The sequence below is a fragment of the Tachypleus tridentatus genome, chromosome 1 (genome assembly GCF_004210375.1).
Source record: "Tachypleus tridentatus isolate NWPU-2018 chromosome 1, ASM421037v1, whole genome shotgun sequence".
Taxonomy (NCBI): domain Eukaryota; kingdom Metazoa; phylum Arthropoda; class Merostomata; order Xiphosura; family Limulidae; genus Tachypleus; species Tachypleus tridentatus.
Window position 1 is genome coordinate 138,987,520 of NC_134825.1, and position 72,089 is coordinate 139,059,608.

General features: G+C 32.0%; 3 long non-coding RNA genes and 1 pseudogene across 6 annotated transcripts in view; 2 read left to right on the top strand and 2 right to left on the bottom strand.

The window, feature by feature from the left end:
* Window positions 1-6,423: 6,423 nt before the first annotated feature.
* LOC143225430 (uncharacterized) lies at window positions 6,424-36,952 on the bottom strand. 3 transcript variants are annotated; one of them, XR_013013850.1, is made up of 13 exons: window positions 36,614-36,952; window positions 28,909-28,989; window positions 26,803-26,885; window positions 24,762-24,844; window positions 22,717-22,799; window positions 20,675-20,757; window positions 18,632-18,714; window positions 16,588-16,670; window positions 14,546-14,628; window positions 12,508-12,590; window positions 10,468-10,550; window positions 8,417-8,499; window positions 6,424-6,445 (listed from the first exon to the last, which is right to left on the bottom strand). It is a non-coding gene; the product is annotated as an uncharacterized LOC143225430 (long non-coding RNA). The 3 variants fall into 3 exon arrangements; XR_013013846.1 differs by lacking the exon at window positions 6,424-6,445 and having other exon boundaries at window positions 24,762-24,842; XR_013013847.1 differs by lacking the exons at window positions 6,424-6,445; window positions 28,909-28,989.
* A 3,293-nt stretch (window positions 36,953-40,245) lies between these two features.
* On the top strand, window positions 40,246-41,936 carry LOC143233198 (uncharacterized; annotated as a pseudogene).
* Window positions 41,937-46,973: 5,037 nt separating this feature from the next.
* LOC143225436 (uncharacterized) lies at window positions 46,974-49,968 on the top strand. 2 transcript variants are annotated; one of them, XR_013013851.1, is made up of 2 exons: window positions 46,974-47,157; window positions 49,173-49,968. It is a non-coding gene; the product is annotated as an uncharacterized LOC143225436 (long non-coding RNA). The 2 variants fall into 2 exon arrangements; XR_013013852.1 differs by having other exon boundaries at window positions 47,103-47,153.
* Window positions 49,969-69,568: 19,600 nt separating this feature from the next.
* The window catches only part of LOC143225444 (uncharacterized), a 7,694-nt gene continuing 5,173 nt past the window's right edge, over window positions 69,569-72,089 (bottom strand). The window contains exon 2 of the long non-coding RNA XR_013013855.1: window positions 69,569-72,089. This exon is cut by the window's right edge and continues 517 nt beyond it. This is a non-coding gene — a long non-coding RNA (uncharacterized LOC143225444).

Genomic DNA, 72,089 nt, shown 5'->3' on the forward strand with positions numbered 1-72,089 from the left:
GTGGTTCAATGTGAAAGAAATTCCCAAAAACATACAATGACAAATTCAAGGATGAACAAACAAATATAAGAGACAATCCACGTTATACCTCAATAAGTGTTAGCAACTATACAGTTTGACATCACTCCTATGCATCTTCTCCCACTATTCAATTCTGAATTCTCTTTCTCTCTATAAAGAAATTAAAAAAAATAATACATTGTTACAAATGTATATGATACCAAAGAACCCAATCCATAAAACCTGTAACAAGATACAATTTAAGATCACAAAAGGGATACAAAACAACAATGACAATTTCAAATTATAAATAATTCGTTCAAATTTTACTGCCTTATAAACACAGGTGATTAGTTTTGAAGACAAATTAATCTAGCAAAGTGGTCACCAAACAGTCTTTTGTATTATTTCATTTTCATACTGGTTCATAATTTATGTTTCCAAATCAAATGAATTGCCAGAGAAAACAGAGGTCTAACTTAAAAATTAAACAATTTTAACAAAACAAAGGATAAAAATAGACCTAGAAAAATACAAAATTTTCAGATATACAAATGTTTCTTTAAAATAACATTTACTATATACAAAACAGTGCCATACTTATTATGCTATATCTATTACTATTAGAAATTAACAAGCTGAAAGAACATAATAGTATAGTAATAAAATAGTACTGCACACTTCAAAATGTGCTGCACTTTATATTAACTACATTGATTAGAATTTTAAATTTACATAGAATGCAAAAGATTTCAACTCTTTTCGAAATATGTATCTCCACTTTGGCACAGCATAGTACAAGCTACTTATGACTGCTTCCTTGGGAGAATAAAATATTATTCTTGTCTTCTTTCTGGTACTTACAACACCACATGTCACAAGTGTGGCAGAAGACATACTGATATTTACAGAATCTAAAACAAATCCCTTTATATGTTACATTTCAAAACAAGTTCAATTGAAATAAAGGAAAATTTAACCCACACCGGTATCTATTATCAAAAGTTGTCGAAAGGAAAGAGAAAATAATGCAGAATGAATTGAAAGCAAAAAAAAAAAAAAAAAAAAAAAGTTTGCTCCATTCTAGAATGTGATACTGAAAATAACTAAAGATACTTCAACTGTACATGTTACAAATACAAAAATCATTTCTGTCAATATCTTACTTAAAGAAACATTTAAAATATTTCTTGGAAAATTAAAATGTGAAACACTTCAATTCTTCTTTGATGCAGTCCAAAACTGACAAATTTTTACTTCTCCTCAAAAATTGACAAGTTTCGGACACGCCAGTGATAAATATGCCTACTTTTTCAAATCCGAAAGCCTAATATTGAATTACATGTCTCAGAAGTGAATGATGCATGCAATAATTTTTAGTTCACTGTTTTTGATTTGGCCTGATCTTGTCATTAAACTTTCAATACAACCACTGTGACAAGCCTGCAAGCTGCAGCCAGACAAGTTTACCATTACATTGATACTCCTCTCTTCTCTTCTTCTGCAAATCTTCTCCCACATTACACAGATGTTCTATGTTCTTTCTTCTACACGCTATTCCATTTGACTAATATCGATTTGTCTTGGATATCTTGTTCATTTCAAGGAACATTGTAACATACATCTAACTTAACTGCTCTTGATTTCAGACGTCCTTATCTTTGTTCAATTGACATCATTACCCATGAAGAACACATAGTAACCTTTAAGGAATTGCTTATGTGGAACTGTGACCACATGCACAACTGCTACACTTTTAGCACTTTAAACATTCTATAACTTTACATTTGTCTACGACCATTTAATCAAACTGTTGTCTGTCTCAACAACAACAAATATTCAAAGATTCTGTCTTCTTATCTCGACAGTTACTCAAACATTTTACAAAACGTTGGTGGAAATTGAGTATTTCCTAGATAATGTCTTACTACAATAACATTACCACAGTTTTAATAAGAGTAAAAAAACATAAAACTCTCAAATTTAAAAAAAAACTCAACGTCAACATTTTGGATGTTATTCAGTTAGAGACCAGTGTATATTGCAATTATAAAACAATCTATATTTATGATGATTTAAGTGAACATTGAACTGCCATATAAAGTTCCAATAAAATATCCTGTCATTTATTTGTGGTTCAATGTGAAAGAAATTCCCAAAAACATACAATGACAAATTCAAGGATGAACAAACAAATATAAGAGACAATCCACGTTATACCTCAATAAGTGTTAGCAACTATACAGTTTGACATCACTCCTATGCATCTTCTCCCACTATTCAATTCTGAATTCTCTTTCTCTCTATAAAGAAATTAAAAAAATAATACATTGTTACAAATGTATATGATACCAAAGAACCCAATCCATAAAACCTGTAACAAGATACAATTTAAGATCACAAAAGGGATACAAAACAACAATGACAATTTCAAATTATAAATAATTCGTTCAAACTTTCCTGCCTTATAAACACAGGTGATTAGTTTTGAAGACAAATTAATCTAGCAAAGTGGTCACCAAACAGTCTTTTGTATTATTTCATTTTCATACTGGTTCATAATTTATGTTTCCAAATCAAATGAATTGCCAGAGAAAACAGAGGTCTAACTTAAAAATTAAACAATTTTAACAAAACAAAGTATACAAATAGACCTAGAAAAAATACAAAATTTTCAGATATACAAATGTTTCTTTAAAAATAACATTTACTATATACAAAACAGTGCCATACTTATTATGCTATATCTATTACTATTAGAAATTAACAAGCTGAAAGAACATCAAAGTATAGTAATAAAATAGTACTGCACACTTCAAAATGTGCTACACTTTATATTAACTACATTGATTAGAATTTTAAATTTACATAGAATGCAAAAGATTTCAACTCTTTTCGAAATATGTATCTCCATTTTGGCACAGCATAGTACAAGCTACTTATGACTGCTTCCTCGGGAGAATAAAATATTATTCTTGTCTTCTTTCTGGTACTTACAACACCACATGTCACAAGTGTGGCAGAAGACATACTGATATTTACAGAATCTAAAAACAAATCCCCTTTATATGTTACATTTCAAAACAAGTTCAATTGAAATAAAGGAAAATTTAACCCACACCGAGTATCTATTATCAAAAAGTTGTCGAAAGAGAAAATAATGCAGAATGAATTGAAAGCAAAAAAAAAGTTTGCTCCATTCTAGAATGTGATACTGAAAATAACTAAAGATACTTCAACTGTACATGTTACAAATACAAAAATCATTTCTCTCAATATCTTACTTAAAGAAACATTTAAAATATTTCTTGGAAAATTAAAATGTGAAACACTTCAATTCTTCTTTGATGCAGTCCAAAACTGACAAATTTTTACTTCTCCTCAAAAATTGACAAGTTTCGGACACGCCAGTGATAAATATGCCTACTTTTTCAAATCAAAAGCCTAATATTGAATTACATGTCTCAGAAGTGAATGATGCATGCAATAATTTTTTAGTTCACTGTTTTTGTTTGGCCTGATCTTGTCATTAAACTTTCAATACAACCACTGTGACAAGCCTGCAAGCTGCAGCCAGACAAGTTTACCATTACATTGATACTCCTCTCTTCTCTTCTTCTGCAAATCTTCTCCCACATTACACAGATGTTCTATGTTCTTTCTTCTACACGTGCTATTCCATTTGACTAATATCGATTTGTCTTGGATATCTTGTTCATTTCAAGGAACATTGTAACATACATCTAACTTAACTGCTCTTGATTTCAGACGTCCTTATCTTTGTTCAATTGACATCATTACCCATGAAGAACACATAGTAACCTTTAAGGAATTGCTTATGTGGAACTGTGACCACATGCACAACTGCTACACTTTTAGCACTTTAAACATTTTGTAACTTTACATTTGTCTACTCATTTAATCAAACTGTTTGTCTCAACAACAACAAAGATTCTGTCTTCTTATCTCGACAGTTACTCAAACATTTTACAAAACGAAATTGAGTATTTCCTAGATAATGTCTTACTACAATAACATTACCCCAGTTTTAATAAGAGTAATAAAAACATAAAACTCTCAAATAAAAAAAAACTCAACGTCAACATTTTGGATGTTATTCAGTTAGAGACCAGTGTATATTGCAATTATAAAACAATCTATATTTATGATGATTTAAGTGAACATTGAACTGCCATATAAAGTTCCAATAAAATATCCTGTCATTTATTTGTGGTTCAATGTGAAAGAAATTCCCAAAAACATACAATGACAAATTCAAGGATGAACAAACAAATATAAGAGACAATCCACGTTATACCTCAATAAGTGTTAGCAACTATACAGTTTGACATCACTCCTATGCATCTTCTCCCACTATTCAATTCTGAATTCTCTTTCTCTCTATAAAGAAATTTAAAAAAATAATACATTGTTACAAATGTATATGATACCAAAGAACCCAATCCATAAAACCTGTAACAATATACAATTTAAGATCACAAAAGGGATACAAAACAACAATGACAATTTCAAATTATAAATAATTCGTTCAAACTTTCCTGCCTTATAAACTCAGGTGATTAGTTTTGAAGACAAATTAATCTAGCAAAGTGGTCACCAAACAGTCTTTTGTATTATTTCATTTCATTTTCATACTGGTTCATAATTTATGTTTCCAAATCAAATGAATTGCCAGAGAAAACAGAGGTCTAACTTAAAAATTCGACAATTTTAACAAAACAAAGGATAAAAATAGACCTAGAAAAAAATACAAAATTTTCAGATATACAAATGTTTCTTTAAAAATAACATTTACTATATACAAAACAGTGCCATACTTATTATGCTATATCTATTACTATTAGAAATTAACAAGCTGAAAGAACATAATAGTATAGTAATAAAATAGTAATGCACACTTCAAAATGTGCTGCACTTTATATTAACTACATTGATTAGAATTTTAAATTTACATAGAATGCAAAAGATTTCAACTCTTTTCGAAATATGTATCTCCATTTTGGCACAGCATAGTACAAGCTACTTATGACTGCTTCCTCGGGAGAATAAAATATTATTCTTGTCTTCTTTCTGGTACTTACAACACCACATGTCACAAGTGTGGCAGAAGACATACTGATATTTACAGAATCTAAAAACAAATCCCCTTTATATGTTACATTTCAAAACAAGTTCAATTGAAATAAAGGAAAATTTAACCCACACCGAGTATCTATTATCAAAAAGTTGTCGAAAGAGAAAATAATGCAGAATGAATTGAAAGCAAAAAAAAAGTTTGCTCCATTCTAGAATGTGATACTGAAAATAACTAAAGATACTTCAACTGTACATGTTACAAATACAAAAATCATTTCTCTCAATATCTTACTTAAAGAAACATTTAAAATATTTCTTGGAAAATTAAAATGTGAAACACTTCAATTCTTCTTTGATGCAGTCCAAAACTGACAAATTTTTACTTCTCCTCAAAAATTGACAAGTTTCGGACACGCCAGTGATAAATATGCCTACTTCTTCAAATCCGAAAGCCTAATATTGAATTACATGTCTTAGAAGTGAATGATGCATGCAATAATTTTTAGTTCACTGTTTTTGTTTGGCCTGATCTTGTCATTAAACTTTCAATACAACCACTGTGACAAGCCTGCAAGCTGCAGCCAGACAAGTTTACCATTACATTGATACTCCTCTCTTCTCTTCTTCTGCAAATCTTCTCCCACATTACACAGATGTTCTATGTTCTTTCTTCTACACGTGCTATTCCATTTGACTAATATCGATTTGTCTTGGATATCTTGTTCATTTCAAGGAACATTGTAACATACATCTAACTTAACTGCTCTTGATTTCAGACGTCCTTATCTTTGTTCAATTGACATCATTACCCATGAAGAACACATAGTAACCTTTAAGGAATTGCTTATGTGGAACTGTGACCACACGCACAAATGCTACACTTTTAGCACTTTAAACATTTTGTAACTTTACATTTACTCAAACATTTTACAAAACGTTGGTGGAAACTGAGTATTTCCTAGATAATGTCTTACTACAATAACATTACCCCAGTTTTAGTAAGAGTAAAAAAAACATAAAACTCTCAAATTAAAAAAAACTCAAAGTCAACATTTTGGATGTTATTCAGTTTGAGACCAGTGTATATTGCAATTATAAAACAATCTATATTTATGATGATTTAAGTGAACATTGAACTGCCATATAAAGTTCCAATAAAATATCCTGTCATTTATTTGTGGTTCAATGTGAAAGAAATTCCCAAAAACATACAATGACAAATTCAAGGATGAACAAACAAATATAAGAGACAATCCACGTTATACCTCAATAAGTGTTAGCAACTATACAGTTTGACATCACTCCTATGCATCTTCTCACACTATTCAATTCTGAATTCTCTTTCTCTCTATAAAGAAATTAAAAAAATAATACATTGTTACAAATGTATATGATACCAAAGAACCCAATCCATAAAACCTGTAACAAGATACAATTTAAGATCACAAAAGGGATACAAAACAACAATGACAATTTCAAATTATAAATAATTGTTCAAACTTTCCTGCCTTATAAACACAGGTGATTAGTTTTGAAGACAAATTAATGTAGGAAAGTGGTCACCAAACAGTCTTTTGTATTAATTCATTTTCATACTGGTTCATAATTTATGTTTCCAAATCAAATGAATTGAAAGAGAAAACAGAGGTCTAACTTAAAAATTCGACAATTTTAACAAAACAAAGGATAAAAATAGACCTAGAAAAAATACAAAATTTTCAGATATACAAATGTTTCTTTAAAAATAACATTTACTATATACAAAACAGTGCCATACTTATTATGCTATATCTATTACTATTAGAAATTAACAAGCTGAAAGAACATAATAGTATAGTAATAAAATAGTACTGCACACTTCAAAAGGTGCTGCACTTTATATTAACTACATTGATTAGAATTTTAAATTTACATAGAATGCAAAAGATTTCAACTCTTTTCAAATATGTATCTCCACTTTGGCACAGCATAGTACAAGCTACTTATGACTGCTTCCTTGGGAGAATAAAATATTATTCTTGTCTTCTTTCTGGTACTTACAACACCACATGTCACAAGTGTGGCAGAAGACATACTGATATTTACAGAATCTAAAACAAATCCCTTTATATGTTACATTTCAAAACAAGTTCAATTGAAATAAAGGAAAATTTAACCCACACCGGTATCTATTATCAAAAAGTTGTCGAAAGGAAAGAGAAAATAATGCAGAATGAATTGAAAGCAAAAAAAAAAAAAAAAAGTTTGCTCCATTCTAGAATGTGATACTGAAAATAACTAAAGATACTTCAACTGTACATGTTACAAATACAAAAATCATTTCTGTCAATATCTTACTTAAAGAAACATTTAAAATATTTCTTGGAAAATTAAAATGTGAAACACTTCAATTCTTCTTTGATGCAGTCCAAAACTGACAAATTTTTACTTCTCCTCAAAAATTGACAAGTTTCGGACACGCCAGTGATAAATATGCCTACTTTTTCAAATCCGAAAGCCTAATATTGAATTACATGTCTTAGAAGTGAATGATGCATGCAATAATTTTTAGTTCACTGTTTTTGTTTGGCCTGATCTTGTCATTAAACTTTCAATACAACCACTGTGACAAGCCTGCAAGCTGCAGCCAGACAAGTTTACCATTACATTGATACTCCTCTCTTCTCTTCTTCTGCAAATCTTCTCCCACATTACACAGATGTTCTATGTTCTTTCTTCTACACGTGCTATTCCATTTGACTAATATCGATTTGTCTTGGATATCTTGTTCATTTCAAGGAACATTGTAACATACATCTAACTTAACTGCTCTTGATTTCAGACGTCCTTATCTTTGTTCAATTGACATCATTACCCATGAAGAACACATAGTAACCTTTAAGGAATTGCTTATGTGGAACTGTGACCACACGCACAAATGCTACACTTTTAGCACTTTAAACATTTTGTAACTTTACATTTACTCAAACATTTTACAAAACGTTGTCTTCTTATCTGGAAACTGAGTATTTCCTAGATAATGTCTTACTACAATAACATTACCCCAGTTTTAATAAGAGTAAAAAAACATAAAACTCTCAAATTAAAAAAAAACTCAACGTCAACATTTTGGATGTTATTCAGTTACAGACCAGTGTATATTGCAATTATAAAACAATCTATATTTATGATGATTTAAGTGAACATTGAACTGCCATATAAAGTTCCAATAAAATATCCTGTCATTTATTTGTGGTTCAATGTGAAAGAAATTCCCAAAAACATACAATGACAAATTCAAGGATGAACAAACAAATATAAGAGACAATCCACGTTATACCTCAATAAGTGTTAGCAACTATACAGTTTGACATCACTCCTATGCATCTTCTCCCACTATTCAATTCTGAATTCTCTTTCTCTCTATAAAGAAATTAAAAAAATAATACATTGTTACAAATGTATATGATACCAAAGAACCCAATCCATAAAACCTGTAACAAGATACAATTTAAGATCACAAAAGGGATACAAAACAACAATGACAATTTCAAATTATAAATAATTGTTCAAACTTTCCTGCCTTATAAACACAGGTGATTAGTTTTGAAGACAAATTAATGTAGGAAAGTGGTCACCAAACAGTCTTTTGTATTAATTCATTTTCATACTGGTTCATAATTTATGTTTCCAAATCAAATGAATTGAAAGAGAAAACAGAGGTCTAACTTAAAAATTCGACAATTTTAACAAAACAAAGGATAAAAATAGACCTAGAAAAATACAAAATTTTCAGATATACAAATGTTTCTTTAAAAATAACATTTACTATATACAAAACAGTGCCATACTTATTATGCTATATCTATTACTATTAGAAATTAACAAGCTGAAAGAACATAATAGTATAGTAATAAAATAGTACTGCACACTTCAAAATGTGCTGCACTTTATATTAACTACATTGATTAGAATTTTAAATTTACATAGAATGCAAAAGATTTCAACTCTTTTCAAATATGTATCTCCATTTTGGCACAGCATAGTACAAGCTACTTATGACTGCTTCCTCGGGAGAATAAAATATTATTCTTGTCTTCTTTCTGGTACTTACAACACCACATGTCACAAGTGTGGCAGAAGACATACTGATATTTACAGAATCTAAAAACAAATCCCCTTTATATGTTACATTTCAAAACAAGTTCAATTGAAATAAAGGAAAATTTAACCCACACCGAGTATCTATTATCAAAAAGTTGTCGAAAGGAAAGAGAAAATAATGCAGAATGAATTGAAAGCAAAAAAAAAAAAAAAAAAAAAGTTTGCTCCATTCTAGAATGTGATACTGAAAATAACTAAAGATACTTCAACTGTACATGTTACAAATACAAAAATCATTTCTGTCAATATCTTACTTAAAGAAACATTTAAAATATTTCTTGGAAAATTAAAATGTGAAACACTTCAATTCTTCTTTGATGCAGTCCAAAACTGACAAATTTTTACTTCTCCTCAAAAATTGACAAGTTTCGGACACGCCAGTGATAAATATGCCTACTTCTTCAAATCCGAAAGCCTAATATTGAATTACATGTCTTAGAAGTGAATGATGCATGCAATAATTTTTAGTTCACTGTTTTTGTTTGGCCTGATCTTGTCATTAAACTTTCAATACAACCACTGTGACAAGCCTGCAAGCTGCAGCCACACTAGTTTACCATTACATTGATACTCCTCTCTTCTCTTATTCTGCAAATCTTCTCCCACATTACACAGATGTTCTATGTTCTTTCTTCTACACGTGCTATTCCATTTGACTAATATCGATTTGTCTTGGATATCTTGTTCATTTCAAGGAACATTGTAACATACATCTAACTTAACTGCTCTTGATTTCAGACGTCCTTATCTTTGTTCAATTGACATCATTACCCATGAAGAACACATAGTAACCTTTAAGGAATTGCTTATGTGGAACTGTGACCACACGCACAAATGCTACACTTTTAGCACTTTAAACATTTTGTAACTTTACATTTACTCAAACATTTTACAAAACGTTGCTGGAAACTGAGTATTTCCTAGATAATGTCTTACTACAATAACATTACCCCAGTTTTAATAAGAGTAAAAAAACATAAAACTCTCAAATTAAAAAAAAACTCAACGTCAACATTTTGGATGTTATTCAGTTACAGACCAGTGTATATTGCAATTATAAAACAATCTATATTTATGATGATTTAAGTGAACATTGAACTGCCATATAAAGTTCCAATAAAATATCCTGTCATTTATTTGTGGTTCAATGTGAAAGAAATTCCCAAAAACATACAATGACAAATTCAAGGATGAACAAACAAATATAAGAGACAATCCACGTTATACCTCAATAAGTGTTAGCAACTATACAGTTTGACATCACTCCTATGCATCTTCTCCCACTATTCAATTCTGAATTCTCTTTCTCTCTATAAAGAAATTAAAAAAATAATACATTGTTACAAATGTATATGATACCAAAGAACCCAATCCATAAAACCTGTAACAAGATACAATTTAAGATCACAAAAGGGATACAAAACAACAATGACAATTTCAAATTATAAATAATTGTTCAAACTTTCCTGCCTTATAAACACAGGTGATTAGTTTTGAAGACAAATTAATGTAGGAAAGTGGTCACCAAACAGTCTTTTGTATTAATTCATTTTCATACTGGTTCATAATTTATGTTTCCAAATCAAATGAATTGAAAGAGAAAACAGAGGTCTAACTTAAAAATTCGACAATTTTAACAAAACAAAGGATAAAATAGACCTAGAAAAAATACAAAATTTTCAGATATACAAATGTTTCTTTAAAAATAACATTTACTATATACAAAACAGTGCCATACTTATTATGCTATATCTATTACTATTAGAAATTAACAAGCTGAAAGAACATAATAGTATAGTAATAAAATAGTACTGCACACTTCAAAAGGTGCTGCACTTTATATTAACTACATTGATTAGAATTTTAAATTTACATAGAATGCAAAAGATTTCAACTCTTTTCGAAATATGTATCTCCATTTTGGCACAGCATAGTACAAGCTACTTATGACTGCTTCCTCGGGAGAATAAAATATTATTCTTGTCTTCTTTCTGGTACTTACAACACCACATGTCACAAGTGTGGCAGAAGACATACTGATATTTACAGAATCTAAAAACAAATCCCCTTTATATGTTACATTTCAAAACAAGTTCAATTGAAATAAAGGAAAATTTAACCCACACCGAGTATCTATTATCAAAAAGTTGTCGAAAGGAAAGAGAAAATAATGCAGAATGAATTGAAAGCAAAAAAAAAAAAAAAGTTTGCTCCATTCTAGAATGTGATACTGAAAATAACTAAAGATACTTCAACTGTACATGTTACAAATACAAAAATCATTTCTGTCAATATCTTACTTAAAGAAACATTTAAAATATTTCTTGGAAAATTAAAATGTGAAACACTTCAATTCTTCTTTGATGCAGTCCAAAACTGACAAATTTTACTTCTCCTCAAAATTGACAAGTTTCGACACGCCAGTGATAAATATGCCTACTTCTTCAAATCCAAAGCCTAATATTGAATTACATGTCTTAGAAGTGAATGATGCATGCAATAATTTTAGTTCACTGTTTTGTTTGGCCTGATCTTGTCATTAAACTTTCAATACAACCACTGTGACAAGCCTGCAAGCTGCAGCCACACTAGTTTACCATTACATTGATACTCCTCTCTTCTCTTCTTCTGCAAATCTTCTCCCACATTACACAGATGTTCTATGTTCTTTCTTCTACACGTGCTATTCCATTTGACTAATATCGATTTGTCTTGGATATCTTGTTCATTTCAAGGAACATTGTAACATACATCTAACTTAACTGCTCTTGATTTCAGACGCCCTTATCTTTGTTCAATTGACATCATTACCCATGAAGAACACTTAGTAACCTTTAAGGAATTGCTTATGTGGAACTGTGACCACACGCACAAATGCTACACTTTTAGCACTTTAAACATTTTGTAACTTTACATTTACTCAAACATTTTACAAAACGTTGCTGGAAACTGAGTATTTCCTAGATAATGTCTTACTACAATAACATTACCCCAGTTTTAATAAGAGTAAAAAAACATAAAACTCTCAAATTAAAAAAAAACTCAACGTCAACATTTTGGATGTTATTCAGTTACAGACCAGTGTATATTGCAATTATAAAACAATCTATATTTATGATGATTTAAGTGAACATTGAACTGCCATATAAAGTTCCAATAAAATATCCTGTCATTTATTTGTGGTTCAATGTGAAAGAAATTCCCAAAAACATACAATGACAAATTCAAGGATGAACAAACAAATATAAGAGACAATCCACGTTATACCTCAATAAGTGTTAGCAACTATACAGTTTGACATCACTCCTATGCATCTTCTCCCACTATTCAATTCTGAATTCTCTTTCTCTCTATAAAGAAATTAAAAAAATAATACATTGTTACAAATGTATATGATACCAAAGAACCCAATCCATAAAACCTGTAACAAGATACAATTTAAGATCACAAAAGGGATACAAAACAACAATGACAATTTCAAATTATAAATAATTCGTTCAAACTTTCCTGCCTTATAAACACAGGTGATTAGTTTTGAAGACAAATTAATGTAGGAAAGTGGTCACCAAACAGTCTTTTGTATTAATTCATTTTCATACTGGTTCATAATTTATGTTTCCAAATCAAATGAATTGAAAGAGAAAACAGAGGTCTAACTTAAAAATTCGACAATTTTAACAAAACAAAGGATAAAAATAGACCTAGAAAAAATACAAAATTTTCAGATATACAAATGTTTCTTTAAAAATAACATTTACTATATACAAAACAGTGCCATACTTATTATGCTATATCTATTACTATTAGAAATTAACAAGCTGAAAGAACATAATAGTATAGTAATAAAATAGTACTGCACACTTCAAAAGGTGCTGCACTTTATATTAACTACATTGATTAGAATTTTAAATTTACATAGAATGCAAAAGATTTCAACTCTTTTCGAAATATGTATCTCCATTTTGGCACAGCATAGTACAAGCTACTTATGACTGCTTCCTCGGGAGAATAAAATATTATTCTTGTCTTCTTTCTGGTACTTACAACACCACATGTCACAAGTGTGGCAGAAGACATACTGATATTTACAGAATCTAAAACAAATCCCTTTATATGTTACATTTCAAAACAAGTTCAATTGAAATAAAGGAAAATTTAACCCACACCGGTATCTATTATCAAAAGTTGTCGAAAGGAAAGAGAAAATAATGCAGAATGAATTGAAAGCAAAAAAAAAAAAAAAAAGTTCCATTCTAGAATGTGATACTGAAAATAACTAAAGATACTTCAACTGTACATGTTACAAATACAAAAATCATTTCTGTCAATATCTTACTTAAAGAAACATTTAAAATATTTCTTGGAAAATTAAAATGTGAAACACTTCAATTCTTCTTTGATGCAGTCCAAAACTGACAAATTTTACTTCTCCTCAAAATTGACAAGTTTCGACACGCCAGTGATAAATATGCCTACTTCTTCAAATCCAAAGCCTAATATTGAATTACATGTCTTAGAAGTGAATGATGCATGCAATAATTTTTAGTTCACTGTTTTTGTTTGGCCTGATCTTGTCATTAAACTTTCAATACAACCACTGTGACAAGCCTGCAAGCTGCAGCCACACTAGTTTACCATTACATTGATACTCCTCTCTTCTCTTCTTCTGCAAATCTTCTCCCACATTACACAGATGTTCTATGTTCTTTCTTCTACACGTGCTATTCCATTTGACTAATATCGATTTGTCTTGGATATCTTGTTCATTTCAAGGAACATTGTAACATACATCTAACTTAACTGCTCTTGATTTCAGACGTCCTTATCTTTGTTCAATTGACATCATTACCCATGAAGAACACATAGTAACCTTTAAGGAATTGCTTATGTGGAACTGTGACCACACGCACAAATGCTACACTTTTAGCACTTTAAACATTTTGTAACTTTACATTTACTCAAACATTTTACAAAACGTTGCTGGAAACTGAGTATTTCCTAGATAATGTCTTACTACAATAACATTACCCCAGTTTTAATAAGAGTAAAAAAACATAAAACTCTCAAATTAAAAAAAAACTCAACGTCAACATTTTGGATGTTATTCAGTTACAGACCAGCGTATATTGCAATTATAAAACAATCTATATTTATGATGATTTAAGTGAACATTGAACTGCCATATAAAGTTCCAATAAAATATCCTGTCATTTATTTGTGGTTCAATGTGAAAGAAATTCCCAAAAACATACAATGACAAATTCAAGGATGAACAAACAAATATAAGAGACAATCCACGTTATACCTCAATAAGTGTTAGCAACTATACAGTTTGACATCACTCCTATGCATCTTCTCCCACTATTCAATTCTGAATTCTCTTTCTCTCTATAAAGAAATTAAAAAAATAATACATTGTTACAAATGTATATGATACCAAAGAACCCAATCCATAAAACCTGTAACAAGATACAATTTAAGATCACAAAAGGGATACAAAACAACAATGACAATTTCAAATTATAAATAATTGTTCAAACTTTCCTGCCTTATAAACACAGGTGATTAGTTTTGAAGACAAATTAATGTAGGAAAGTGGTCACCAAACAGTCTTTTGTATTAATTCATTTTCATACTGGTTCATAATTTATGTTTCCAAATCAAATGAATTGAAAGAGAAAACAGAGGTCTAACTTAAAAATTCGACAATTTTAACAAAACAAAGGATAAAAATAGACATAGAAAAAATACAAAATTTTCAGATATACAAATGTTTCTTTAAAAATAACATTTACTATATACAAAACAGTGCCATACTTATTATGCTATATCTATTACTATTAGAAATTAACAAGCTGAAAGAACATAATAGTATAGTAATAAAATAGTAATGCACACTTCAAAAGGTGCTGCACTTTATATTAACTACATTGATTAGAATTTTAAATTTACATAGAATGCAAAAGATTTCAACTCTTATCGAAATATGTATCTCCATTTTGGCACAGCATAGTACAAGCTACTTATGACTGCTTCCTCGGGAGAATAAAATATTATTCTTGTCTTCTTTCTGGTACTTACAACACCACATGTCACAAGTGTGGCAGAAGACATACTGATATTTACAGAATCTAAAAACAAATCCCCTTTATATGTTACATTTCAAAACAAGTTCAATTGAAATAAAGGAAAATTTAACCCACACCGAGTATCTATTATCAAAAAGTTGTCGAAAGGAAAGAGAAAATAATGCAGAATGAATTGAAAGCAAAAAAAAAAGTTTTCTCCATTCTAGAATGTGATACTGAAAATAACTAAAGATACTTCAACTGTACATGTTACAAATACAAAAATCATTTCTGTCAATATCTTACTTAAAGAAACATTTAAAATATTTCTTGGAAAATTAAAATGTGAAACACTTCAATTCTTCTTTGATGCAGTCCAAAACTGACAAATTTTTACTTCTCCTCAAAAATTGACAAGTTTCGGACACGCCAGTGATAAATATGCCTACTTCTTCAAATCCGAAAGCCTAATATTGAATTACATGTCTTAGAAGTGAATGATGCATGCAATAATTTTTAGTTCACTGTTTCTGTTTGGCCTGATCTTGTCATTAAACTTTCAATACAACCACTGTGACAAGCCTGCAAGCTGCAGCCACACTAGTTTACCATTACATTGACACTCCTCTCTTCTCTTATTCTGCAAATCTTCTCCCACATTACACAGATGTTCTATGTTCTTTCTTCTACACGTGCTATTCCATTTGACTAATATCGATTTGTCTTGGATATCTTGTTCATTTCAAGGAACATTGTAACATACATCTAACTTAACTGCTCTTGATTTCAGACGTCCTTATCTTTGTTCAATTGACATCATTACCCATGAAGAACACATAGTAACCTTTAAGGAATTGCTTATGTGGAACTGTGACCACACGCACAAATGCTACACTTTTAGCACTTTAAACATTTTGTAACTTTACATTTACTCAAACATTTTACAAAACGTTGCTGGAAACTGAGTATTTCCTAGATAATGTCTTACTACAATAACATTACCCCAGTTTTAATAAGAGTAAAAAAACATAAAACTCTCAAATTAAAAAAAAACTCAACGTCAACATTTTGGATGTTATTCAGTTACAGACCAGTGTATATTGCAATTATAAAACAATCTATATTTATGATGATTTAAGTGAACATTGAACTGCCATATAAAGTTCCAATAAAATATCCTGTCATTTATTTGTGGTTCAATGTGAAAGAAATTCCCAAAAACATACAATGACAAATTCAAGGATGAACAAACAAATATAAGAGACAATCCACGTTATACCTCAATAAGTGTTAGCAACTATACAGTTTGACATCACTCCTATGCATCTTCTCCCACTATTCAATTCTGAATTCTCTTTCTCTCTATAAAGAAATTAAAAAAATAATACATTGTTACAAATGTATATGATACCAAAGAACCCAATCCATAAAACCTGTAACAAGATACAATTTAAGATCACAAAAGGGATACAAAACAACAATGACAATTTCAAATTATAAATAATTGTTCAAACTTTCCTGCCTTATAAACACAGGTGATTAGTTTTGAAGACAAATTAATGTAGGAAAGTGGTCACCAAACAGTCTTTTGTATTAATTCATTTTCATACTGGTTCATAATTTATGTTTCCAAATCAAATGAATTGAAAGAGAAAACAGAGGTCTAACTTAAAAATTCGACAATTTTAACAAAACAAAGGATAAAAATAGACATAGAAAAAAATACAAAATTTTCAGATATACAAATGTTTCTTTAAAAATAACATTTACTATATACAAAACAGTGCCATACTTATTATGCTATATCTATTACTATTAGAAATTAACAAGCTGAAAGAACATAATAGTATAGTAATAAAATAGTAATGCACACTTCAAAAGGTGCTGCACTTTATATTAACTACATTGATTAGAATTTTAAATTTACGTAGAATGCAAAAGATTTCAACTCTTATCGAAATATGCATCTCCATTTTGGCACAGCATAGTACAAGCTACTTATGACTGCTTCCTCGGGAGAATAAAATATTATTCTTGTCTTCTTTCTGGTACTTACAACACCACATGTCACAAGTGTGGCAGAAGACATACTGATATTTACAGAATCTAAAAACAAATCCCCTTTATATGTTACATTTCAAAACAAGTTCAATTGAAATAAAGGAAAATTTAACCCACACCGAGTATCTATTATCAAAAAGTTGTCGAAAGGAAAGAGAAAATAATGCAGAATGAATTGAAAGCAAAAAAAAAAGTTTGCTCCATTCTAGAATGTGATACTGAAAATAACTAAAGATACTTCAACTGTACATGTTACAAATACAAAAATCATTTCTGTCAATATCTTACTTAAAGAAACATTTAAAATATTTCTTGGAAAATTAAAATGTGAAACACTTCAATTCTTCTTTGATGCAGTCCAAAACTGACAAATTTTTACTTCTCCTCAAAAATTGACAAGTTTCGGACACGCCAGTGATAAATATGCCTACTTCTTCAAATCCGAAAGCCTAATATTGAATTACATGTCTTAGAAGTGAATGATGCATGCAATAATTTTTAGTTCACTGTTTCTGTTTGGCCTGATCTTGTCATTAAACTTTCAATACAACCACTGTGACAAGCCTGCAAGCTGCAGCCACACTAGTTTACCATTACATTGATACTTTTCTCTTCTCTTCGTCTGCAAATCTTCTCCCACATTACACAGATGTTCTATGTTCTTTCTTCTACACGTGCTATTCCATTTGACTAATATCGATTTGTCTTGGATATCTTGTTCATTTCAAGGAACATTGTAACATACATCTAACTTAACTGCTCTTGATTTCAGACGTCCTTATCTTTGTTCAATTGACATCATTACCCATGAAGAACACATAGTAACCTTTAAGGAATTGCTTATGTGGAACTGTGACCACACGCACAAATGCTACACTTTTAGCACTTTAAACATTTTGTAACTTTACATTTACTCAAACATTTTACAAAACGTTGCTGGAAACTGAGTATTTCCTAGATAATGTCTTACTACAATAACATTACCCCAGTTTTAATAAGAGTAAAAAAACATAAAACTCTCAAATTAAAAAAAAAACTCAACGTCAACATTTTGGATGTTATTCAGTTACAGACCAGTGTATATTGCAATTATAAAACAATCTATATTTATGATGATTTAAGTGAACATTGAACTGCCATATAAAGTTCCAATAAAATATCCTGTCATTTATTTGTGGTTCAATGTGAAAGAAATTCCCAAAAACATACAATGACAAATTCAAGGATGAACAAACAAATATAAGAGACAATCCACGTTATACCTCAATAAGTGTTAGCAACTATACAGTTTGACATCACTCCTATGCATCTTCTCCCACTATTCAATTCTGAATTCTCTTTCTCTCTATAAAGAAATTAAAAAAATAATACATTGTTACAAATGTATATGATACCAAAGAACCCAATCCATAAAACCTGTAACAAGATACAATTTAAGATCACAAAAGGGATACAAAACAACAATGACAATTTCAAATTATAAATAATTGTTCAAACTTTCCTGCCTTATAAACACAGGTGATTAGTTTTGAAGACAAATTAATGTAGGAAAGTGGTCACCAAACAGTCTTTTGTATTAATTCATTTTCATACTGGTTCATAATTTATGTTTCCAAATCAAATGAATTGAAAGAGAAAACAGAGGTCTAACTTAAAAATTCGACAATTTTAACAAAACAAAGGATAAAAATAGACATAGAAAAAATACAAAATTTTCAGATATACAAATGTTTCTTTAAAATAACATTTACTATATACAAAACAGTGCCATACTTATTATGCTATATCTATTACTATTAGAAATTAACAAGCTGAAAGAACATAATAGTATAGTAATAAAATAGTAATGCACACTTCAAAAGGTGCTGCACTTTATATTAACTACATTGATTAGAATTTTAAATTTACATAGAATGCAAAAGATTTCAACTCTTTTCGAAATATGTATCTCCATTTTGGCACAGCATAGTACAAGCTACTTATGACTGCTTCCTCGGGAGAATAAAATATTATTCTTGTCTTCTTTCTGGTACTTACAACACCACATGTCACAAGTGTGGCAGAAGACATACTGATATTTACAGAATCTAAAAACAAATCCCCTTTATATGTTACATTTCAAAACAAGTTCAATTGAAATAAAGGAAAATTTAACCCACACCGAGTATCTATTATCAAAAAGTTGTCGAAAGGAAAGAGAAAATAATGCAGAATGAATTGAAAGCAAAAAAAAAAGTTTTCTCCATTCTAGAATGTGATACTGAAAATAACTAAAGATACTTCAACTGTACATGTTACAAATACAAAAATCATTTCTGTCAATATCTTACTTAAAGAAACATTTAAAATATTTCTTGGAAAATTAAAATGTGAAACACTTCAATTCTTCTTTGATGCAGTCCAAAACTGACAAATTTTTACTTCTCCTCAAAAATTGACAAGTTTCGGACACGCCAGTGATAAATATGCCTACTTCTTCAAATCCGAAAGCCTAATATTGAATTACATGTCTTAGAAGTGAATGATGCATGCAATAATTTTTTAGTTCACTGTTTCTGTTTGGCCTGATCTTGTCATTAAACTTTCAATACAACCACTGTGACAAGCCTGCAAGCTGCAGCCACACTAGTTTACCATTACATTGATACTTTTCTCTTCTCTTCGTCTGCAAATCTTCTCCCACATTACACAGATGTTCTATGTTCTTTCTTCTACACGTGCTATTCCATTTAACTAATATCGATTTGTCTTGGATATCTTGTTCATTTCAAGGAACATTGTAACATACATCTAACTTAACTGCTCTTGATTTCAGACGTCCTTATCTTTGTTCAATTGACATCATTACCCATGAAGAACACATAGTAACCTTTAAGGAATTGCTTATGTGGAACTGTGACCACACGCACAAATGCTACACTTTTAGCACTTTAAACATTTTGTAACTTTACATTTACTCAAACATTTTACAAAACGTTGCTGGAAACTGAGTATTTCCTAGATAATGTCTTACTACAATAACATTACCCCAGTTTTAATAAGAGTAAAAAAAACATAAAACTCTCAAATTAAAAAAAAACTCAACGTCAACATTTTGGATGTTATTCAGTTACAGACCAGCGTATATTGCAATTATAAAACAATCTATATTTATGATGATTTAAGTGAACATTGAACTGCCATATAAAGTTCCAATAAAATATCCTGTCATTTATTTGTGGTTCAATGTGAAAGAAATTCCCAAAAACATACAATGACAAATTCAAGGATGAACAAACAAATATAAGAGACAATCCACGTTATACCTCAATAAGTGTTAGCAACTATACAGTTTGACATCACTCCTATGCATCTTCTCCCACTATTCAATTCTGAATTCTCTTTCTCTCTATAAAGAAATTAAAAAAATAATACATTGTTACAAATGTATATGATACCAAAGAACCCAATCCATAAAACCTGTAACAAGATACAATTTAAGATCACAAAAGGGATACAAAACAACAATGACAATTTCAAATTATAAATAATTCGTTCAAACTTTCCTGCCTTATAAACACAGGTGATTAGTTTTGAAGACAAATTAATGTAGGAAAGTGGTCACCAAACAGTCTTTTGTATTAATTCATTTTCATACTGGTTCATAATTTATGTTTCCAAATCAAATGAATTGAAAGAGAAAACAGAGGTCTAACTTAAAAATTCGACAATTTTAACAAAACAAAGGATAAAAATAGACCTAGAAAAAATACAAAATTTTCAGATATACAAATGTTTCTTTAAAAATAACATTTACTATATACAAAACAGTGCCATACTTATTATGCTATATCTATTACTATTAGAAATTAACAAGCTGAAAGAACATAATAGTATAGTAATAAAATAGTAATGCACACTTCAAAAGGTGCTGCACTTTATATTAACTACATTGATTAGAATTTTAAATTTACATAGAATGCAAAAGATTTCAACTCTTTTCGAAATATGTATCTCCATTTTGGCACAGCATAGTACAAGCTACTTATGACTGCTTCCTCGGGAGAATAAAATATTATTCTTGTCTTCTTTCTGGTACTTACAACACCACATGTCACAAGTGTGGCAGAAGACATACTGATATTTACAGAATCTAAAAACAAATCCCCTTTATATGTTACATTTCAAAACAAGTTCAATTGAAATAAAGGAAAATTTAACCCACACCGAGTATCTATTATCAAAAAGTTGTCGAAAGGAAAGAGAAAATAATGCAGAATGAATTGAAAGCAAAAAAAAAAGTTTTCTCCATTCTAGAATGTGATACTGAAAATAACTAAAGATACTTCAACTGTACATGTTACAAATACAAAAATCATTTCTGTCAATATCTTACTTAAAGAAACATTTAAAATATTTCTTGGAAAATTAAAATGTGAAACACTTCAATTCTTCTTTGATGCAGTCCAAAACTGACAAATTTTACTTCTCAAAAAATTGACAAGTTTCGGACACGCCAGTGATAAATATGCCTACTTCTTCAAATCCGAAAGCCTAATATTGAATTACATGTCTTAGAAGTGAATGATGCATGCAATAATTTTTAGTTCACTGTTTCTGTTTGGCCTGATCTTGTCATTAAACTTTCAATACAACCACTGTGACAAGCCTGCAAGCTGCAGCCACACTAGTTTACCATTACATTGATACTTTTCTCTTCTCTTCGTCTGCAAATCTTCTCCCACATTACACAGATGTTCTATGTTCTTTCTTCTACACGTGCTATTCCATTTGACTAATATCGATTTGTCTTGGATATCTTGTTCATTTCAAGGAACATTGTAACATACATCTAACTTAACTGCTCTTGATTTCAGACGTCCTTATCTTTGTTCAATTGACATCATTACCCATGAAGAACACATAGTAACCTTTAAGGAATTGCTTATGTGGAACTGTGACCACACGCACAAATGCTACACTTTTAGCACTTTAAACATTTTGTAACTTTACATTTACTCAAACATTTTACAAAACGTTGCTGGAAACTGAGTATTTCCTAGATAATGTCTTACTACAATAACATTACCCCAGTTTTAATAAGAGTAAAAAAAACATAAAACTCTCAAATTAAAAAAAAACTCAACGTCAACATTTTGGATGTTATTCAGTTACAGACCAGCGTATATTGCAATTATAAAACAATCTATATTTATGATGATTTAAGTGAACATTGAACTGCCATATAAAGTTCCAATAAAATATCCTGTCATTTATTTGTGGTTCAATGTGAAAGAAATTCCCAAAAAACATACAATGACAAATTCAAGGATGAACAAACAAATATAAGAGACAATCCACGTTATACCTCAATAAGTGTTAGCAACTATACAGTTTGACATCACTCCTATGCATCTTCTCCCACTATTCAATTCTGAATTCTCTTTCTCTCTATAAAGAAATTAAAAAAATAATACATTGTTACAAATGTATATGATACCAAAGAACCCAATCCATAAAACCTGTAACAAGATACAATTTAAGATCACAAAAGGGATACAAAACAACAATGACAATTTCAAATTATAAATAATTCGTTCAAACTTTCCTGCCTTATAAACACAGGTGATTAGTTTTGAAGACAAATTAATGTAGGAAAGTGGTCACCAAACAGTCTTTTGTATTAATTCATTTTCATACTGGTTCATAATTTATGTTTCCAAATCAAATGAATTGAAAGAGAAAACAGAGGTCTAACTTAAAAATTCGACAATTTTAACAAAACAAAGGATAAAAATAGACCTAGAAAAAATACAAAATTTTCAGATATACAAATGTTTCTTTAAAAATAACATTTACTATATACAAAACAGTGCCATACTTATTATGCTATATCTATTACTATTAGAAATTAACAAGCTGAAAGAACATAATAGTATAGTAATAAAATAGTAATGCACACTTCAAAAGGTGCTGCACTTTATATTAACTACATTGATTAGAATTTTAAATTTACATAGAATGCAAAAGATTTCAACTCTTTTCGAAATATGTATCTCCATTTTGGCACAGCATAGTACAAGCTACTTATGACTGCTTCCTCGGGAGAATAAAATATTATTCTTGTCTTCTTTCTGGTACTTACAACACCACATGTCACAAGTGTGGCAGAAGACATACTGATATTTACAGAATCTAAAAACAAATCCCCTTTATATGTTACATTTCAAAACAAGTTCAATTGAAATAAAGGAAAATTTAACCCACACCGAGTATCTATTATCAAAAAGTTGTCGAAAGGAAAGAGAAAATAATGCAGAATGAATTGAAAGCAAAAAAAAAAGTTTTCTCCATTCTAGAATGTGATACTGAAAATAACTAAAGATACTTCAACTGTACATGTTACAAATACAAAAATCATTTCTGTCAATATCTTACTTAAAGAAACATTTAAAATATTTCTTGGAAAATTAAAATGTGAAACACTTCAATTCTTCTTTGATGCAGTCCAAAACTGACAAATTTTTACTTCTCCTCAAAAATTGACAAGTTTCGGACACGCCAGTGATAAATATGCCTACTTCTTCAAATCCGAAAGCCTAATATTGAATTACATGTCTTAGAAGTGAATGATGCATGCAATAATTTTTAGTTCACTCTTTCTGTTTGGCCTGATCTTGTCATTAAACTTTCAATACAACCACTGTGACAAGCCTGCAAGCTGCAGCCAGACAAGTTTACCATTACATTGATACTCCTCTCTTCTCTTCGTCTGCAAATCTTCTCCCACATTACACAGATGTTCTATGTTCTTTCTTCTACACGTGCTATTCCATTTGACTAATATCGATTTGTCTTGGATATCTTGTTCATTTCAAGGAACATTGTAACATACATCTAACTTAACTGCTCTTGATTTCAGACGTCCTTATCTTTGTTCAATTGACATCATTACCCATGAAGAACACATAGTAACCTTTAAGGAATTGCTTATGTGGAACTGTGACCACACGCACAAATGCTACACTTTTAGCACTTTAAACATTTTGTAACTTTACATTTACTCAAACATTTTACAAAACGTTGCTGGAAACTGAGTATTTCCTAGATAATGTCTTACTACAATAACATTACCCCAGTTTTAATAAGAGTAAAAAAAACATAAAACTCTCAAATTAAAAAAAAACTCAACGTCAACATTTTGGATGTTATTCAGTTACAGACCAGCGTATATTGCAATTATAAAACAATCTATATTTATGATGATTTAAGTGAACATTGAACTGCCATATAAAGTTCCAATAAAATATCCTGTCATTTATTTGTGGTTCAATGTGAAAGAAATTCCCAAAAAACATACAATGACAAATTCAAGGATGAACAAACAAATATAAGAGACAATCCACGTTATACCTCAATAAGTGTTAGCAACTATACAGTTTGACATCACTCCTATGCATCTTCTCCCACTATTCAATTCTGAATTCTCTTTCTCTCTATAAAGAAATTAAAAAAATAATACATTGTTACAAATGTATATGATACCAAAGAACCCAATCCATAAAACCTGTAACAAGATACAATTTAAGATCACAAAAGGGATACAAAACAACAATGACAATTTCAAATTATAAATAATTGTTCAAACTTTCCTGCCTTATAAACACAGGTGATTAGTTTTGAAGACAAATTAATGTAGGAAAGTGGTCACCAAACAGTCTTTTGTATTATTTCATTTTTTTCATACTGGTTCATAATTTATGTTTCCAAATCAAATGAATTGAAAGAGAAAACAGAGGTCTAACTTAAAAATTCGACAATTTTAACAAAACAAAGGATAAAAATAGACCTAGAAAAATACAAAATTTTCAGATATACAAATGTTTCTTTAAAAATAACATTTACTATATACAAAACAGTGCCATACTTATTATGCTATATCTATTACTATTAGAAATTAACAAGCTGAAAGAACATCAAAGTATAGTAATAAAATAGTACTGCACACTTCAAAATGTGCTACACTTTATATTAACTACATTGATTAGAATTTTAAATTTACATAGAATGCAAAAGATTTCAACTCTTTTCGAAATATGTATCTCCATTTTGGCACAGCATAGTACAAGCTACTTATGACTGCTTCCTCGGAGAATAAAATATTATTCTTGTCTTCTTTCTGGTACTTACAACACCACATGTCACAAGTGTGGCAGAAGACATACTGATATTTACAGAATCTAAAAACAAATCCCCTTTATATGTCACATTTCAAAACAAGTTCAATTGCAATAAAGGAAAATTTAACCCACACCGGTATCTATTATCAAAAGTTGTCGAAAGAAAAAAGAAAATAATGCAGAATGAATTGAAAGCAAAAAAAAAAAAGTTTGCTCCATTCTAGAATGTGATACTGAAAATAACTAAAGATACTTCAACTGTACATGTTACAAATACAAAATCATTTCTGTCAATATCTTACTTAAAGAAACATTTAAAATATTTCTTGGAAAATTAAAATGTGAAACACTTCAATTCTTCTTTGATGCAGTCCAAAACTGACAAATTTTACTTCTCCTCAAAATTGACAAGTTTCGGACACGCCAGTGATAAATATGCCTACTTCTTCAAATCCGAAAGCCTAATATTGAATTACATGTCTTAGAAGTGAATGATGCATGCAATAATTTTTAGTTCACTGTTTTTGTTTGGCCTGATCTTGTCATTAAACTTTCAATACAACCACTGTGACAAGCCTGCAAGCTGCAGCCACACTAGTTTACCATTACATTGATACTTTTCTCTTCTCTTCGTCTGCAAATCTTCTCCCACATTACACAGATGTTCTATGTTCTTTCTTCTACACGTGCTATTCCATTTGACTAATATCGATTTGTCTTGGATATCTTGTTCATTTCAAGGAACATTGTAACATACATCTAACTTAACTGCTCTTGATTTCAGACGTCCTTATCTTTGTTCAATTGACATCATTACCCATGAAGAACACATAGTAACCTTTAAGGAATTGCTTATGTGGAACTGTGACCACACGCACAAATGCTACACTTTTAGCACTTTAAACATTTTGTAACTTTACATTTACTCAAACATTTTACAAAACGTTGCTGGAAACTGAGTATTTCCTAGATAATGTCTTACTACAATAACATTACCCCAGTTTTAATAAGAGTAAAAAAAACATAAAACTCTCAAATTAAAAAAAAACTCAACGTCAACATTTTGGATGTTATTCAGTTACAGACCAGCGTATATTGCAATTATAAAACAATCTATATTTATGATGATTTAAGTGAACATTGAACTGCCATATAAAGTTCCAATAAAATATCCTGTCATTTATTTGTGGTTCAATGTGAAAGAAATTCCCAAAAACATACAATGACAAATTCAAGGATGAACAAACAAATATAAGAGACAATCCACGTTATACCTCAATAAGTGTTAGCAACTATACAGTTTGACATCACTCCTATGCATCTTCTCCCACTATTCAATTCTGAATTCTCTTTCTCTCTATAAAGAAATTAAAAAAATAATACATTGTTACAAATGTATATGATACCAAAGAACCCAATCCATAAAACCTGTAACAAGATACAATTTAAGATCACAAAAGGGATACAAAACAACAATGACAATTTCAAATTATAAATAATTCGTTCAAACTTTCCTGCCTTATAAACACAGGTGATTAGTTTTGAAGACAAATTAATCTAGCAAAGTGGTCACCAAACAGTCTTTTGTATTATTTCATTTTCATACTGGTTCATAATTTATGTTTCCAAATGAAATGAATTGCCAGAGAAAACAGAGGTCTAACTTAAAAATTAAACAATTTTAACAAAACAAAGTATACAAATAGACCTAGAAAAAATACAAAATTTTCAGATATACAAATGTTTCTTTAAAAATAACATTTACTATATACAAAACAGTGCCATACTTATTATGCTATATCTATTACTATTAGAAATTAACAAGCTGAAAGAACATAATAGTATAGTAATAAAATAGTAATGCACACTTCAAAATGTGCTGCACTTTATATTAACTACATTGATTAGAATTTTAAATTTACATAGAATGCAAAAGATTTCAACTCTTTTCGAAATATGTATCTCCATTTTGGCACAGCATAGTACAAGCTACTTATGACTGCTTCCTCGGGAGAATAAAATATTATTCTTGTCTTCTTTCTGGCACTTACAACACCACATGTCACAAGTGTGGCAGAAGACATACTGATATTTACAGAATCTAAAACGAAATCCCCTTTATATGTTACATTTCAAAACAAGTTCAATTGAAATAAAGGAAAATTTAACCCACACCGAGTATCTATTATCAAAAAGTTGTCGAAAGGAAAGAGAAAATAATGCAGAATGACTTGAAAGAAAAAAAAAAATTTGCTCCATTCTAGAATGTGATACTGAAAATAACTAAAGATACTTCAACTGTACATGTTACAAATACAAAAATCATTTCTGTCAATATCTTACTTAAAGAAACATTTAAAATATTTCTTGGAAAATTAAAATGTGAAACACTTCAATTCTTCTTTGATGCAGTCCAAAACTGACAAATTTTTACTTCTCCTCAAAAATTGACAAGTTTCGGACACGCCGGTGATAAATATGCCTACTTCAAATCCGAAAGCCTAATATTGAATTACATGTCTTAGAAGTGAATGATGCATGCAATAATTTTTAGTTCACTGTTTTTGTTTGGCCTGATCTTGTCATTAAACTTTCAATACAACCACTGTGACAAGCCTGCAAGCTGCAGCCACACTAGTTTACCATTACATTGATACTTCTCTCTTCTCTTCGTCTGCAAATCTTCTCCCACATTACACAGATGTTCTATGTTCTTTCTTCTACACGTGCTATTCCATTTGACTAATATCGATTTGTCTTGGATATCTTGTTCATTTCAAGGAACATTGTAACATACATCTAACTTAACTGCACTTGATTTCAGACGTCCTTATCTTTGTTCAATTGACATCATTACCCATGAAGAACACATAGTAACCTTTAAGGAATTGCTTATGTGGAACTGTGACCACATGCACAACTGCTACACTTTTAGCACTTTAAACATTTTGTAACTTTACATTTGTCTACTACCATTTAAGCAAACTGTTATCTGTCATTTCAAAGATTCTGTCTTCTTATCTCGACAGTTACTCAAACATTTTACAAAACGTTGGTGGAAATTGAGTATTTCCTAGATAATGTCTTACTACAATAACATTACCCCAGTTTTAATAAGAGTAATAAAAACATAAAACTCTCAAATAAAAAAAAACTCAACGTCAACATTTTGGATGTTATTCAGTTAGAGACCAGTGTATATTGCAATTATAAAACAATCTATATTTATGATGATTTAAGTGAACATTGAACTGCCATATAAAGTTCCAATAAAATATCCTGTCATTTATTTGTGGTTCAATGTGAAAGAAATTCCCAAAAACATACAATGACAAATTCAAGGATGAACAAACAAATATAAGAGCCAATCCACGTTATACCTCAATAAGTGTTAGCAACTATACAGTTTGACATCACTCCTATGCATCTTCTCCCACTATTCAATTCTGAATTCTGTTTCTCTGTATAAAGAAATTAAAAAAATAATACATTGTTACAAATGTATATGATACCAAAGAACCCTATCCATAAAACCTGTAACAAGATACAATTTAAGATCACAAAAGGGATACAAAACAACAATGACAATTTCAAATTATAAATAATTGTTCAAACTTTCCTGCCTTATAAACACAGGGGATTAGTTTTGAAGACAAATTAATGTAGCAAAGTGGTCACCAAACAGTCTTTTGTATTATTTCATTTTCATACTGGTTCATAATTTATGTTTCCAAATGAAATGAATTGCCAGAGAAAACAGAGGTCTAACTTAAAAATTAAACAATTTTAACAAAACAAAGTATACAAATAGACCTAGAAAAAATACAAAATTTTCAGATATACAAATGTTTCTTTAAAAATAACATTTACTATATACAAAACAGTGCCATACTTATTATGCTATATCTATTACCATTAGAAATTAACAAGCTGAAAGAACATAATAGTATAGTAATAAAATAGTACTGCACACTTCAAAATGTGCTGCACTTTATATTAACTACATTGATTAGAATTTTAAATTTACATAGAATGCAAAAGATTTCAACTCTTTTCAAATATGTATCTCCATTTTGGCACAGCATAGTACAAGCTACTTATGACTGCTTCCTCGGGAGAATAAAATATTATTCTTGTCTTCTTTCTGGCACTTACAACACCACATGTCACAAGTGTGGCAGAAGACATACTGATATTTACAGAATCTAAAAACAAATCCCCTTTATATGTTACATTTCAAAACAAGTTCAATTGAAATAAAGGAAAATTTAACCCACACCGAGTATCTATTATCAAAAAGTTGTCGAAAGAGAAAATAATGCAGAATGAATTGAAAGCAAAAAAAAAGTTTGCTCCATTCTAGAATGTGATACTGAAAATAACTAAAGATACTTCAACTGTACATGTTACAAATACAAAAATCATTTCTGTCAATATCTTACTTAAAGAAACATTTAAAATATTTCTTGGAAAATTAAAATGTGAAACACTTCAATTCTTCTTTGATGCAGTCCAAAACTGACAAATTTTTACTTCTCCTCAAAAATTGACAAGTTTTGGACACGCCAGTGATAAATATGCCTACTTCTTCAAATCAAAAGCCTAATATTGAATTACATGTCTTAGAAGTGAATGATGCATGCTATAATTTTTAGTTCACTGTTTTTGTTTGGCCTGATCTTGTCATTAAACTTTCAATACAACCACTGTGACAAGCCTGCAAGCTGCAGCCACACTAGTTTACCATTACATTGATACTCCTCTCTTCTCTTCTTCTGCAAATCTTCTCCCACATTACACAGATGTTCTATGTTCTTTCTTTTACACGTGCTATTCCATTTGACTAATATCGATTTGTCTTGGATATCTTGTTCATTTCAAGGAACATTGTAACATACATCTAACTTAACTGCTCTTGATTTCAGACGTCCTTATCTTTGTTCAATTGACATCATTACCCATGAAGAACACATAGTAACCTTTAAGGAATTGCTTACGTGGAACTGTGACCACATGCACAACTGCTACACTTTTAGCACTTTAAACATTTTGTAACTTTACATTTGTCTACTACCATTTAATCAAACTGTTGTCTGTCTCAACAACAACAAATATTCAAAGATTCTGTCTTCTTATCTCGACAGTTACTCAAACATTTTACAAAACGTTGGTGGAAATTGAGTATTTCCTAGATAATGTCTTATTACAATAACATTACCTCAGTTTTAATTAGAGTGAAAAAAACATAAAACTCTCAAATAAAAAAAAACTCAACGTCAACATTTTGGATGTTATTCAGTTAGAGACCAGTGTATATTGCAATTATAAAACAATCTATATTTATGTAGATTTTCATTTAAGAACACTACTAAGGTCCAAATAAAATACTCTATCATTTATGTTGTGGTTAGGTGTGAAAGAAATTTTTAAAAATATACAATGAGAGATTGAAGGATATCTAAATTTCTCTCTCTAAAGAAAATTAAATAAATAATTCATTGTTACAAACATATATGATACGTATACAATATTAAGAAAAAAGTTCATCCTATTCTGGAATGAAAGTGATAACTGAAGTTTGCAGGTGCTTTGGTAAAATAACATCAAATGTGATGAGAGAAGTGAATAAGATTTTGGAAGATGATTTGCTTTTATTGAATTTGAAGAAAATAAAATGAATTTGGAAAAGTGGAAAACAATAAAAATATGAAAAACACAGTCATATAACTGGAAATAAAAAGTCCTTATAGAAACAAGAACTGGAGCAAAATAAAGATTATCCATTTTGCAACAGGTCATGGGTCAAATGCTATGTCATCATATTTGTTGACTTGAATTGGAAATTTTGTTGAACTACTATTTAATGAATCTTTGTCAGTATGTTTGGAAACAAATTCTATACATTAAAGTTTAAATTATAATATACAAGTTTATTTCTGAATTTAAAAGAACTAAATATACATTTTAGTAAGTCACGTGGTATTTTTAAAACAGTGTTGTTTGAAATTAGATGTTTGTCATGTCAAAATACTAAGTGTATATTTTTATAAAAATTAAGAACTCAAATTACTAATATTGACAAACTGGAAATGAAAATAAGAACCTCATCTGTTTATTTTGCTGAGATATAGCTTATATACAAAAAAAAAAAGGAAACATTCCGTGGCAGGTATTTAGTTTTAAAGGATGATGAACTTCCCAACTCGGGTGTTCAAGGATATTTGTATCCCTCTTCGTCCCGCTCACAACAGAATTTTGATATGTGCATTGGAAGTTTGAATTAAATTCTTCTAGTTTTTTTTCCAATCACATGATTGTGTAGATTGACCTTGTGAGAGCAGTTTCAGATGAAAGCAATGGAAAATGTCCAGTCAGTTAAAGGTGGCAGAGAGGAGTCAATCCAGGCTTGAATGCAGAATAACGAAAAGAAGCGAAGCAAGTCAACAATATATTAAAGGTCCACGAGGTGGCTGGGATCTATAAATCCAAATGCTTCAGAGTTTGCAGTGGGGAGAAATGGGAGTACCCCGAGAAAAACCCTCTTTCACAAGAACAGTGCCGAATATTCTACCTGTCTTGTGCCCATTGCTAGGATATACAAAAAAACATCAAATGATGATTAGTCAATCAATCAATATAGTGTTCAGTGTTACTTTATGATGTCTTGGAGGCCAGATATGCATTGTGCAGAGATATTTTGTATAGGGTGCTTGTCATGGTATGTAATTTGGAAGATAAAGAGTTATGTGTCTGCATTTTCATAGTATTTGTAGGCTAATGTCAAAAGACGATCTGTGAGAAGAGGTATATTGCAAATTTCATGCATGAATTTGATCTGAGTGCATTTGGTAATCTAAGCACCATTCTTAGTACTCTGTTCTGTTGAAGTGATTTGAGCTCCGTACTAAGTTAGAGGACAAGTGTAGGCTTTGTAAATTTTAATGATCATGTTAGGTGTATATATCTTCTTGTTTCCTGTTACAAGTTTTAAATGATATATTCTATTACTTACAGATTTGTTGACCGTTTTGAAGTGTTGTGTCCATGAGAGTCGTACGTCAAATGTTATTCCTAAATATTTGTTATATGAGCTTAATTTAATTTTATTGTTTTCTAATTTTAGATTTATTTTTTTACGTTTTTATGATGTTTATTAAGGTTGTGCCTAAATGCAAATGCAGTGGTTTTCTGTGGATTTAGGACTCTCCAGTCATTACACCAGTTGATTATAGCATTAAGTGTTTCTTGTATTCTGTTGCTTGCAATTATTGGATTTTGCAATACACTCCAGACAGCCATGTCATCAGTGTATTGTGAAAAATATGTACAAGTCAGGTCTGAGAAAGGTATGTTGTTCACAAAAATTATGTATTATAGGGGAGATAGAACAGAACCTTGGGGCACAATGACAGTGATATTAAATGTCTTGGATGAGGTATTGTTTATCTTAATCACTGCAGTGTGGTTAGTAAGTTTGAGATCCATCTGATGATTTCTGGTTAGTGTTTAAAGAATACAGTTGATATCTAATGGCATTGTGCCACAATCAAAGGCTTTCTTAACGTCAAGAAAAACAGTGATAGTTGTTTGGTTATTGTTGAAAGACTTGTATATCGATTCTGTGAGCCTGGTCAAATGATCAGTAGTCTGTCTTCCTTTACGTGATGAGTTTTGAATTTCAGGAATGAAGTTATTGTTCTTGCAAAACAGAAGCAGTCTTCTTGAAATTATTCTTTCCAGAAGTTTGCCAATGCAGCTTAACAGACTTATTGGTCTGAAGTTGTCAAGGTTAGAGTTTCCAGTATTTGTTTTTGGGATTACAGTTATTTTCGCCTTCTTCCAGGCATCAGGGAAATATCCAGTTAGTAGAGATAGGTTCATTATATTAAGAAGATGATATAGAAGGTTAATAGATGCCTTTTTTAAGATGATGTTTCTGATACCATCATCTCCAGGGAAGGAGTTTTTAAGTTTTGAAATGTTAGTTTTTAGTTCCCCCATTGTTTACAAGCTTCCATACATGTCATGAGCAGTTGGTATAGTTATGTTGTCATTAATATTGGCTGGAAACAGTGGAGTATATAAATTAGGTCTACTTAAATTTTGGTGATTGGTTGAATGTTGGTGAATTGATACCTACAAATGAAGTGGTGAAGTAGTAGGCAAGTAGATTTGCTTTAGCTCATGTACTGAATCAAACAGTCCCTTATATACACTAACTTCAATATATGACATCAACAGCTTAGTGTCCTTCTGGTGATTTTCTCAGACATTTTAATCTGCAAAAAAGCTACCACATTGTTTGGAACCAAGGTTTCATGAAGGTATGTTGCATCTGCTCAAAGTTTCATATTTTTTTAAACCTAAATACATCTTAGTTACTAAGCTTAATGTAAACCATAATATAATTCTATGGTATCAGTACAGTTATTTATGATTTTTGATTATTCAACTGCATATATAAACAAAAAATTGATATCCTTCACATGTGATATTTTAAAATGCTTAGTAACCTATGTTCAGCAGCAACAAAGTTGAAAAATCATAATAGAAGAGAATTATTTGCATTACCTTTTACTTGTTATTCTATATTAAAAAAAAAAATAATAAGTTTAGTAATTTATTTCCAAATAGTAATAATCTATATACATATCTAATGTATAATAATTGAAATCTATATATAGCAAACCACTAGTCCACTAAAACACAGCCAAAGACAGGGAAGAGTAAAGGTCAGTTTTATGTAATATATTTAACAGGAGTGCACATGCACCACATCAATGCACATTATTGAACATTAGATAGGTATAACTGCAATGTCAATACAATAATAAATATACATACAGTGTTTAGTCTAAGTAGCTTAAGTCTCGTAACATATATATTTATTATTAGTAGGAAAAGGTATGCAAATAACAAGGAACTCAAAACTGACTTAAAATTGCTTTTTGAATCCTATTCACAATGAATCTGTAACTTACTTAAAAGATGAAATTATGACATAATAAATAAGCACAGATATTATCCTGATTAAATTTGTAACTGAAAACTATGTTTTCTTCAGTTTATTAATATGTTCAAAATACACTTTCTTTCCAGTCTGATTGTTTGGGAATATAAAATATATTGTACAAGTGACCAATACACAAATTATTCAAGTTAATACTTGGACTGTTTGTAATCACTTTAAATGGACCAATATAAAAATATACATCATAGTTTAAATTTTATTATTACTTTATCATAAATAACTTGGTGGAAATTATGCAAAAGGAAAAAAAACAACATACAGTTGTGAATATTGATACCAAGTGTTCAAACAGTATTGTTTTTAAAGGATAAAGCTATCCAGTGGAGTCAGTGTTTCAGAAAATCCACAACACTAGTTTCACACTGCAATGCTTACATAAATCATTAAAATAAATATGCAAGACAGTGCTCATAACTCTAATGTACAGGGTGGCCCTAAGTCCCTACCCATCCATATATCTTGTGTATCCAGTGTACCTGCGTGCTGTCCTTCATTCTCGCTGCATAATATTATGCACAATACGCTCTACAAGTGTAAATGGGTTTCTCTGAAAAAAAGAAATTTATAATACATGCGTATTTGAATATAACATAATAACATAAGGATGGGTCGGGACTTACGGGCCACCCTGTACACTTAAACAAGTTTTGCCAGACCAACTGCTATCTGACTACTATGTTTGGAACAATTTTTCAAATTCTCTAGAACCATTTTAATGATCTCTTATATTTTTAAAAAACAATACTTTAATATTTGGTTTTTAGTACATTTATCATTATGCCAGCATTCACAATTTTTACACCATGAGCTACAGCTTGCATCAGACATCTATATAATACCATTCACTTGATCAGCAGCCTCCTTTTCATATCCAACCTCACTATAAATTCATGTAGCTTCTTTTACTCTAATAACTAAACAGAAACAAGTTGCTAAGGTAAAGTTTAGTTGTGGTACCATAATATTTGACCATCAGAGAGAAAGTGGATGCCTCTTCATAGAATTTAACTGTTTTCAGTACACAGTTAAAATGAGATGATATACAAGGATCATACTGGTGAAAAATGATATGTACCTTATAATATCATTATCTTCTCAGGCATCTTTATCACTATTTTTTGTCATCATTTGAATATACTGTGCAAGTCATTTCTTAGAAGCCCCAAAGCAAATACTTTGGATTTCTGATAAGTGTTATTTAGCAACCACTTATTTCTTGTTTTTTAATTCTCCAAGAGCTTTGACCTGATATCTTTTTTTTTTCTTTTCAAGGCTTTGGTGTTAGCTTTTATTTTTCAAATTGGGGGCATCTTTTCTTTAAGTCAATCATCTTATAAAGCATTTTTACTTAGTTTTGTTTTCTAATGATTTTATTTACAGTAAAATGTCCATACATATTTTTTTTTTCTGTAGATCCTTTTCCCAATTGACTCCACTACTGGTAATTGATATCTCCATCTGGAATGTGATCATTCCATTATTCTTCTGTTGTGAATGTAATTCACCTGCTTCACCCTTTAGCTTGCACTTATTGAAAGTCTAATATTTGTTTTCTTTTACTGGGATCAAATACAGTTGATTTTAATTTTTTTTGTGCCTTTCTTTTGTAATTCTGTTGTTTTTTCATTTCTCTTCATTTTCTCCATACGTACTTTTTCTTTAGCTTCACTACTTCTTTTTAATGTAGCATGTGTCGGGACCAAATTTATCAGGACTGAATGCACAAAATGGAAATGTGGAAGCACGTGTTTTCAGTATTTCATTGTGCTAAAAATGATAAATACTAAACTTTCAATGGTATAACAAAACAATTAAAATCGACATTATATATAATGCTCTACTACTAATACTACCAATGGCATTACCATTAATAGTACTAATAACTTATAATATAAAGTATATCACTTGAACAATTCTACACGTACCCTATTCGTTATTTCATTTTCACTCAGTGCTAACTTCTAGTATTTGTGCAACGGCCTATTTCTGAAGAAATTCCCTATTTTAGAGTACTAAAAATTGAAACATTCAATAAGAGACAAATATAAACTTACGCATCCGAATTTGCTACGTTTTCGCAAAGGAGCAAGAAAATGAAATACTTGAACTTCAATATCAAATATTATACCACTTTACACCCAACCTTCACATTTCTGACTTCTTGAAATCTTACTAACATATGCAAAAAACATTTCTCGCTCGCTCACAAACTTAAGTCGAGTCCAATCACAGTGGTGTTCACGTGGTCTGCAAGAAGGCCAAAACTCAATATATTTATTGGGTTAAAAACAAATTCATGTTGAGGAGAGAACACTTCGACCTTCTTTGGTTATCGCCAAGCTCACAAAAAAATAGAGGTAACTGACTGTTAACTGACCACATGTTTGAAGAGGGTTATGTAACTGAGTGTAGGAATGTAGAGGGCGCGCTTAGATGTCTGATTATATTTATTAATATTAGTATGAAGTTGTTCCTTTGTATTGAGGCCTGGCATGGCCGAGCGCGTAAGGCGTGCGACTCGTAATCCGAGGGTCGCGAGTTCGCGCCCGCGTCGCGCTAAACATGCTCGCCCTTTCAGCCGTGGGGGCGTTATAATGTGACGCTCAATCCCACTATTCGTTGGTAAAATAGTAGTCCAAGAATTGGCGGTGGGTGGTGATGACTAGCTGCCTTCCCTCTAGTCTTACACTGCTAAATTAGGAACGGCTAGCACAGATAGCCCTCGAGTAGCTTTGTGCAAAATTCCAAAAAACAAACAAACAAACCAATCCTTTGTATTGGTTTATTTTGAGCTTGAGTTGTTGTATAAGTAAGGCTTTTTTAATTTTGCGTTTGTTTATGTGTTTACATATATTTTTTTTTCTACAAGCGGGTTTTCTCATCATCACTGATTAATAACGAATTCTATTTTTATTTTTATCATGAGATGTAAAATTGTGGTTTAACAACTAAATAAAAACCCTGCCTTGATTTCAAATGAGTTAATTTACAAAATACAATTATAAAGAATTATTGCTGATCGTTACTCAACATTTTTATTGTTTAAACTACACTTATGGTTTTATTTGTTTTGCACTCGACTCGTAATCTGAGGGTCGCGGGTTCGCATCCCCATCGCGCCAAACATGCTCGCCCTTTCAGCCGTGGGGGCGTTATAATGTGACGGTCAATCCCACTATTCGTTGGTAAAATAGTAGTCCAAGAATTGGCGGTGGGTGGTGATGACTAGCTGCCTTCCCTCTAGTCTTACACTGCTAAATTAGGGACGGCTGGCCCAGATAGCCCTCGTGTAGCTTTGCGCGAAATTTCAAAACAAACCAAACCTATGTATTATCTCACAAAATGTATATTTCAATGAAATGAAATAAAAAGCTGTTTGGAAAAGTAACGATTTTTGTAGGAGAAAGCAAATACTGTTTTTTTGTAATTGTCAAGGATAACCTTTTTTATTTGCAGTAGGTTCACTTATTTCTTTTTAACAATTTTAATTTGCTCGGCATGGCCAGGTGGGTTAAGGCGTTCGAGTTGTAATCCGAGGGTCGCGAGTTCGGATCTCTGTCGCACCAAACATGCTTGCCATTTCAGCCGTGGGGGCGTTATTACGTGACAGTCAATCCTACTATTCGATGGTAAAAGAGTAGCCCAAAAATTGGCAGTGGGTGGTGATGACTAGTTGTGAATACAGTTTTACAGGATTCAAATTTAAGTACCAATAACTCAAGTATTTATGCCAGAATATGTAGATTTTGGATTTAAATATGTCAATTAAACTAGATAATTTATCCTGGAAATATAAACCGTGCCGCCACATAATGACAACCTCTAACAATTGAATCATAATGTCTAGTTTAGTTCCACATATAGTTAACGTTCTTGTACACTAGTATACTTTATCACAATATAAAGTTTGTTGAAAAAATTATTATAAAAACGTCATTCTCGGTTCAGACAGTGAATATTAATTAAATATTTATTCTTAAACTAGCAGAGTACTCAATTGTGTTGGAATGAAAATGGCTTCAACTGATGTCATACTTTATTTACATGCTAGTTTATTGATCTACTGTAAAACTTCTTTGTAAAAATAATTTTTGTCTTGCTGTAAGGAGCAAAGAAGAAGACATTACGAGCATAGGAGCAAATGAAGGCCCCACAAAGTTTTTAAATCGTTTCAACACGTAATGATCATGGATATAATAATTATAAGAAATTCTCACGCAGAGAAGAAACGTAACTAATTTTCCTCTCAATCACACATTACCAAAAAAACAACAAAAATCAACCTTTTGAATTTGAGACTAACTGTTTGTCGTGTTTGCCAAAAATTGCTGTATTGGTTATTTTGACCTCAATTTACGGCTTCTGAGTACGTGACCATATAGCATATGTTACTTCCTGCACAAAGTTGTATCTGTACCTCAGGTTGGGAGTTTGTACCCTTAAAGATGTGGCTATGCATAAGGAACAAACCTACATGGAGAGAAAAACATTCGCACTTCTATGTATGTATATGTGGATGTGTTTGAAAGTTGTGAATATTTTCTCAAGTTTACTGCGAAAGTGATCGCATAAGCTTATATTTGAACAGAATTTTGACTGTCCGTGTGGATCGTTTCAATCTAAATATAAAATTAATTAAGTCATAAGATAAATAAGGAACTAAAACAAACACTAATTAAAACTTTTAATTTTATTTTCAAAAGGCAGCCATAACACTTACTTCCAATACAGTACATGATGATTTTCGAAATTAATTAACTTCTAAATAGACTACTTTTAAAACGAATTTCAATCGTCAATGCATAGTGGCCTTTCCCAGTTTTTAAATGCCGTGTTGCGATCCTTACTGATTTCTGGATATTTTATTTAGATTTCATGAAAAAAAATTCGGTTAAAGTGTGTTAGAAAGTTTGTTTTTAGTTCCATAAGCCCCTGTACTATTATAATATGGTACAATAGCACTCTTACTGTATGATGAATAACACAGAGAAATGATTTATATACTAAGAATGCAGCACAGTAATCGGCATTTACAAAATGGCGATAATAAATTATAAATAATAATTATTAACAGTGTTTTTTTATTATCTTATCATGTCCCAAGTATCGTTTTACCAGTCGAAAAATAGGTATATAAAAGAACTAGCAAAAAACCTGCAAACCTACATGTTTTTTCTTTCATTCAAAATCATTAAGGTTATTTGGATTTTTTTTTATGGATTTTAGTCAATATAATAAAGTTAGACCTGAACCCTGGCATTGTCACAGCTCTAGCCTAAATAGTTAGCACAGGCAATAATATCATCCGCTGCCTTGACCAGTAGTTCCCGCATGTCCTGAAAAATCTGAAATAATGTGGAATTTGAAAAGAGTATTTTAAGTTATGGAAGGTCATTAAATTTTATGTTTTAATAAAAAAAAATCAGTAAATCTCATTTAAAATATCGACAACTTTTAGCGATATTCTTTCCAGACAAACGTGGTAACATACTATTTTTCTTTCGCGTTTGGCCAATCAGAGTTTATCATACTTTTTGTTTAGTTCGTGAATGCCAATTAGGCAATTATTTGCGAAGCATGGGATTCTCTCAAGATGACCAATCAGCGATAAACTTGTATAGAACAGTTTGGTTTCTTAGTAACATTCACCATTTTGTCACACTGGTTTTGCCACGCACTGTTCAAAATGTATGAAAATGGCAAAAATACGTGGAAAGAACCGCTTGCAATTCTGGAGCTTCTGGTACGGTATGATAATCATGTTGATCCTGCATTTGAATTATTTGCATATCATGCCAGGGAAGGGTAAATGTTATGAGAATTGGAAAGAGAATGAACTCTATAGAACGTGGCTTGAGCCAGTGCCTACCTATAACACACTGCAGCGTATGTAAAAAGACTTTCATCCTTTGGAACATTGGTGAACCTGCCGTTAAATCAGATGGGGAAAAACATAAAAACAACATGAAGCATATGAGCAGCAGTCTACATATTAGTTCATTTTTAAATGAACACAAACTGTGTACCAGTACAAGTCAGCATGCAGATGCTAACATAACTGAGAATATTTTATCTACAGATACTCTTAGAACTGAAATTGTTTGGGCTGTGAAATGTATGACATCCTAGAATAGTTGTAAAAACATTCAAACAAATGTTTCCTAACAGAAATATAGCTCAAAAATTCACGTGTGGTGTAAACAAATGTGCTTATCTTGTAGGCTTTGGACTCGGTCCATATTTTGATAATCATTTGGCTACAAGTTTGAAACACGTGATTAAAACTGTACTCATGTCTGATGACTCTCACAACAGCTGCTTGAACATTCTTGTTAGATACTGGGATCTTGTTGAAGATTGCGTTATATCGTATTATCTCTACTTTCATTTCACAATACATGGCTGAGGATCTGCTGCCTGTGTTACTGAACTCCATTTCAAACATTGAAATAAAGAAAATTATCCAACTTTCCATGGTTGAACCAACAGTAAACTTGAAGCTGCACTCCTTATTATGTGATAAAATAAAGGAGTCTGAGACTGTATCACATGGACTAGTAAACATTGGAAGCTGTGACCTTTATATGGTTTACAACTTCTTTAAAAATGCATGTGAAAAGTCACATTTTTTGTTGGTAGCTAAACTAGTTAAAATATTATACTAGTTATTCAAATATGTTCCGTCATGAAGGGATGATTATATAACTATTAGTGGATCATCATTCTTCCCACTTCAGTTTTGTGGCCATCATTGGCTCGAGAATAAACCTATTGCTACAGGATCTATTGAGATATGGCCAAATGTAATTAAATATATTAAAGATGTGCAAGGAAAAGAGAATGAACATTCTAACCGGTCATATCTTACTGTCAAAGAGGCAGTGTCAGATAAGTTTAATATGGTTCGATTGCATGGCATTCTTTGAAACCATGGCGAGTACTATGACACCATTTCTAGAGATATTTCAGAGTTTACGTTCCCTAGCACAATGTTTTTGTGGTCACCTTGAACAGTGTATCAAAAACTTGATGAAACGATTTATTAAAGATGACATTTTACATAACGCCAGCTAAAGTGTTACAAAACTTTTGAAAATAGATGTGCAAGACTCTTGTAAGCATGCCAACTACAAGAAGATTAGTCTTGGGCTTAAAACCCAAACTATATTACAAAACATGAAGGATGTTTCAAACTTATCAGTCATGCAGTTCCGTATGAAATGTAAGGAATTTTTATACATTGTTGTGAAACATTTAATTGAGAAAACAATCATCTTTACATTTGCTCAATGTTTAGACTGTCTTAACCCTAACAAAATTGCAGATAAGCCAAATGGTTGCAAACATTTTCAAAATTCTGTTAAAGAAGGAGATTGAACTGGATGATGGGACAAGCGAAACTGCCAAGGCAGAATACTGTGACTTTATAGACAGTGTAAAAACCTTACCTAGTTCTGACCATCATTATTTTAGAGATTATGATCCACTGGAAAATGAGTCAGTGGATTCATTTTTGCATAATTATGTAAGAAAGAGAAGCTCATGTCAGAGTTTAACAGTTTGGGAAGTTTTTAAACTTCAACCAATTCTATCTTATGGACAAGCCAGTGTGAAGTGGAGGTTCCCCATAAGAAATACATCTTAGTTGAGAACGTACAAGAGGTTTCTCTGGCTAGTTGCTAATAGGAAAGTGATAGAGCATATTGATTCGATTGGTGGTATGTCTAATTTCAAAAATAACACCAGCTCTCCTGGAGAATGCAGCGACACCCAGACATAAATACGGAGAGCATCTAGAAGATAAAAGAAAAAATTAAAGTACTACCTTTGGCCTTAAAACGGACAGCCATTCAATTAAGTGAAACTACAACTAAAAAGAAACTACAAGAAGATGCAACTGCCTTTATAGATAATGCTAACCAAAAATCTATAATGGTAGAATCCAGTCGGAAAATGAAATAATTAATTGTAGAATCTAATGCACTACGACAGGCAGCAACTAAAAAGAAAGACGAAATATATAATCTATATATTAAGGCACCGCTAGGTATTTGGATGCCTTGTACAAGTAATTGTGATGATAAATAGAAAATAGTGAAGTATAAGAAAACATGTTCAAGGCAATAATGCTTATAGAATAACGACAGCTCAAGTATTCAGAGATTCAGAGAAAGCAGCTGAAAAATCTCCGCTATTTGTTTAGATTGGAACAGATAGACACTATCAATGTTAAAAGAGGTTATTCAAGCTATAAACTAAAAATGAGAAACTATCCGTTGTATGTTTGAGTTAAAGTGAATTGACGCTATTGAGGTTAAAAGGGGTTGAGCAAACTTGGACGTTGAAACCAAGAAGAACCTTTGATGGTGGACCAACGCTACAGTATGGGCTGTTGTTTCAAAGAGAATGATTAACTAACAAACTTGTAAAGAAGACAGAAACCTTTACCTTTTGATGACGTGTCAGTATGAATTATTAGTAACTAACGAGCTTAAGAAATCACAAAAAGGAAGCCAGTTGACACCATGGTACTATGAATAAACCAACAATTCTCCCCTCAGCTAGTATAAAAGGTCCTAGAACAGACGTTAGAATATTCAAAATCTAGCAAGCAATCTGAGATAATCGAAATCATCATCTAGAAGGCTGACATCTCAGATCTCATCTTCGTCAGAAGAAGAAGAAAGATAAATCAGGAAGGAATCGAGGAACAAGTACAGAAGATGTCTCTTGCTATTAGTAAAAAAACAGGCTATTTCACGCCCAAGCTCTTTGTAAGGAATTTTAAGGCCATTATTCAGTAACATCAGTCATCATGTTAATAGAATTAAAAAGATTATCTGTGATAAATATCGATAAAGACAACTTTATTTATGTGTGTGTAAATACTAAGTGTTGAAGGCTTAAATAAAAGAGCTACTGGAAGTCTTCGTCTCAAGTCTCTTTGTTTTAACTTAAACTCTCGAGTTAGTACCCTTGTGCTCCATTCGCCCACTACATCCTCACTTCAAATAAATATTTCATGTAACAGCAGGTAGTATTAGTCGAAACTCCAACGGCTACACCGAGAGAATCCACTCGGTCTGCCTGCAAGTCAGTTCACGACAATGTTACAATATTGCAATCCAAAAATTAGAAGAAGAGCTGAGAAAATGTGTTTTATGTTAAATCCAGTCCATAACAATGACTGAGATAGTCTTTGAGTGCAACATAATGATTATTACGTTACTGTTTGACTTTTTGAAGTTAGTTTTCGAAGTTTTTAATATAAATGGAATAAGCGACTTGAAGGAGCAGCTGAAACTGAAAAATTGAATAAAAATCAAATAATACTGAATCTAGTCATTTGAGATGATCAGTTTGATTGTTATTGATTTCATGTTTTGATGTTTTGAATAACACTTAAACAGTTACTTTGAGAATGTCAAAAAGACATCATATTATGAGTTGATGTACTTTAACTTAGTAGGTATTGACTTATTTTGAGGTTCTAATTCTTTGATATTAGTGTTAATTTCTATTGGAGAATTTTGACTTATTTTTACTGTATATGTACGTCTGAGTTATATATAAAAATACTGGAAATTCATTAATAACTGGATAGATAAATCATGGAAAATGATTGAATACGGTAAAAGAAGGTCATGTTCACTTTTGTGTGAAGGAACCCTGATGTCCCTTAAGCTTAACTGTTGGCATCATCGATACAAATAATTAAGATAAAACATACTGAGTGTAGCACGATGGGTGAGGTTTATAATGTTAATTATTATTGACAGTTATTACGTTTTTCTACTGTTGTTGAGAGGAGAATGAAAAACATTTGTAATTTTGTTTGCATTCATGGTTGATAACCCACTAGTCTACATTCAGAAGCCATTTGGCTCGCTGTCATAATTTTTATGAGGGGTAGCAAACAACTCCTGATGATTAAATAAAATGACTTCTAGGAATCAAGTGCGAAGTTGATTCTACAATGAATAATGGAGTTAGGCAATTAAAATGTATAAGGTAATTACGTACTTTTTATTGGTTAATAACAATATAAAAATGCCACTATGTTTACAACCTGGCCCTCCAGTTCGGATTTTGATATCCATGGTGTCTATTATACAGCTTTACACTTAACAACAACCAAAACCAATCAACAACCTACTGGCAGATTTAGAAAAGTATGCTGTATTATAATACAGAGACTGTATGATTAGGTTGCCTAATTCCCTGTTTATCCTTTTTCAATCAGTAACAGTCCAAAGTTGCATTTTTTGGCAAATTCTAGTCTCTTAACAACATTTGTGTTTTTTAACCGTTACACGACCAAATATTCCATTCTCGTTGAGTCTTCTTGTTATTGTAGATCTGGACACTTTTTTATTATTTTGTACATTTCGTTTATCTTACACTTAAGATCAGTGACAGTCTTCCTTCTGTCCTGAAGGCTACATAAATGAAGATACTTAACATCAGTATTGCAGAGTTTAGGTGTTCTTTTTCTTCCTTTTCCATTTTCAGATTTACCTGTCTGCCTCATGACAGTGTTTGGGGAGCATTTCAAGTCTGCAGCAATTTGTCAGAGTCTAACCAGCATCACATAACGTTTTTTTATGCAAACTTTCTGACAGTTATTTCAGATTCTAAATTTGATCACTAAGTTTATTCAAGCAGAACCCTTATGACATGCTTTTGGTACAAGCATATGGGAATTATAAAGAATGATAAGTATTCTCACATTGCCTCATTCAGTTGTCAACAAGGATTAATAAAGTATTATTCTTGTGTCGAATTTTACATTCTGTGATGGTACGGAATAATTAGTCCAATAAAATGAAAAGAGTGACAAAATATTCTCTTCTTTTATCACTTTTGCACAGTATTATATCAAGCACCAATCACTCTTTTGTTATGTAAGAACTCGAGTGCTTTTTGCCATGGTTAAAATAGTGTTGGGAATTTAGAGAGCAGAATTTTCTAGATTTTAAACATATTTTCATACAATGTTTCTGAAACTTTCGCTTGAACATGAGAATTCTTAATTGGTTTGTTTTGAATTTCGCGCAAAGCTGCTCGAGGGCTATCTGCGCTAACCATTTCTAATTTAGCAGGGTAAGACTAGAGGGAAGGCAGTTTGTCATCACCACCCACCGCTAACTTTTGGGCTACTCTTTTACCATCGAATAGTGGGATGGACTGTCACGTTATAACGCCCCAGGGCTGAAAGGGCGAGCATGTTTGATGCGACGGGGATTCAAACCCGCGGTTTACGAGTCGAGTGCCTCATCCACCTGGCCATGTCGAGCCGATTTCAAAATGGATCGTTTTTATGTTTGTATATTAAAATATATTTATGTTAAAAGAGGAAATTGTGTTTATCAGTCTGGTTGGCAAATAAAATAAATTTAATTTAATTATCTACTATTCTCAAATTCAGATTTCCAGTTATTGAGATAGTAATCGTGACGTATATAACATAATAAATCGGAGACTAGTCCAGGCCCGGCATGGCCAAGCGTATTAAGGCGTGCGACTTGTAATCTGAGGATCGCGGGTTCGCATCCCGGTCGCGTCAAACATGCTCGTCTTTTCAGCCGTGGGGGCGTTATAATGTGCGGTCAATCCCACTATTCGTTGGTAAAAGAGTAGCCCAAGAGTTGGCGGTGGGTGGTGATGACTAGCTGCCTTCCCTCTAGTCTTACACTGCTAAATTAGGGACGGCTAGCACAGATAGCCCTCGCGTAGCTTTGTGCGAACTTCCAAAACAAACAAACAAACGGAGACTAGTCCGAAATAAAAGTATTCTACGTAACGTACTAAGAAGAATCAAAAGCATATTCCACCTATTCGTCATTATCACCAGTTATGTGAGAATTATTTGCTAACGATTTTTTTAGGTGAGAATTAATAACACAACATTCTTTATTATATTCTAAATATAAACAATAGTTATGTATTTGTATTACTATTACTTTAATTTAATTAACACTGACTATCATTCAAAAGAACTGGCAAAGTTCAAGGTCGCATGTCAGTGTTTGAATGAAAATGAGAAATGTTGCTATATAATAAAAGTAGATTTTACTTGCGGTATTAGTTATTAGTTTACTATAGTACTACTATAACAGAATAAATATTTGCAGTTCAAATTCTTTTTACGGAAATACAAAAGATCTAAAGTACGATTATTGATTACAAGCAGTATTATTACCAGAAACAAAATAATTGCATAAAAATCACAGAACTGTTCAAAACTACTGAGATTACCGGGTGCCTTCGGATACATCCGAATAAGTACGAATAAGCCCGAATACACGAATATGAGGAATTATGGGTTGATAGAAGAACGATAGAAGAAACATTTTGAGCAAACGAACAACAAGGATTTAGTTAATCAGCCAATCACAAGTGTCATTTTTGACTGCAAACGAGCGGTAGATCAATCGAAAGACATTTCTACCGTCGTATGCAGAGTCGTTAAAGTTATTTTCACGTGGGGTAAACTAGCGATAGGAACTGAGGGTAGTGCTAATACTGGTAGGATTCTGTACCAGTTGAAGATTGTCGTATCCGAGACGCCAAGGGTTGTGTAAAGTTGCAGAAGTTGGTAATAACAAGTAGTATATTATATCTTAGTGCTGAATAATAATACAAATGTTAGAATATAGTTGGCTCATAACTCACACTTTAAATTTGAAACATTATGTTATAGGCAACAATACAGATATTGATGATGCATTTTGTAATAGTACTGATAGACTTCCCCAAATTCTTTAAATTTTAATTTATTATATGAACTATAAAATTACTTGTAGTTTAAGTGGCAACTTAACACTATAACATTTAATGAACTTAAATTGAGCATGTAAGTTATGCAAGTATAATTGTATAGTGTTGGTTAAGAAAGCAATGAACTGCAAGTTTGTTTACACTACTGTGAATAAAAAGTGACATTTAATTTTTAATGAGGTAGTAACAAATGCTTGTAGTTAATTTTTAAGTTTAGTAATATAGGGTGTAACCTGTTGTTGTGACTTTTATTAATTATACGTGTAACCTCAACCAGCAACTAATACTAGGTTTTACCCCCAAAATATAAATATTGCAAATTGCATAGTGTTCATCGGTGCAGTAAGTGAGCTTTATTAAAGTAGTAGTTAAGGTCAGAGCAGTTAAAAACTATGGTTGTTATTTAGCAGCAGCATGTCAACTATAATTGAAAATACTTTGGTTATTGTTTAATTATTTTTATTAGTAATTCAACATTACATGTTTATATTTCAACAAGAATTGTTTAAGTGCTGTGTTGGCATAAAGTGCTAAAGCCACTAAAATTTTGCAGCATGCATCATACAACTACAATTAAAGTGGCAACAGTGGTCAAAGGACGTTGATATGAACCATTTGAGGTCTCGGCTATGGCGTATTTCATAACATTGATTTGTTATACAGTTATATTCGGTGAGATAATTTTCTCCAAATAATAGCAAAACAAAGTGCACTTCAAATAGAATTAAGCCTCTCGCATCCATATACATATTTAAAAAAATTATTAGATGAATTTAAGGTAACTGAATGTACCTTATTTATGGATAGCTAATTCTACAAATCTGTGAATAGTAGAAAATTCTTGACTGAGGCTTCTCATGCCTTGAATTGGTGCTGAGACAACTTCCACTATTACAGGTTTTATGCCAAGTCCATTAGGTGCAGTGTCAGTCAGTGGAGATATTAAAGTATTAAATGAATGATGACAATGTTGCTGGGAGGAAAGACTCTCTTGTGAAATTTGATTAGTTAGTTTTGTTCTACTCAAGTTTCTAAAGAATATTTCAAATCTAGTTAATGTACTGGCCTTTGATGCTTTGTTTACTTAGTTTTTCCAAGGAAGACTTGAAGATGTTGAGAATTCTTAAGAGCCTTTTAACAGTTATAAATGGCCTAGGGTTTGAGTTAAAATGTTATGAATACAAAATATAAGTATTAACAGTAATAGGTTTAAACTGTTAACTTTAGATGTTTTCATAAACAATGTTTTTTTTTAAGCTAAATGATGTAGTGTGTAGTTTGAATTATTTTATTTAATAAGTATGTGGATGTAAAGGAATACTCAGATTAGTTTACTTTTATATTTTTAAGTGGACTAACTAATTTTACTGTGCTGCAACTTTGCTTTTACACTACAGCATTGTACATTTTGAAAGGCAGTACTTGTCTTGTAGTTCATTCTTAATTTACTGAGTAACAAGTGATTTATATTTTATACTTTTTGAGTAAAGTGACTTATGAGTTGAATGTTATATTGAAATTTTATCTTCTCTGTGTATTTTGTGAAGTACAATTTTTCATTGCATTAAAAGTAAAAATAAAAACATTTATAGAAGATATATACAAGATATAGCTACCAATGATTAATAAGATATAAACAACACTGGACAAATCTACATGTTCAGCAAAGTAGATATATAGTATAGATTACGAATGCTTCAGAATTGATTAATTGTAGTAATGAATGAAGTATCTTTTGATAGGTGTACAGATGCAACATTGTAAATTAAGATCATCACTACATGTTTGACCATATAGTAACTTAAATTTTAATTACTTTTTTTTTTTTTATAGAGCAACGACCATATTAAGTTACAATGTCTGGGTCTGACAAAAAAGCTGTTATCAAAAATGCAGATATGTCAGAAGAAATGCAACAAGATGCTGTTGACATAGCAACCCAGGCACTGGAAAAGTACAACATTGAGAAGGACATAGCTGCTTTTATAAAGAAGGAGTTTGACAAGAAGTATAATCCAACATGGCATTGTATAGTTGGACGCAATTTTGGAAGCTATGTCACTCATGAAACAAAGCATTTTATTTACTTCTATTTAGGCCAGGTTGCTATTTTACTATTTAAGTCTGGCTGAGAGGTTTTCTTAAAGCATTCCTTTATTTAGATGTAAATGTATACTTAAGTAGCAGTGAAAGTATTCAATTTTTGCAGTCACTGGGCCAAGGTGTGCCATGTATTTACTTGTAAATTCTGTTATTTTTCTCTGTAATTTAAGCTATTTTAATGATTAATAATTTGTAAAGTTGTGTAATTGAATGTCTGAAGGGCAATTAGTGCTGAATTTACATTTGTTACATCAGTTTGTTGCTTTTCACAACATATATGCTGAAATTTTTTGGACACTGAAGAACAACTTCATGTTATGAGGTTTTTTGTGTTGTTCTTGAAACCAGTAGAATGTAATAAGGAGATTAGAACCTCATTTTGTTAACTTGTATAAGACTTGCTTCTATTTCTCTTAGTTGTATAACTTTGTATGTAGTTATTTTTGACTACAATTAACAACTACTATACATTTTCAGTAATGTGTGTTTGTAATATTTAAGCACTAATAAAGCAGACTTATGAATATATTGTCTTTTTTTCTTTTTTTTTCTAAATCTACATAATGTGTACCTGAAGAAAAACTGATGCAGATACAAATATTTCATCCATTGCTTTACTTTGGATTGAAGTGTTTTTTGTATCTGTTATTTGCATATTTCTTAAACAGTTTTTAGGGAAAATCCACCCCTGTTTTTTTTTTTTTTTTTTTTAAAGTTCTAATGTAAACATATATAGTTTGTTTTTTGAATTTCGCACAAAGCTACTCGAAGGCTATGTGTTCTAGCCATCCCTAATTTAGCAGTGTAAGACTAGAAAGAAGGCAGCTAGTCATCACCACCCACCGCCAACTCTGGGGCTACTCTTTTACTAACGAATAGTGGGGTTGATCGTACATTATAACGCCCCCACGGCTGAAAGGGCGAGCATGTTTGGTGCAGCCCTCAGATTACGAGTCGAACGCCTTAACCCACTTGGCCATGCCGGGCCTAACATAACTAGTACTGTAAAAATGCAGAGGTGTTACATCAGAACACCACTTGCACCGTAATTAACACAGCTTTGTATGAAACTGACATAGTGGTGTGAGGAAAATCCTGTTGTTAATATAGATTGTACGGAGATAGCCTTGCCTAAACAGAATAGTTGACAATAGTTTTGATTTAACATCCGTATAGTATGAGTTTTTTATAAAACAAGTTTGAATCGTGGAAAAATAGAACAGTTTTAAAGCTTAAAAGATGACAAAACTTGGGTTTTTATTAGAAACTTGTACCTGCTATATAGATAAGAGGACGAAAACTATGCGAAAAGAATTATATTGAGCATACAGTTACACATGTTGCATATATAATGTATCATGACTAAATTGGGTAACTTTTACAGAAAGATTTTAATATTCATAACTCTCCTGTGTAAATGTCAAATTTCAATTATTTTATCTACATTAAGTGTACACATATCTTCAATCATTGAGTATTAATGTTCATCTTATTCAAACAACGTACCAAGTTAAATTTATAACTAGTTACTTATCGCAATCAAGATGTTTTAAATATAAACGTTATTACTATTGTAATAGTAAAACGTTTTCATTTTGCAGTTTAAATAATTTATAACACTTGAAGACATGCGTGATGGAGTAACTACATTTTGTCCATATTTGCGATTCAATCGCCAAGTGCAAAATGCGTAGATGGTCATAATAAATAACGCGTAAAAGTATTTGTAGTGTAGCAAAGGCTACGTTGGTCTGGCGATTATTTCCAGCGTGGCGAATCGAGCGCCAGATTTTTGTGTTTCTCGAAATGCGACTTTCCGAAGGGATGCTAGCTTCCGCTAATCGTTAGCCACATCGCTATTGGCGAAAAGAAACAGCCTGTGGCTAAAAAATCTAGTGTTGCTTTCGCCACAGTGGCGAAAGATAATTTTTCGGTCTTGGATGGTTTTACTTTATTTATTCTGCTCAAATTTTCGTGGTTTTTATCACCATCCATGCCATTAATGATGACAAATGACCAGAGGCGCCCCCCAGCGAGTTGAAGAAACGAGAAATGTCTTTAAAAACTACACCCCTGTGCAAATAAATTGAAACAAATGGTCATTTTACAATATTTTCAGCATAGCGGCCGGTGTAGGCTCGCTGATTTCTTTTAATAGTCATATTTTGTATACAGACAGCGTCATTAGCTGTGTTTTGCAGTAGGGTCGATCTATTTTTGGGATATATGACGAAATTTTGAGGAATATTACGTCATTCGAAATTGCGTTGGAAGGGCAAGGAGACCAGTAAGAAAACAACTTCTTACCAACTCAGTGAAGAAAAAACGCTATCAATGGGGTCTGAAATACAAGAACAATGGAGGAAGGTTTTATTCAGTGATGAGACTCATTTCTTCGTACAGGGTCAAAGAAGTCTGCATCTTTGCAGATCTCCAGATGAGAAACTTCAAGAATCTCATATCAATCAGTTCGTAAAACATCCCTTGAAGATGTTTTGGGGCTTTTTCAGCTACTATGGCGTCGAAGACTTGCATATCGTAGAAGGTATGATGCGAGAACCACAGTACATCGAAGTTTTGCAGAGAAGAGTCGTTCCAAAATTGAAAAAGATTTCCAGATGGATCTAGCATTTTTCAGCAAGATCTGGCTACGTGCCACACATCGAAACTTATGAAGAATTTTATTACTACAACGAGAATAAAGGTGCTGGACTGGCCTGGAAACTCTCTGGACTTAAATCCTATTGAAAATCTTTGGGCTATTTCTAAAGAAAGACTGTTGGGAAAAGACTGTACTACGAAAGATAAGCTAATTGAGGTGTGGTACCGTGATCCAAGAAGTAGTAAAGATTGCAGTCAACTCAATGCCAAAGCGGATTAATGATCTTCTGAAAAATAAAGGCGGTCATATCATGTATTAATTTGTGAGTAATTTTTGGATTCTCAGAAATAAAACGCAAAAAAATGAAGAAAATCGTAATTTTCCGTTTTGTTTTAATTAATTTGCACAAGGGTGTACCACTGACTGTAATCTATATTTTCTTTATATATGTATTTTTATGATTTCAGGGATATGACAACTAACAAATTAAATTTTTAAAAAAGAATTATTACTCAGCTGTGCTAATTTCTTTTATGTTCATTTCTTGTGCTACATGTTTGATTCTGCTCGTGGTACACAAACAGTAATCAGAGAAAACCTGACTTTCTTCAAACCAACATATGGTCTGTATCAAAGTGGAAATCCCCAGTTTCGTTTGATATGTGTTTGAATTGAGATCATGACAACTCCTAGATCAGATAAAAAGACGTCTAAACAGTTAGATACATTAAATTTTTTTTCAAAAGAAGGTCGAAGCAACAACATCAACTGATGGTGGAAAATCCACTTCCAAAAGAAAAGACAGCTCCGAAAAAACCTGAAGCTTGCAGCAGTGATCAGACTGTCGGTGTGAAAAAATATATACCCGCGAATTTCATAGAGTTCTTAAAGAAACTTGGTTTTCACAATTTCCTTGGCTAGAACATGTTTCCCAACAAAATACATTTCATTGCAAATTATGCAGGGACAACAAGAAGACAAATATTTATGCTATCACTGGGAAAACTGCTACTAAGCCTAAAAAAGACGACTTGGTGAAGCATGCGTGGTCAGAAGATCATTGCAGTGCAGTAGCATCACAAGTTTTGAAGAAGGACATTTCAACTGCTGCTGTGAATGTGTATGTGAGGTGTAAAGGTGGCATTCAGGCACAGATGGCCACATTACTTATACAAGCAAAGGAAACCATCCCAACTGTGAAGTTTCATTTCCTCCTTTCACTACAATACTTACAGTATTCAAGGTGAGAATATTCTTTATTCTTGTATTAATAAGATACTTTCTGTTTTCTGCAGCATTTTCTTAAAACAAAAGGCAATTTGATAATTTTCTAAAAGTGAAACATTTTGAAAATATCTATCAAAAATTAAGTAGCTAGCCAACTCTTTCAAATATTTTTCTTTATTCCTTATATATTTTTAACAGGGAGTGACCTCTCTAAAGAAACTACAGACTCAGTCACAAAATGGAACAGAGAGCTTCATATTCACCCACAGCCAGTCTCTGGATGATATGTACAGTGCCCTAAATCATGTAGTTCAGAATGAAATACAGGCAGACTTTTGGGCATTGCCTTTCCCATTCTTTGCTTTTGAAGCAGATGAAGCAACTTATGCAGGAAACACCTCTATACTGATAATTTATATCAGATATCTTTCATCATTAGGTGAGGTTACAAGTCGATTCCTTGCTGTGTGTGAGCTGACCAACACTGGGGCTGATTCTATCTAAAACATAATGCGCTCAGTCATGGCAGATTGAGGATTATTTGATGTTGACTTGGTTGGACTTGCAACTGATGGTGCAAATGTCATGGTTGGAATAAAAACAGGTGTTGCTACAAAATTTAATGAGGAATGCCCCTGGATAATAACAAGTCATTGTTTGGCACACAGATTACAGTTGGCAGCTGAAAAGGCAGCAAACCAGGTGCCATACCTTGTGAAGTACATTTCAGGTTTGAACCAGTTTGCAAAAAGCCTGAAATATTCTCCCAAGTTGTGTCGGGTTCTGGAAAAGAGCAAAGCATTGCATGGAGAGAAAAGCAACAAAATCAAGCAAGTGTTCTTCATACAATGACTCTCTTTTAATGATTCCATCCAAGCACTAGTCAACTGTATTGCATCTGTGATAAGCTGCCTGCAGGTCGTAGCAATGGAACGTGGTACTCCAGGCTACATGGTATAGTCCAGCAAATGTCATGTTATAGCTGTCATGATGACACTTTTTGGCTGACGCTATTGGCATTCTTGGACTTTTGTCAAGATCTCTAGAGAGAGCTAATTTATCTTATGATGAGGCTAAAGCAATTATTGATGGGTCAATTCTGTCAATTCAGTCGCTGGTACACATCCCTAGTCCTTACACACAGACTGCACTGAAGTAACTCCCACAAACTCCTGATGCCAGTGGTTACACTGTTTACAGATGCCATGACATCAAAGATATTGATAAACAACGTGGAAAGTACAGATCAGCTGCTGAGTCACTTGTAGTCACAAGACTACAAGTAGCATTCCCAGACACTAACATCATGTCATTTTTTCAATATTTAACCCATGTCACAGCAGAGCAGTATCTGATGAGTATAATCTGAAGAAACTCATCAAGCATTTCTCTCCTTTCGTCAACGAGGATGAGGCACTGATTGAATGGCTACTACTAAGGAATATAATGGAACAGGATGTTCACAAAAACAGAAACATGAAAAGCTTCTACAAGGAATACATCCACCAGACCTGTCAAACTTTTCCAAATCTGTCTCAGCTTGCAGCAATTGGATTAATAATTCCAGTTACATCTGATTACTGTGAGCGGGAAATTAGCAGGTACAACAGCATGAAAACAGATGCTAGGAGCAGTCTGTCTGTGGAAGACAGAAATGTTACTGAACGTATCCATAGAGTCCAAACCGTTAGATCATCTTAACTTCGACTCTGCATTCAGATACTGAGTTACTCACAAAGACAGACGTGGGTACCATTCCCTGTTGAATAAATGTGCTTCCGGAACCTCAGGTGTCAACTTCTACCACATCTTCTGTTGAGAATGATTTGGCTGAAGAGCTGCCACTGGATTTATCTACTTATTAGTTTGTTTGTTTGGGAATTTCGCACAAAGCTACTCGAGGGCTATCTGTGCTAGCCGTCCCTAATTTAGCAGTGTAAGACTAGAGGGAAAGCAGCTAGTCATCACCACCCACCGCCAACTCTTGGGCTACTCTTTACCAACGAATAGTGGGATTGACCGTCACATTATACACCCCCACGGCTGGGAGGGCGAGCATGTTTAGCGCGACGCAGGCGCGAACTCGCGACCTTCGGATTACGAGTTGCACGCCTTACGCGCTAGGCGACTTATTAGTCATGCTACCATATTCTAGTTTTAAGTCATTTTTTTTGTTTCTGTGTTATTTTGAGAAATGTATCACTTTATTTTCCTCTTTATCATGTTTATTTTGTTTTTTTGGCGGGGAAGATTGCTGGGAATGAAAAATAGTACAAAACTTAATGTCTTGTAGATTTTTACATAATTACAACTAGTTTTTACTGGATGTAATTGATGCATATTAAAAATCACACACCACACAGTTTTTTGGCGACCTAAGATTGTGGCTAAACAACTATCACTGTGGCTAAAAGAAATCTATTCGTTGGTAAAAGAGTAGCCCAAGAGTTGGCGGTGGGTGGTGATGACTAGCTGCCTTCCCTCTAGTCTTACACTGCTAAATTAGGGACGGCTAGCACAGATAGCTCTCGAGTAGCTTTGTGCAAAATTCCAAAACAAAAAAACAAGCTAAAAGAAAATTACTTTTGTTTAGCCACAGTGACTAAGAGAGTTATTTTTCTAGTGGAAGCCCAGGGATGTGTCATAGAACTAACGATAATTCGAAAATTGTTTGACCTCATGTTTGTATCATGCAGTCGTTTAAAAATATATGAAGTTACCTTATCCCTATGTTTTAGTTATTTTCGTGTGTGCGGTGTGTTTGTGCGAGTGGGATTAATAGGAAGTCTATGCTAATATATTACTACACTGATTTTTCGGGAAAAGTAGACCCAATTCAGGGAAAGCAACTTAAAGGTTTTTAAGCACCCAGTGGTACAGCTTTTGAGTAAATTATTAATTTTTTGTTTAACTTTATGACTGGTCATCATCATGTAATTGTTGTATATTGTATGAAATATTGCGCGAATATTTTGTTCCAATTTAGAAAACGTGACACCCGTGTTTTGATTTAAATTAGGTTTTGTTAGGCGAATGATTAAGCTTTCTTTCATTCTTCTGCTATTAGAGTTCTCGTTGCATAATGTTTTAATGTTACTAATATTAACTGAACATTGATTTGTTCTGTTGTGTTCATAAATGTGTGATGGGAGATTACTATATTATTTTATCTTTAATGTTTGTGTTACATCCTATTTCACTTACATACTTATTGCATCTAACGGATTGATACTTGCAGATGATTATGTCGTCGAAATTGGCAAAATAAATCTTCCTTATATGAGGTGATTTTAGTGCTCGATTTTGTTACTGAGTTTGTATTTATATTTGGCTAAAGTAACAGTGAGAATATGTTTAAGGAAGTTACATATGTTAACCCCTTCACAACGTGCTCGATGTAATATACACGAGTTTAGTTAAATATTTGTTTGGGAAAGTATACTCTGTTTCGTTAGAAGCTCGAGTGCGAAGTGATTTTTATGTTGTGATTAAAAACTATTCTTCATTTCAAAAATCTCAAATATTATTTGTGTAATCCCCAAAACATTCTAAATACACTTCAAACGTTTATTTTCAGTAAAACCTTATATTTTATGTTATTTTCTCTACCCTAACTATATGTGGTCTCTCAATTTGACTGTCTTCGTTACCATCACAATAAATTAGGAAATATAAATTTTGTTTTTTGTTTTAGAATGACTGCAAATCATAACAAGACAACACAAGTGTTTAATCTAAATAACTTAAATCTCAACAGTATCCATTTATATATATATATATTTATTTATCATATTAGCGTTGAATCGTGTTTCAACAGGCCACATACTATAATCTTACTTACATATTTTAAAAAGAACCGTTTGCGAATCAGAAATAACATATTTAGGAGTTAAACTCTTCAGATTAATGGTGACAAAGTGAAAGCTGTTAGAGACTTTTCAACTCCAAGCAATTGCAAAGATTTAATAACATTATTGGGTACGTGTGCCAATTGCTACAATTGCTGAATCCTTATTTCAGTTAATAAAGAAACATATCAGATAGAAATGGACTTCCACAATACGAGAATGTATCCCAGAATTTAAATAAGACTTCATTTGAACCAGTTTGTAACTTCCATAGAAAGCTAAACACTGTTGTGTATACTGGTGCTTCATGTTGTCGATGCTGAGTTTCTTCACGTTAGACTTAAGGACATATTTTACATGCTTTTCTGTCCTCATCTTGAATGCACACCATGACTGAGATGGCAGAATAAAAACTTTCTTCAGAAGCCTGTAGCATTGCGTCAATATTTTTGGTGGTTATTCTCCTTTTCTAGTAATTCTCCATGTATGGTGAGCAAAGTGGAGAGTAAATAGGACTTTAGTCCCAGTTATAACTGCTGAAAAACTTTTGTCTCATCCAAGTGCTAGGGGCATGGCATGGCCAACTGGTTAGGGTGATCGACTTGTAATCTGAGAGTCACGGGTTCGAATCCCCATCACGCAAACATGCTTGTCCCTTCTGCTGTGATATCGTTGAAATGTGACGGTCAATCCCACTTTTCGTTAGTAAAATAGTAGTCACGTATCCTCAACAACAGAAAGAGATGATAGAATCTAAATAAATGTGAAGGTAGATAACGGCTGCAGAGAACGAGACCACCAACTGTCTTAGTCTATTTGCCATCGGATCAAGATCTCATTCTGATAATAACTTAAAAGCTTTTTACAGTGACTTCTAGGAGGTTAAAGAAGTCACACACAGTCATCTTGCACAGAAATAACATCTTTCAGCACTTTCTTCAAGCTCTTGGGAGATCAGCTAGTGATGATAAGAGCAATAAAATCACTTTGTTTGTTTTGAAAATAGTTATTGATTCAATTCGCGGCTATACATTTATTCCATCCGTAGACCTTACCGGACTGAAAGACAGGCTGCATCCAAGTCATTAGTAGATTACAACTCTACATCAAACATAAAACCATCTATGCATTGAAGTATCTTGTAGTTATTTTCTTCCATGTCAAGTCAATCAATACTTTGAGGTCTTAGTACATGAGAATGAGAAATAGCAATGGTTAGTTGAAGAACAAGAAAGCCAGGATAGTAAATAATTCAAATTTAAATAGCAAAGGCCTCGACTGTAAATGTAAGGTAAAAAACAAAACAAAAGCAACTGAAGGTCAGATAATTGTGTAGGTTGTAAAAAGGGTAGAAACTTCCCAGTTACAATGGTACTCTTCTTCAAAACAACCTTTAAATATAGAGCTAAAAATGTACATTGGTCAAGTTACATTTTTAGGGGCTTCACTTGAGATATTCTCAGGTTAACTTTTTTCAATGCAAGTATCAAATAAGTCTACGTTATATTTGAGGGATTGAGCAGGAAAACGTAAAGTTAATTTAAATTTAGCTAAATAACTGAGGTTTAAGCTTAGAAATAAGCATATTAGACACTTGATTAAAAGAAAACAAAATTTTATTATACGCAAAGCAACGAAACAGATCATTGAATAAACTATTATTAACTAGTAAAATGTCTATCCACTAATTGATTCACTACCTGTTCCAAGTAGGACTAGCCGTAGATCTATTACGACGAAAATTTATGCTTCATGCCAAAAGTTAATTTCAGTTCTGACGAAAGATTGATCATTCTTTTACAAAAGACAAAAGTTGTAACCTCTTGATATCGCCCACCCAGCCAGTGAAGGACACTGTCATCAACTATTTTTACCACGTGAGAAACTGCAGCAGTGTCCTCATGAGTAAAGTAGATAACATTAGCTAGGTAAAAGCAAAAACAGAAATGCAACCAGAACAACAAAAATTGTTTTCTGTGCTGTGTTTATGCTAAAATTGTACTGAAACAGACAAAAAAATTCTTAAAAATCCGACATTAATAAAAAGCAGCAAAACATACAATATATCTGCATATTACGTTTTTTCTTTCTCCTTTGCTTCGGAAATGTCTTTAAACCGACATTTAAACTTAGCAGTCGAATTAGTAAGTTTTGATCTTGCAAATTAGTTTAGTATATTATATATAAAAATAATATAAAATAAAACAAAATAAAAATACCTTTACACAAATGAAACATCCACAAAAAATGACAAGTAGAAAAAGCTTTCACACTCAAAAATTTCTTTTAAAAATGAAACAAAAATTCAAAAACTAAAATCCTTCATTCAACTAACAAATTATATTACAAAACCGTGGTTTTAAAAGAAAATCACGACATACCAAAATCCAAATATAGCTAAAAAATTAGTTTAATAAACAGAAATATATATAATACAAGTAATACATATACAGATATATATCTGAGACCCGGCATGGTCAAGTAGGTTAAGGCGTTCGAATCCCCGTCGCACCAAACATGCTACCCCTTTCAGCCATGGGGGCGTTATAAAGTTCGATCAATCCCACTATTCGTTGGTAAAAGAGTAGCCCAAGAGTTGGCGGTGGGTGATGGTGACTAGCTGCCTTCCTTCTGGTCTTACACAACTTATTAGGGACAGCTCGTGTAGCTTTACGCGAAATTCAAACAAAAACAAATATACACCTTTAAAGCAAACAAACAACAAAAAAGAAAAAGGCAAACCATGATCAAAATAACTCCACATTGTTATATACAAGAGAACATTTCACTAAAAATACTTCCATACAACAACAACTGTATAAATCAAACAAACAAAAGTTCACCAAGAAGTGGCACTGATGAAGAAGTTTCAGCATGTACATTTGTTGTGACCCTTCTGATGTCTAGAATTTGTGCGCCTCGGTGGTATGTCTGCGAGCTTACAACGCTGAAAACTTGGTTTCGATTCCTCTCGTGTGTAGAGCACAGATAGCCTTATTGTGTAGCGTTATTCTTAATTCAATACAACAACAGCTAGTATTTGCTTCGTCAAATGAGAGATGGAGGGATTAGCTGCCACCTTGTCTTCTCAGGTTGATATCCCATCGTAGTTTTCAAACGTGCTCAAGATCATTCATGCATGAAAAAAATGCTTCAGGAATATATTCAGTAACGAAAAATGTTAAACTACTGGTGTGTTAAAGAACACAATAGCTAGAAATTATTTAGAATGTGATCTCACATATCAAAAGTTCTTATTCAAATGCAACTTCCACCCCAAGTGGGTCATAACGCTCTCGAGAGCTTGAAGTATAATTGTATAGTGAAATTTATACAGATTTTATTTGTACTCACGTACTATATCGCCTATGAAATATGTTTTCAGGGTATTTGTGAACTTCCTAAAACCCAGGCTTCTGATTGACCAACTAAATGTAGACATGCTACCCTGTTGTACCTGAGAGGCAATTTGAATGCATAACAAAAGTCTCTAGTTGATAGATAGATAGTGACCATACACTTATGTCATGTATAAGTTAAGGATTAAAGGACTTATTAGTCCATCTAGACCAAGGGTGGCCAAACTTGCTTAACGTAAGAGCCACATACGATAAACTTCAAATGTTTGATAGCTGTAAGACATGAACAAATATTACACGCACGTTTTTTATTGTTACATGCACTTTTTGTCACATAAATTTTATATAAATATTAAGAAATATATGTACGTAATAATATTTATTCATGTATGCAGTTTTTTAAGCTGTTATTTGTATTGGTTTCAATAATCACAAAGTACACGTACATATATACTAAATATTTTCAAAATCCTGACTGATTATTGTTTTAATTATATTGAGCGTATTTAATACAGTAATGAGCTACGGAAACATCTAAGAAAAATATGCAAATTTGCATTTCATTAACATTAAATGAGACTGCCAAAAATAAAAATAAAAGGGGTAGAAACAGATATTTTTAATGATATTTATTTGTCTTAGTGAATATCTGGTCAAAACATGGAGGAAAATATGTAAAACAATAATATTTTAATCAGATACCACCTTACAAAATTTTAGTCTTATCATAATATTTTTCTGACACAAACAGACATTGATACAATTATCAGGCTATTTACTGCTACTGGAGATTTTGTGAGTTTCCATCTTGGTTGTGAGTTGTTGAAATTCCGGCTGATATGTTGTCAAGGCTGTACGAATTAGCTCCGTAAGGTGTTGATTTGTAAGGATTACAGGAAGCTTGGACTTCACAAACTTCATTACAGAGTACAATGATTCACAGCAGTATGTTGTGCTGAAAATTGAGATGAGTCACACACTGGTCTTCTTCAGTTCAGGATATTTTATTTCTGGAGCTTGTTTCCAGAAGTCAATTGTAAAATGAGATTTATGGATCACCTTAGACCCAGGTCCTCCTGAAGTTCTATTAGTTTCATTTCTACAGCAGATGATTCTGTAATCAGAGATTCCGGAATTGAACAAACGTCATTGATCACATCAACCATGAATGGATTTAAAAGAAAGGCGAAGCAGTGCTTAAGCTTTTGCAAGTCCTCAAACCTGTCTAGGAAATTATCAAGTAGTCCTTGTAATTTATCTCTGTATTTTTCCAGTTTGTGGTCTTTTTATTTCAATATCAGGGAATGCATTTACTCTCCTTTTGGGGTTGGGAAAATAATTGAAGTTTCTTTACAATATGTCTCTTTGAAAAAGTCTTATTTTATTCTGAAAGCTGAAAATTTTCTAAGTAAGATCAGAAACAATCTTATCCTTCCCATGAATTGCCAAGTTGAGAGTTTGTAGCTGATTCACTATATCATTAGAGAACATTAAATCTTGCATGCATTCATCATTTTTCAGTTTATGATAGAATATTTTCTTTTCTTCAAGAAAAGTAATTATAGGCTCCAACATATCCACAAACCTATTTATGACATTGCTGGTTGACAGTCATCTCACAGTGTAGTAGAAAGAGACATCACTGGGTTTATCTTCAAGCTCCAGTTCTACAATACAATTTTTGAACTGTTGGTGGGTCTTTCCATTTAAGAGTATGAAACTGACAATTTCAAGAATAAATTCCATAACATCTTTACACTTTTAGTAGCTGACTTTCAGGTGTTCAAGATGAATAATGCTCATTGTATTACAGGGAGAAACTCTGGAAAGTTGGGATCACTTTTCATAAGTAAAATTAATCCTGCATTTTTCCCACCATTTCAGGCGTTCCATCTGTTGCAATACTCACGATTTTATCCAGTGGTATATCAGCATTTGTTAAGGCTGTGTCAAGCGCATTTTTAGTGTCAACACCACGAGTTGTTTCTTTTAGTGTCACTAAGTCCAACATCTTTTCTTCCACAGTTACATCAGAGGAAACATAACGAACAAATACCGCCAGTTGTGTGTTGTCTTGTATGTCTCTAGATTCGTCAAGGTCTAAGCTAAAAGCAAAGACATTCTTTAAATCATTTTGCATTTTGCTTGCAACATTAGCACTGATCTGGAAGATACGTCTCTCTATAGTGTGGCATAAAGCTGGTGTTTGTGCTATTAGTCTCTGAAGTTTTGTGTTATTTGGATCTAACACTGTAACAACTTTAGCTGTATTCTTCTTAACAAGTTCACCATAAGAATATGGGCGTTTAGCACGAACAATATTCTATGATATAACAAAATTAGTTTAAGTCATTGTATCAACTTTCTTACTGAGTATTGTCAACAGTGTCTGCTGGCTATTTAGTGATGATTTTAACATATTTAACTTGTTTTTTGTAATTCTGATTTAGGTGGATAATCAAACAAAACGTTTTTGTGATTTGTTTCATAGTGGCGTTTCAAGTTACTGGCTTTGTAATGAATGAGTAACACACTGCAGATAAGACACAAAGGTTTACTTCCTTTAACAGTGAATGCAAAATCTTCCTCCCACTCTGACTTAAAAATTCTGTTTTCATCTTCATACTTTCGTTTCTTACAATTTGATGACGCCATCTTCCTTCACAAAATTTTTACAGACACTTCTAAAGAATTAAAGTGAAAAGAAACAATAAGCTCTAACACGAGTAACGCTACCAAACTCTACTTCGCCCAGTCTCACACTAACACTCCGCTAAACTCACTGCTTGCATCAAAGCCACACATGCCATAATAACGCGATCGCAAGCCACGCCCACTAAAACTAACATTGTCAGCACCAACTTGTACGATTACTGATACTCCAGTGCAATTCCTCTGTAATCCTTGCTGATCCAAAATTTCTTTAATCCCTGACTCAAATATAGCATTAAAATTAGGATTTAAATTCTTTAATATATTTGCTCACCATGAACATTAAATTGATGTTTTAATCCAGTGGACTCTCAGTTTGTACCCGGTAATTAATTATAAAACTTGAAAATTTTTAGTTACCTTTTTTATTAAAAAGAGCTCAGCCAATATATCAGGTCATCCCATAAGTAATGTCCGAAAATTTAATACAGAAAGTGCATCATCATTTCTATCTTTGTAAAAGGTTTTAATGGCTAAAATATGTAGTAGGACGTGTATAAAAATGTTCAGACAAATAAAAGAAACTAACCCAACTCCACTTTTTCAAATCATTAGTCAAATAAACCCTTATGAAGATGGATGTGTCTGAGGAGCACATTAGGCATATAATGCTTTATGAGTTTAAAAAAGGCAATCGTACAGCAGAAACTACATGAAAGATTCATGGTGTTTATGGTGCTGAGTCTCTCAATGAAAGAAAATGTCGAAGGTGGTTTCAGAAGTTCAGATCAGGTGACTACAGCTTAAGCGATGCGCCACGTTCAGGTCGACCTGTTGAGTTTAATGATGACTTGATGCTGGTTGTACTTAATGTAGATTGCACTGTAACAGTTGAAGAACTAGCACAGGAGCTTAATTCAACCCAATCAACAGTTTACCGTCATCTGCAACAGCTTGAAAAGGTGTCAAAACTTGGAAAATGGGTCCCCCATGATTTGACAGAAGCCAACCTTAAAGCAAAAGTGGGCATTTGCACTTTTCTGCAGTCTCATGAATGTAACTTACCTTTTGACAGGTTAGTGACTAGAGATGAAAAATGGATATCTTATAAAACTGTTAAGCGCCACAGACAATAGCTCAGTGCTGGTAAACTGGCTATAGCACAACGCAAAATGGACCTCCACCTGAGGAAAGACTTGTTAAGCGTTTGGTGTCGATTACATCAGACTTCTATTGTCAACATTTGTAGCGCTTGAATATTGCACTGAAAGAAAAGAGCTCTGCTTTGATCAATCGTAAAGGTGTTGTGTTACACCAGGATACTGCAGGATTCACATAAGCCTCTATGAAAGTCCACTTACTAACAGGACCACGTCATTTACATCAGTTTTATTCTAACAAAACGTATATATTTTTGTTACAAATAACATTGCATTGTGATATAGGACATGTGAACACAAATAAGTGTTTTACTACCAAACATTATTTTAAAACCATGACAAAAGCTTAAGAATAAGCCTTAAGAACCAGATCCAAATAGTCCCTTACAAACTGAAAGTACTGCAAATCATATGTGTATGACATGGATTTAATAACATATTGTACATCATTCACACATGAATAACACAGGACATTACTATGAAACCAAGTCACTCATATGAGCAATATGGGAGCGAAATACTAAAAGCTGTCTACCATAAATTTGTCCAACTCATCAAATAATCCAAATTCTTCTCATAATCAACAATACCAAAAACTTTAGTGCTATCAATATATATATATATATACACTAATCTACTGACCATTCCTTCACCTAGTTCGTTGATATAAATAAAAAAAAGAGCAAAGCAAAGGTTCTAATAATGAGCTTTTGTGCACCACATTTGCAACATTAATCCAATTTGACTGAATTCCATTTATAATAGCTTTCAGTTTTCTCCCATCTGGCCAGTTTCCTACCCAATAAAACAACCCATCTCCCACACCTATGGAGGTAACTTTTAGAACAAGCTTTTCATGTTGTGTTTTGTTAAATTTTATCTGGAAATCTAGACACACCACGTCTACAATTGTATCATCATTGACACAAGAATGGTTTTTTCAAGGAATGCCAAAGGATTAATAAGACAAAACTCTTTCCAAGTGAAACCATGTTGATTTCTAACAACATTTTAAACTTTGTAAAACATCTTTATTATAATTTCAGAAAATTTTCTTACTACTTGTGTAAGACTAACAGCTCTATAATTACTGGGACAATTTCAATCACCTTTCTTGAACAGGTTAATAATATTAACTGATTTCCAATCAACTGGCACCTGCTCACTATTCAAGAGCTGAGGAAGCACAACAGCAAGTGTTTCATATGTACTATTTTCAATTTCTATTAAACCCCTTGGGTTAATGTCATCTGGCTCAGGTGCTTTATTAGTCTTTAAGTTTCCAATATTTCCTTAACAAGTTTAAAAGTAACGTGAATATCTTTTTAAATTTTGTTTCCATCAAGCAACTGTTCAGGAGGAAGAAATATTACTTCAATTTTATTATAAAAACTGGAAGAGAAAGTACAATTTAATAACCCAGCTATCTCAAAATAAACAAATATGAAACTTCCCTCAAAGACCATATTCCCATCCTAACATTTTGCTTATTTTTTATTTAAAGAAATACTAAATATTAATATTCATACTTTCTATTACGTTATTAGTACTATCAGTACATCACCATTAAGAAAGCTGGTGTCAGTTTCATCATATATATAAATATATTCAAAATAAAAATTATTAGTTAGGAAATGAGTTAGCCTTTTAGTGCAACTAGAAATTCATAGATAAACTAAACAATAGTTTGATTGTTTGTTTCTGAATTTTGCACAAAGCTACACGAGGAATATCTCCACTAGCTGTTCCTAATTTAGTAGCGAAAGCTGGTGAACATCATCTACAGCTAACATTTGGGCTACTCTTTTACTGATGATTAGTGGAACTAACTGTCACATTATAATGCATCCACAGCTGAAAGGGCAGTCATGTTTGGTGGGATGGGAATTTGAACTCACAAACCAAAGATTGTGTATCGAGCACCCTAACTACTATGCTGGACCACTATCTCACACTCCTACCCATTAAGAAATGAAGTGATGACATTAAACACTTCATATAAAATATTTCAATTTTTGTATCTTTAATTTCAACTCCCTCTTTATACTGACATCATGTATCTTTTACAGTACAGATACCTTACAAGAAAAATACAATTTACGTTTTTGAATCTTCAGCTAGATTGTCTATAGCTTTCAGTCCTGGTTTGGCTTAACACTTCCAGGGCCAGCTAACTACTACAATTAACTCTGCAATGTCGTTGCAATATCTTTGAGGAGAAGGTAGAGGTATGTCATCAGCAGGATCTGTTGGAGGATGATAAATGGACACACCAGCAGAAGCATGAGTTTGTAACCATAGACTTATCATTAGTGTTTTTCTACTATAATCCATAACAGCACACATCTGTTTACACTTAATTTTACCATTTTATAACTAATCTCTTTTCAACAATTTTTAATCATGTATTTCCAATTTCTAATTTGAATATGTGATACATGGTTAGTTGGTTCATTATCAAACTTTAAATCATTCCAAAATTCTATTAGGACTTTTACAGACTTCAGCAAATAGAACTGAGCCAAATTTCTACCCTGTATCCAATATTCTGTAATTGCTCCACATTTTAAAAAGGTTGTATATATTGTATTAAAATGATATTGAAACACCTTTATGTCATTACAGTCCATGTTGCCAACTTTAGTCGTGCTCTATCTTATGGCTATGGACCTTGATAATAGCCCTGCAAAGTAATCTCAATTGCAAAAGGTCTACTGAAAGACTATCAAGTTCAAAGCAAACTTTGTCTTGCTAAAGGCTCTTCATAATCTATCTAGTGTACATAGATGATGGCTTTCCATCTTAATAGTCTAAGCATATAGAAATCCATGGTCACTGCATACTAGTGACTTGAATTATAATATTTTCGTATAGAACAGCTTGAATATAATTTCATTTTCCAGCTGTATGTATGCATCATTGAGGCATATTGCGTGGCTTTTTCACACAGAGATTTCTCTTGATTATTTTATTTATTGTTGCTTGGGGCATTTGGATAGCTTTTGCCCCTAACTTTTGTCTTTAGATTGTCACTTGTTAACAGATACTGCACTTTACCATGACCAGAGCACAATTTGTTGCAGGTCTTGGTCTAGATAGTTATGGTACTCCAAGTTGGTCTGTGTTCTTTTGTTTGTCAGTGCCATTAAGTACACACTTTTGGAAATTTTAAGTCTTTGATCTAAAAAAGGTTTTTCCAACAAAAGCAGTTAATTTTCAGTAACATCATGCTATCTACAAAAAAAAAAAAATATTAAAATGTAGTTGTGATACATGCCATTCTATCATGACTTTATGTAGATGCCCTACATTTCTTTTTTATCCATTACAGGCACTGACACTATTGTACCTTCTGCATCTGCATTACAAAATGATTTTCAAGATAATTTCCTAAACTCCTATATCAGATTCTGGGGCACTACTTTTCTTATTTTTTAAATTTTAATAGAAATAAAGTATTTTGTTAAGAAATGATTATCTCAACTCAGCAGTCTTCAGGTAGGCTGATGTCTTTGAGTGGAAGGCTAGTACTTCCAAATGTAAAATAATTTTCAACTTTGGATGGTTTTCATGAGATATTAAAAGCTACATTTATTCAGTTAATTCTTATCGCCTATTTGTCTATGTTGTTGTTTTTTTTTAGTGAGAATGTATGTCAGCATTGACTGTTTTAATGACTGTCTTAATTTTTAAGATAGATAAACTGAATTACTTATCAGTAATCTTAAGTTGGATAGCTTTAATCATACATCCATGCCATTTTATGACATCATGAATAAATCATATCTTGATCTACTGCTGTGTACAACAACTGCTTAAAGAGTTTTATATTTTAAGTAAGCTCTGCAATTTCTTTTTTGATAACTGAATATCTATGAATTTAGTCCTTTTTTCTCCTCCCCCTTCAGTAGCTCACTGGTAAGTCTGAATGCTTATAACTCTCAAAACCAAATTTCTATATACTTGTGGTGGGCACAGTACAGATAGTCTAGTGTAGCTTTTTTCTTAACTACAAACAAATAACATCCTTCAAGAAATAATACAGAATATATATATATGTTGCTGGGTTTATTCAAATAAGTTTTCTAAATGTTTGTTTGTGCAGGTGTTTTGTATTTAGTTGTAACATTCTAGTTAACTGGATATCAAGTGGTTGTAAATGTGTACTAGCTCATTTACTGATTTAAAAGTTATGTAAACCAATGGTTAGAAACTTATAGTATCAGTTTGGTCATGTGGCTATCTCCCATAAGGAGGTGTGAGCCCAACTGAAGGAGAATACAAATTAGTAAGAATCTGAGCTATTTCTACACATACGTGTGATTTTAGAATAGTTAGCAAAATAAGTAATGTTGAGTTCAGGTATTAAATCCAAATTCAGCTTGTCCTCATCCTGTGTAGGAATTACAATCTTCACCTTCTCTCAACCTCAGCAAACAGGAAAGGCTCAAACTGGAGTTAATGTGAAAGATAAAACATACACTTTCAGTGTGAAAAGATTTTTGTTATAATTTTCTATTTTAACAGTTGTTTTCCTCTGCTGTCTTTTAAGTGGTTGATAGTACTTGTCTTTGACCACACATTTCATGTTGTAGCTGAGGATTTTAGAATGGTATTCTAGTTATATCCACAAATGTAGATTTCTAACTGAAACTAGGAAATTTTGTGTTCATGCACGCGTGTTCACCGATCCTGAAAAGATCACAGCAATTAAAGTCTGGCCCCTATCTCCTAACAAACAATAATTTTGTGGCTTTCTGCATTTCAGTGGATTCAACTTCTCTAAGAAAACTACACTGCTTTAAAAGGACTGTATGAATATCATATTGTACTATTCTGTGTAATGCCCTACATCTTTTAAGTAAGTAAAATATTTAGTGGTAGTGTAGACATTGCACCATGAGGCTGGTTAGAAGCAAATCCCAGCTACAGCAGGGTGAACTTCATTAGAGTTGTAGGTTTACTTCTTGAGAGAATCATCTTATATACAATTGGTACTTTACCCAAAATTGAAGAAAAGTAATCAGTATGTGTTACTCATTTTATAGATTCATTCACTAAGTGAGCTGAAGGATTCTGAAAGATCACCACTTCATCCAGTGGAAGGACCTTGGGCAAGAACAACCATAATACTGTATATGTATATATTGTAAAAATCTTGAATTTTACTTTCACTTGTTTTGTTATCACAATTTTGTATTTTGAGTTTATTTGAACCTTCTCTATTTTGTTTTCAGTTTGATTATAATGTTCAAACTTTATTGTGTATGTTTCACAATTTTTAAAGAAAAAAAATCTCTTTTATTACATACCTCCAACGTTTATTGCACTAATTATCACATTTGAATATCTTATAGCTTGCTCCATTCTAATTAATACATCTTTTCTAACCTTTCAAAACAAAATATTGGATTTTTGAAATAAAAATTTTCACTAATAGACACTTATACTTGAATAACTAAATTTTAACAAAATAGTATGTGGCCATCAATTGTCAGGGTTTGTTTCATGTTTAGCAGCATACAGTAAGTATTTCTTTTCATAACATTAATTGTTTGTCTTTTTATATTTTGTGGTAGTACCTGCTTAGTTTTTAAATATATATTGCATACAGATATATATCCAGAAAAGGTTTTATTGTAACTTTCAACAATTTTGTTAAGTTTCTAATATTTCCCTGTACTTATTTTTAAAAAATTGGCTAATTGAGAGTAGGTTGTTGTGTAATATTAATTAACATTTCTGTCTTGATTTCAGAGCAATATATTTTTACTTTTATTTTTAAAATAATTCTGGATTTTTTTAACAGAAATAGTATAAATTATATCATTATCTCAAAATCTCCTAATGATAACATTACTAAGGTTGAGAATAAAAAATAATTGGAACTGAAATGTTTGTTTTGCTTTATTATTGTAATTTTAAAAGAAACAAAGTAAAATGTATTGGACATATGTGCTTCAATAAGTTACATACTGGTTACTTTATTAAGACTTATATACAATTTCAGATTTGGGCTTGACTTGAGTTACAGATGCAAATTATACTGATCACATGATGTTTTGGTGATTCCATCAGTACTATAATTGGCTAGATAGAACACATTTCCTGCCATTTTAATTCATGGATTGTGGCATCTAAAGAGGCATAATGATGGTTGCACATCTAACAGGTGTTACAGTGGTCATGACAGATTTGTTGGTAGGCAGTTCCAACACACTGGTCATTCTGATTTATTAGCAACGATAAAAAGGTGAATAAAATGTCACTGTGATGGAGAATTGTGGCCATAAACATAGTCACATAAAACATCATAAAACAACAAAAACTGAAATAATGTAAAAAATGGAGTATGACAGTATGAGACCATTAAGTAAGTTGCTACCTCAGTTAGTAACATGAATAAATGCTTTGAGTGGTGTAAAGAGTAGAGAGATTAAACTAATGAAAACTGGCAAAAAAGTAGTGTCATTTGATGAATCATGCTTTGCTCTTTTATGCATAGATGGGAGAAGATAGGGTTTGGAGAAAGCAACACAAAATACTTAATCTCTCTTGTGTGGTGCCAACTGTCTAGGCCTCAGGTGTATGATTCATGGTTTAGAGTATATTTTCTTGGCATATCCTGGGCCCATTGGTCACTTCAGAAGACAAAATGAATTTTATAGGTTATCTGTGACAACTTTAATGCACTGTAATTGCCTATTGAATGTTAAAGCATGTATACTGAGATCTTTCTCAGAATTAGAAGAAGGCTTCAGCCTAGAAGTAGAAGCTGAAATGTCATATGTTTCTTCAACAGACAGTTGCAGCTAATTAATGTTCTACAACACACTATGTCTATTCTGCCTAAACATTCCACTACAACTGTATGTAGTGATGTTTCATGTGTATCATGATGAGATGGTTATTTGCAAGATGGCAATACCTACAACCACCATGCCAAAATTGTGTGTGTATGGTTGCAGAGAAATAAGAGAAACTTCAGGTATTTACTACAGTTACTACAATCCACAGATCTCAATCCAACTGAGCACATGTGAGATGAGTTTAAAAAAGGCATTCACTATCACAATAATCTGTCTGCCTCACTCCATGAATTGCATGCAATATTAATGACTAAATGAAGAAAAATCCTTCATGACACATTCCAGCACCTTGAGGATCCTATACTGTTTTTTATGTAAAAGGTCACCCAGTCCATTATTGGGTATTGGTTCTAATAAGGTGGCTAGCTAGTTAGTGTATATTAGGAAACTTTTGAATAAAATGTTTATGGATATTGAATAACAACTCTATTAAACCAGTACGTGTAATACTTGTACTCAGTCCTTTCATACAAAAAATGCTGTTTATAATAGCCAAGTCTACTCCATTGCCAAACTATGTAAATTAACCTAGTTATATGGTTTATTCATTAAACAAGTAATATGTTATTACAGACTTTGATCAAAGCAAGCTACTTACAAATCAGAATTAAAACTTATCACATTAATTAATATAGATAGTTTAAAATACCATTCTTTTATAATAATTTGAATGCATTTATTCATCACTTGTGTAAACCTTTCTAGTAATACCACTTTCAGTCATAAATCATACTTTTACTAATATGCCATGATGTTTGGGGAGCTTAGGAAATTTACTGTTAAATTTATATACTAAGCTAACAATGCAAAATAATTTTCATAATAAAATATGTGTAAAATTATATAATTAATACAGAAATTAATAAACATATATATTAAACACTTAACCAATACTTGTAATGAAACTAACATCCAGCTTCTTTATAAACA